General features: G+C 37.6%; 7 protein-coding genes and 1 long non-coding RNA gene across 9 annotated transcripts; 2 read left to right on the top strand and 6 right to left on the bottom strand.

Moving 5' to 3' along the window:
• Window positions 1–1,022: 1,022 nt before the first annotated feature.
• On the top strand, window positions 1,023–11,062 carry kif5c (kinesin family member 5C; the record flags this gene model as incomplete). The annotated part of the gene is made up of 25 exons (XM_015029899.1): window positions 1,023–1,185; window positions 1,348–1,421; window positions 1,489–1,593; window positions 1,676–1,724; window positions 1,802–1,857; window positions 2,446–2,533; window positions 2,715–2,839; window positions 2,928–3,032; window positions 3,564–3,712; window positions 3,865–4,013; window positions 4,992–5,161; window positions 5,238–5,306; window positions 5,378–5,584; window positions 5,758–5,904; window positions 5,988–6,176; window positions 6,876–6,993; window positions 7,071–7,147; window positions 8,138–8,247; window positions 8,354–8,455; window positions 8,844–8,904; window positions 9,002–9,073; window positions 9,442–9,546; window positions 10,014–10,230; window positions 10,317–10,492; window positions 10,655–11,062. Coding segments are annotated over 24 exons (2,865 nt in total), but the record flags the coding sequence as incomplete, so codon positions are not given.
• arhgap15 (Rho GTPase activating protein 15) lies at window positions 10,681–32,016 on the bottom strand. 2 transcript variants are annotated; one of them, XM_015029906.1, is made up of 13 exons: window positions 31,914–32,016; window positions 16,836–17,010; window positions 16,692–16,763; window positions 16,165–16,305; window positions 15,929–16,018; window positions 15,746–15,844; window positions 15,507–15,642; window positions 14,189–14,323; window positions 13,781–13,879; window positions 13,538–13,615; window positions 13,269–13,403; window positions 12,968–13,073; window positions 10,681–12,804 (listed from the first exon to the last, which is right to left on the bottom strand). In XM_015029906.1, the coding sequence occupies exons 1-13, from the start codon at window positions 31,925–31,927 to the stop codon at window positions 12,621–12,623; spliced, it is 1,464 nt and encodes a 487-aa protein (XP_014885392.1). In that variant the 5' UTR covers window positions 31,928–32,016; the 3' UTR covers window positions 10,681–12,620. The 2 variants fall into 2 exon arrangements, with proteins under 2 accessions (XP_014885392.1, XP_014885393.1); XM_015029907.1 differs by lacking the exon at window positions 31,914–32,016 and adding an exon at window positions 17,269–17,360 and having other exon boundaries at window positions 12,224–12,804.
• Window positions 19,256–20,175, top strand: LOC106945904 (uncharacterized). The gene is made up of 3 exons (XR_001424651.1): window positions 19,256–19,345; window positions 19,503–19,574; window positions 20,028–20,175. It is a non-coding gene; the product is annotated as an uncharacterized LOC106945904 (long non-coding RNA).
• On the bottom strand, window positions 23,648–28,696 carry LOC106945900 (lactase-phlorizin hydrolase-like). The gene is made up of 10 exons (XM_015029905.1): window positions 28,466–28,696; window positions 26,817–28,370; window positions 26,463–26,728; window positions 25,915–26,205; window positions 25,641–25,839; window positions 25,258–25,460; window positions 25,066–25,172; window positions 24,779–24,910; window positions 24,422–24,645; window positions 23,648–24,246 (listed from the first exon to the last, which is right to left on the bottom strand). The coding sequence occupies exons 1-10, from the start codon at window positions 28,638–28,640 to the stop codon at window positions 23,894–23,896; spliced, it is 3,504 nt and encodes a 1,167-aa protein (XP_014885391.1). The 5' UTR covers window positions 28,641–28,696; the 3' UTR covers window positions 23,648–23,893.
• An 865-nt stretch (window positions 32,017–32,881) lies between the features above and the next one.
• On the bottom strand, window positions 32,882–47,613 carry LOC106945899 (lactase-phlorizin hydrolase-like). Its single transcript, XM_015029903.1, has 13 exons — window positions 47,308–47,613; window positions 38,390–38,706; window positions 37,655–38,294; window positions 36,006–37,559; window positions 35,634–35,902; window positions 35,262–35,552; window positions 34,977–35,175; window positions 34,657–34,859; window positions 34,466–34,572; window positions 34,091–34,222; window positions 33,777–34,000; window positions 33,439–33,675; window positions 32,882–33,340 (listed from the first exon to the last, which is right to left on the bottom strand). Exons 3-13 carry the CDS (start codon window positions 38,121–38,123, stop codon window positions 33,171–33,173), a joined length of 3,855 nt encoding a protein of 1,284 aa, XP_014885389.1. The 5' UTR covers window positions 38,124–38,294; window positions 38,390–38,706; window positions 47,308–47,613; the 3' UTR covers window positions 32,882–33,170.
• Window positions 38,284–42,039, bottom strand: LOC106945896 (lactase-phlorizin hydrolase-like). The gene is made up of 7 exons (XM_015029900.1): window positions 41,449–42,039; window positions 40,997–41,067; window positions 39,997–40,074; window positions 39,801–39,894; window positions 39,147–39,231; window positions 38,437–38,801; window positions 38,284–38,294 (listed from the first exon to the last, which is right to left on the bottom strand). The coding sequence occupies exons 1-7, from the start codon at window positions 41,978–41,980 to the stop codon at window positions 38,284–38,286; spliced, it is 1,236 nt and encodes a 411-aa protein (XP_014885386.1). The 5' UTR covers window positions 41,981–42,039.
• Window positions 43,669–47,757, bottom strand: LOC106945897 (lactase-phlorizin hydrolase-like). The gene is made up of 11 exons (XM_015029901.1): window positions 47,711–47,757; window positions 47,190–47,284; window positions 46,828–47,093; window positions 45,992–46,282; window positions 45,719–45,917; window positions 45,334–45,536; window positions 45,136–45,242; window positions 44,857–44,988; window positions 44,478–44,701; window positions 44,111–44,369; window positions 43,669–43,823 (listed from the first exon to the last, which is right to left on the bottom strand). The coding sequence occupies exons 1-10, from the start codon at window positions 47,755–47,757 to the stop codon at window positions 44,119–44,121; spliced, it is 1,815 nt and encodes a 604-aa protein (XP_014885387.1). The 3' UTR covers window positions 43,669–43,823; window positions 44,111–44,118.
• Window positions 47,758–48,692: 935 nt separating this feature from the next.
• On the bottom strand, window positions 48,693–50,722 carry LOC106945902 (lactase-phlorizin hydrolase-like). The gene has a single exon (XM_015029908.1). The coding sequence runs from the start codon at window positions 49,977–49,979 to the stop codon at window positions 49,308–49,310; it is 672 nt and encodes a 223-aa protein (XP_014885394.1). The 5' UTR covers window positions 49,980–50,722; the 3' UTR covers window positions 48,693–49,307.
• Window positions 50,723–69,827: the final 19,105 nt, after the last annotated feature.

The raw sequence follows: 69,827 nt of genomic DNA on the forward strand, positions 1-69,827 counted from the left end.
TATATATATCTGGAGCCAATTAAAATGCACTTGTAATATTTTTAGGATTTTAGATGTTGGGCTTAGTGAAGGGTCTAGTTTATAGGAAAGAATTTTTCTCCAGTTCAGTTTTATAGTTCAGCTTTTATAAAGCCTAAAAGAAATCCACAGAAAGGCGTGACATTCCTAAAGGTCTTTTCCAAAATAATATCAGCAACAAAACACCAAACTAAATTGCTCATGCCTGACTAGTTGTGCGATTTTGGTTCAATGCAAATGTCAGGTTATTTGTGCTCATTAAGTCTCTTTATGATTGTGTAAGAAAATAGATTTGCAAATTACACATTAGTAATTTGAAAACAAGACCTGAGATTTTCATTATTTCTCCTTTTTTCATTTGACTGTTTTGAGGTGACATTTGTGAATCTGTTGGCTGCTGATAGATCTTCAAACTGTCCTCTGATCAGTTTAATGCCAGCAGCTTCCAGAGGTTTTTATAAGGCTGTCGGCAGCAAACACACAAATACTGATGGACACATGAAGACATGTTTGATGCACATAAAAAAGAATCCGTCAACAAAATGTATCATGTTCTGTGCTTGCTACAGTTTGCTTATAATTGTTTTCTGTTATTCTAAAACCTGATAGTCAGTCTTATGTGTGATTAAAGTTAGAGATAAAATATGTTATAAAGGTTACATGTGTGAAAAGCTTTCATGATAGAATCCAAAACTGTACATGTGAATCTGGTTAGATTTGGTTTTATGATGTGAAAATAAGAAACTGAAAAGACCTGAGAGAGACGAGGATCTAAGAGCTCTGCAACAGCCTGAAACTGATTTGTTTGACAGATTTTTCTCTTTTTTATATTAACCTTTTTATTGAGAAAACATACAATATATTTATTGTAATCAATGATGTCAAGGTTTATGAAAAGTCAGACAGGTCTGACATATTCCGTCCACTTTGAACATATTTTGTAGAAAGTTTCTCTCTGCACTTTGACAGAAAAAGACAGTCTCTCCAAAACATGAATTTCTTTGACAGTTTTTCTGTTTCCTGTGTGTCAGCGTAAGTTTGATGTCTTTTATTTTGACAAAGTGCTTCCTGCGTTTCAGGGGAAGCCGTATGTGTTCGACAGAGTTTTTCCTCCGAGCACTGAACAGATTCAGGTGTATGACACCTGTGCTAAGCAGATCGTCAAAGGTGAGGCTGGTCCCGACCCATATATAGACATTATGATGGTAAATATTATCAACATTTCTTTTGTTTTAAAGGGAAACTAGATAATACAATATAGTATTTTATTCTATTGTTTGATTTTTGTGGCATTAAATTAATAGTTTGTATCTTTACTTGGCGTTTCAGACGTGTTGGGAGGATACAATGGAACCATCTTCGCTTACGGTCAGACGTCGTCAGGAAAGACTCACACCATGGAGGTCAGTGTGTTGTGTGAGTAACACACAGTTTGTTTGTCTTTGTAAACATTATTTTTTGTTTTTTTAGGGGAACCTGCACGACCCCCATATGATGGGGATCATCCCCAGGATCTCCAGAGACATCTTTGACCACATCTACTCCATGGACGAGAACCTGGAGTTCCACATCAAGGTGATCCAGCTCACGTGAAAACACCTTAGAATAATAAAACCCAGCACACTTTGTGTTTCCAAACGTGTTCATATGTTTGCAGGTCTCCTACTTTGAGATTTATCTGGATAAAATCCGAGACTTGCTGGACGGTGAGACATTTCAGATGTTTCATTTTTTAAGGTCAAAGAACTCGTGAACATTTTCTGACCAAAGTTTCATGTTTCAGTGTCAAAAACCAACCTGGCTGTTCATGAGGATAAAAACAGGGTTCCCTATGTGAAGGTACCTCAGTCCCATGTCTCTCTATGCTTGTTCAGTTTTTTTCTAATCACTTCAAAGCTTGCAAACTGAGGTCTGTAGAGTCCTCGCTGACACTATTTGGTTTCTAAAGAGTCTTGGATTATTTCAGGGACATCGCATTGGGGTTAATTTCCTGACATACCAAAAACTTGCATCTGTCTCAAATGTTTACTTTTTAAAAAATAATCTTTCAATAGAAGAATGAACTTATATTTTTAGGAATGACTTTCAAACCTTTCCAGATTGATTCTATTGTAATTGTGTGTATCTTTACCTTTCAGTATTGTGTTAACCCACAACTGTCTGGTCTAGACCAGCTGACCACCAAAATGTCTGCTTACACAAATGTTATCACACTGATGATGATGATGATGATGATGATGATGATGATGATGATGATGCATTTTCTCACTTACTTAAAAAGAAGCAAGGGGTTGCATAGTAGCTGAAACTTTTTCCTGTGACTGTATGTTAGTTTGCAAATTTGTACAACTGCATATATGGTTAAATATTGTTAAATTGCAGATAATAGAGTTGCATGTGTTTAAAGTTTTCCATGCTCTCTGCCAGGGTTGCACTGAGCGTTTTGTGTCGAGTCCTGAGGAGGTGATGGACGTGATCGATGAAGGAAAAGCTAACAGACACGTCGCTGTGACTAGTGAGTATTTCACTGCATATTACTGAAGCATTGTTATCACTGCTCCATCACTGCAAATACAAGCTTTCTTAGAGTCAGAACAGAAAGCTGGTGTTTCTGTCTCTCCAGTATTTAAACTCTGAGCTGTTCCTGTTGTATTTCCAGCTGACATTTCTGTTCTTCACCTGTCTTCCTCCTGCAGACATGAATGAGCACAGTTCTCGCAGCCACAGCATTTTCCTGATCAACATCAAGCAGGAGAACGTGGAGACGGAGATGAAACTGTCTGGGAAGCTTTATCTGGTCGACCTGGCAGGCAGCGAGAAGGTCCGACTTCTTCAATGTTTCAGAATTCAAATGTTTGTGTGTGTTTTTTCTACATTTCCCTTCCTGACATTTTGATGCTTTTGTTCAGGTCAGTAAAACTGGAGCTGAAGGTTCTGTGTTGGATGAAGCGAAGAACATCAACAAGTCTCTGTCTGCTCTTGGGAACGTCATCGCAGCACTGAGTGAAGGAACGGTGAGAAAAAAGAATCACATTATGTAGGTCAGAGAATTATACAGGCCAGGTAAACGGAGAGAGAAACAGGCAGACTGATTTACATCCTGCTGTATGAGGAAAAGAGTTAGCAAAAACCAAAAGTAGGCGACACAGAGGTTAGGACAGTAACATTTGAAAAGGGGAAAGAAAACTGTAAACATTAATACCTTAATGATTTGGTTGCCTTCCTGTCTCTTCATTGTGATTGATCCTCACAATAAAGGTACAGTTCACTTAGTTTGTTACCACTTAAGCATGACTTTCAATGTCAGGGTTAGTTCAGACAGATCCCTCAAAAAAAAAAAAAAGCTTGGTTATGTTGAACCTGCTTCATACTATAAGAGTTAGTGTTACAGACTTTAAAACAGATTTATCCTCCAGTTCTTGATCATAATTGAGGTCACAGCAACAAAAAAAAGATTCTAGATGTTTCTGGCATAAACATGACAGAAAGGAACCAGATAATAAACCTTCATGGATCACATCAGTGTATTATGTGTCTAAATGTAGAAAACCCACGTCCCGTACCGAGACAGCAAGATGACCAGGATTCTGCAGGACTCTCTGGGAGGAAACTGTCGGACCACCATCATCATCTGCTGCTCTCCGTCTGTTTACAACGAGGCTGAGAGCAAGTCCACCCTCATGTTCGGTCAGAGGTAAAGTCCACAGGTTCCCACTTTAGTGTTCTGGACAAACAGTCTGTTAGCAGCTCTGAAGGATCAGTTTGAGATCTGAGCAGCAGGTAAATCCTAAACCTGCAGGTAAATGTTCCTCTGAGTTAAATCTGCTGTGTGGTTTCATGTTTCAGAGCTAAAACCATAAAGAACACAGTTTCTGTCAACCTTGAGCTGACTGCCGAGGAGTGGAAGAAAAAGTACGAGAAGGAGAAAGAAAAGAACAGAAGTCTGAGCATCATGATCCAGAAACTGGAGAACGAGCTGAAGCGCTGGAGGAAAGGTGAGGAAAATTTAACCAAGTTACTGCTGATAATTACTCTGAGTTAAAATCATGTTGCAATGAGGTTTGAAGACGTAAACATTGGCGGCTAATATTGGTTATAAATGTTTCTGTGAATTAGAGATCATTTACCTTTGCCTCCACAGATGCTGAAAGAAGAGGTTTAGAATCATTTGACAAGATTGAATGTTTTTATTAGTGTATTTGAATGTAAAATCTGTAACACGTTCATCAACATGAGTGACTGAGATTAAATGTTTACAAGCAAAGCAAAAATACGGAGTTGACAAAAATTATGAGCTATCAAACAGTTGAAACTAGAAACTGCACAAAAAACTGGGAAAATAAAAATGTTAAGAAACTTTGTATTATGAATCTTCACTTATTGTGGAAGATATTCCAAAAAAACTACCACATCTCCAATGAGAGGTAATCTGTGTTGAGTTTTTATCCAGCCCTGCTTCCCGCAGTGGAAACATGTCTGGGAAATGTTCCTGCAGTGGAAACGCCTGTTAAAGTCATTGCTGCACTGCGTTAGGACGCCACCTGGTGGCTTTCTCTATTCATTTCAATTTAAAAGTATTAAAATGGATTACCATTATAGAATTATGCATTTTTTTTAGTATTTAAGATCAAGACTATCAACGTCAATTCAAGTGTCAGAGCTGAAAATGCTAATCTTAGAAACTCTGTTTTTATACTAACTGTGATAAAAGAAAAACTTTATTCACAGTTAAATGATCCTTCTTAGCTTCTTCAGAGCTAAGAAGGAAAATATTTCTTTTCTTAATAACAAACTATATTCAGTGACTCAGTTGACATTTTAAATTAGCTTAAATTTTTTTTCCACATGTTGATATTTCTTTTATTTTTTAGTTCAGATAAAAGCTAAAACCATCATTATTTTTGGTGCCCTGTCTCCCCCTCAGTAAACCCCAAGCTGCTGGTGGATTTCTGACTCTTTCTGATTCTCTCCAGGTGAGTCTGTACCTGTGGAGGAGCAGCTGAGCAACAGAAGCAAGAAGATCAGCACCGAGGCGCCAGCGGTGATCGAGAGCTTAGCCCCGCCCACCGTGCCTCTGTCCGAGGAGGAGAAGGGGCAGTACGAGACGCTCATCACCAACCTCTACCAGCAGCTGGACGACAAGGTGAGTCTCACCTGCACCTGCAGCAGGATGATGATGATGAAGACGGAAACCATAAAACTGCTGACTCGTGTTTCAGGACGATGAGATCAACCTGCACAGTCAGACGTCTGAGAAGCTCAAGCAGCAGCTGATAGAGCAGGATGAGGTGAGTTCCCATGATGCCCCTGTTCTGCTATCGTTCTCCTCCGCACCCCTGCTGACGCTCTGCTCCCACAGCTGCTGCTGTCCAGGAGCCAGGACTACGAGCGTCTGCAGGAGGAGCTGAGCCGGCTGCAGAGGGACAGCGATTCAGCCAAAGAGGAGGTGAAGGAGGTGCTGCAGGCGCTGGAGGAGCTGGCCGTCAACTATGACCACAAGAGCCAGGAGGTGGAGAGCAAGACGCGCTGCAACGAGCAGCTGAACGAGGAGCTGGCTCACAAAACGGTGAGTCCACAAACCGAAGCCTTGTGTTGGCTGGTTGTTGTCAATGAGCTCCAAGTCATTCAGGCTGAAATTCCTAAAACTTCTCATGTAATATTTGCACTTCAAAGCTTTAAGCAGCCCAGTAGGTTGCTGTGAGATGTTGGCTGTTGTTCCATGATGTTCTGTGGTTGCAGGCGGGTCTGGAGGCCGTTCAGAGGGAGTTGTCCACCATGCAGGAGCTCAGCACTCACCACAAGAAGAGATCTGCAGAGATCCTCAACCTGCTGATCAGAGACCTCAGTGAGATCGGCAGCGTCCTCGGAACCACAGAGCTCAAAGCTGTGAGACCCTCCTGCTGCTCTGCAGGCAGACATCCAGTTTACAGCTGGCTGACTGCTTCCTGCATGTTTTAATGTTTTCTCAGATGGCTGAGATGAGCGGCGTGATGGAGGAGGAGTTCACCACGGCTCGTCTCTACATCAGCAAGATGAAGTCTGAGGTCAAGTCTCTGGTGAACCGCAGCAAGCAGCTGGAGGTCAGCCTGACGGAGAACACCGGCAAGATGGAGGTCAATGAGAAGGAGCTGAGCGCCTGCCAGCTGCTCGTCTCTCAGGTAACACACACCTGGTTGTATTGTGTTAATTGTTATAACTTTAGACATCATTATTGCTATTTCACCTTATTTTGTAACTTATAATGAATGTATTTAGCTGTAAGAGACAACAGAATGTAACTATGGGAGAGCATCACTATTTGTTGTTAAAAATAAATAAAAACTAAGTTAAGACTAAAACAGAGCAGCAGAAGGTGATGCTCTCTCTCTCTCTCTTGCAGCCTGAGGGAACCACAGAACTCGCTGTTTCCTTTTAAGTAGCATCTTATTTCTCTGTGGTTCCTCTGACTTTACTTGCAACATCTCTGTTACTTTAAATAGTTCAATGTGAATCATCCAATTCCAGTCAACAATCGATTTCTTAGTGCATCTTTAATTATTCCCCATCAGGACAAAGCTGCTTTTCCTGGCATGTTAATAAAAAAAAAAAGTGTGGACTTTTTAAATAAATTATTTCTCAGAACAAACTTTAACTTTTGAGGAAGTGAAAATTTGATGTGGAATCAGCAGAGCTACAGCAGGAACTCCAACTGTGTGAATAAGTAATGCATGATGGAGAGATGTTTGCTTATGAATCATTTCACAAGTGTGTGTGACCGGAAAACAGCAAAGTGTCGCTGCCCTGGCAGACCACCCTGCCAGGGTTGGTGTTTGTTGTTTTTCAGGTTGCTGTTGTTTACATTGTTGTTGTTTTTGCAGCTTCAGGCCAAGTTGGAATCCCTGTCTGCCGACCTGCAGAGGATGGAGCAGAAGAAGAGGCAGCTGGAGGAGAGTCAGGATGCTCTGATGGAGGAGGTTGCTAAGCTACACGCTCAGGGTCAGGGTCATCACCATGGCTACAGGAGGTCCTGCTCTGTGACTGGACAAGAGAAAAACTGTTGTGTGTGTTTTCAGGTCAGATGCATGAGCTGACGGTGATGGACAAAGAGAAAGAACACATGAGCAGATTAAAGGATGCTGTGGAGATGAAGGTAAAGACTCTGAGATCGTTGAAGTTTCCTCAGAACAAGAGATGATCGAACAGATAAACGGCTTCATTCAGTCTGTCGCCTCTCTTCAAAAACTCAGTTTGATCTCAGTTATCAATATTTTCACTTTAATTAGTCAGTGATTGTGTTTCTTAGTTGTATTCATCATTGACACAAATTTCCAGCTGGTTTCCTTGAACATTTAATAGAGACACCAGGGCCAATTTCTGATTATAAGAGTGAGAGTTTTCTCTCACTTTCTTTTGTAAAAAATAAATTACAAATATCAAATTTTCAAAAAGTTGCTTTTATTTTAATCATCCCTTCTGTGAGTTGTTAAACGGAGTATTAAGGCCAGGCTATGACAAGTTTTGTTTATCTAAGAGAAATTAATCATTATATTAATAGAATAAAGATGCAAATTTACCAGAAACAACTTATTAAAATTATGAGTAGTTTTCTGAAGAAAAAGTTTTGATTCTGATGTGATCAGTTTGCATGGCTGTAACATCTTGCTGTTTATGATAATCTGAAGTTGATGTGTTAAAATATTCAGTGTTTCTATTAGGCATTAAGTGTTATCTGTAAATCTTTTACCAAGATATAATGTCACAAGATGCTCATCGTTCCTCATTTTGATTTTTTATAATTTTCTGTGTTAGAGTTCTCATAAAATTATTATTTCATTCTCCTAATGTTATCATTTTTTTCTAGTAATTAAAAAAAAGTCTGGTCCTAATATTCCACTGCATAATTTGCCTAAATTCAAAATCCAAATTAACAGAAGTTGTAAAACACTGTTGTTTTACAACACAAACAACATGGTGGGTCCTAAGTTCACTCTGAACTATGGAAACACAAGACAAAAATCCAAATTTTCCAAAAATAAAGTTTTCAAATTCCAAAAAATTAATCATTGGATAAGACTGATTATTATCCACCCCTTTGTGACACGTTTAACCAGGAAACCTGCTGCTGCTTTGTGCTCTGCAGAGAACGTTGGAGGAACAGATGGAGAACCACAGGGAGGTTCATCAGAAGCAGCTGAGCCGACTCCGCGATGAGATCGAGCAGAAGCAGAGAGACAACGACCTGCTCAAAGAGTACCGACTGTTTTCACCATTATTACTTATCAGTTCAACCAAATTATAACTCCTGAGTGATAAAGTTTCATTTTGTATAACAGGAGGTTCTGTGTTTATCTCTCAGTGTGAATCAGGCTCTGCAGCTGGAGAACAGAAAACTTCAGTCTGACTTTGACAAACTCAGAGCCGAGGACCAAAACAAGGAGCAAAGACTCCAGAAACTGCAGTAAGTTTGTCCCTCTTTGCTTCCTGTAACAGGAGTTTGTTTGGTATCCTGTGAGTTGAGAGTTACCGTTTGTTTACTTCCATCTGCTTGTATTCAGGTACATGGAGGGAGAAATCTAACTTAAATTTTGTTTGTAATGTAAGATGTTTTATTGAAATTGTCATGCTGTATGTTGGTTTTTGGGTCACCGTTCTATTTTACTAATGTGTTTATATGTAAACTGTTTTCAGCTAAATATTTAGTTCCACCTTATGTGAACTAAGTGGGATTAAAAACAACAGACAGTTTCTCTTTTCTTAAATTCTCTATAAAATTGGACATAAATCTTTTCTCTCTGTTTCGTGAAGCCATTCAGTGTTCACTCTGCAGTCTTCTGATTTCATTTCAGGTTTCTGAATGAGAAGAGAGAACAAGCCAAGGAGGATCTGAAAGGCTTGGAGGAAACTGTGGTATGAATTTTATTAGTCCACATTAATTTATTTGCATTTTTAGTTGACACATGTTGAGGATCAGAGATCTGAAAATGACTCTGTTGTTGTTTCACAGACCAAAGAGCTGCAGACTCTGACCAACCTTCGGATCCAGTTCATACAAGACATCACGTCTCGAGTCAAGAACGTAAGAAAAACACAGCAGGTTCTGACCAAGCTCAGGTTCTGACTGTTTAACAGAAATCATTGTGAATCTGTAAACGCTATTACAGATAGATCAGTTGTTTCGTATTTATGCTATTTAAAACATAAAACTTATTCCACACTTGTTTTTCACATTAACTATTTAATGAACCTCCAGGTGATTTATTTTCAGACGCTTCTTTTGAACTGACCTCTAACAATTAAACATTTCTTACTTAAGTATCCATCTTTGATAACAAAAGTAGTTTCAGGACACTTTAGAAAGATCAAGACCATTCCAGTAGTAATTCCAGTCGGATGCGACTCAGAATATTAATGTTTGTTGGATTTAACTCATCGTCTGTTGAACAGAGCTCAGAGAACGACAACGACGAGGCCGGCGGCAGTTTGGCTCAGAGGCAGAGGATCATCTTCTTAGAGAACAACCTGGAGCAGCTCAGCAAAGTCCACAAACAGGTGAGGTATCACCGCACAGCGGTCATCTGTTCTATGTTTGTTTATTTGTCTGTATTGAACGATTTCAATAATTATCAGTGGATAGCTTCAAATTAAAAATCCTATTCTACGGTAGCGCTGGTAGACTGAAACACTGCATTAAAAATAAACACTATTATTATCTAAGGAGATTCATTTTTAAAAGTTTCAATAAAGCTAATGCAAAGTTTCCTTAATAATGTGTTAAATGCATAAATAAAATAAATACACTTTCTTAATGAGCAAGACATCAATGTGCAAAACCGATCCCCAGGATTGTTTTTGGATTCAAATATGTTTTAGTGTAAGAATTCATTTTTTCTTGTAAAGTTCCTTTATAAATATAGTGAATTGAATTAAAGCTCTAGATCTGTGATGAAGAGTCGCGCCTGTTTCATCAGTTTCATAACAAACTGCAGCAGATTAAATTTAAGTCTGCGTCTTCCCAGCTGGTGCGGGATAACGCAGACCTGCGCTGCGAGCTGCCCAAGCTGGACCGGCGGCTGCGGGCCACCGCAGAGCGAGTCAGAGTGCTGGAAACGGCCCTGAAGAACGCCAAGGAGTCGGCTCTGAGGGACCGCAAACGGTACCAGCAGGAGGTGGACCGGATCAAAGAGGCCGTCCGGTCCAAGAACGTCTCCAGGAGGGGGCACTCTGCTCAGATTGGTGAGAACCGCAGCCTGCAGAAAACTGAATCTGTAATCTGAAGAGTGTGATCTCAACTGAGTCACATGGTTCCTGCCTCCATGCAGCCAAGCCAATCAGAGCCGGGCACCAGTACCACCACTCGTCCTCCTCCCCATCCATTAAACCCACCGTCAGAGGAGGGGGCGTGGCCTCCAGTCCTCGCCATCACTCCTCCCGACATCAAGCAGCTCAACAGCAACAACAGCTTCAGTTCCCACAGTGAAACCACCAGGGACTCCAGGTCAGTAACAGTTTGACCCAATCAGGACTGATGGCTTGGCTTTCAGTCAGGTCTAATAAATGAATATGAAGAAAAATGAGGAATTAGTTGGACTGTAATTACTCCATTCAATATTATTTTTTCCCCTTTTATTTAAAAATGTATGACTTTCTGTCTTTACAGGTAACAGCTGACTCTGGATCAGTTTTTTTGTTTGTTTCTGAAGATCTTTTCTCAACTCTCCTGTCGTCACCACTCTGCCTTTACAGGAAACACTCATTTCCTCAACTTTCCTCTTTAACAGCCAATAATATCTTGATTTGTTTTCTTCTGTCAGAAAAACAAAGCTGTTTGTTTTACTTCCTGTGACTCTGATCCATTCATTGAATTCAATTTGTCTTTCTGCAGTATTAAAACCTGAACTTTAGAAGACAGTAGCCTGAGGCTTCTGCTGCTGTTTTTTCTTAAGTATAACCCAAATAATGCACATTGATGCATCAACGTGCTATATTAGAAGCATCATCTTTAATCATCTTTGAACTGTTAGACACTTTCCTGACAAAATTGAGAAAACAGAGTATTTTCACCTCAGGATTGATTTTTTGTATTTCTCCTGATTGAAAAACAATATTAGAAATGACATTTTTGGGATTTTTGAAGCAGTCTTTATCTTCCAACAACTAATAATAATAATAGTAGTAGTAGTAATAATAATAAAATAAAATAATTAAATAATAATAATGCTTTTAAATTGCAATATAATTAAAATAAACACTGCCTAGTCATCTGATTTTGATTTTATTTACACTATATAAACCTTTTCGGAAAAAAATTACCTCAAATAATTTCATCTATTTGCACATCATTGCTTTATGAGTTTGCAGTGCTATAATAATTGTTTTTCAATCATTTTTGCTGCCCTGTCTTGAGTTTCAGTTGTTCTTTTCATGAATGTTTAAACTTACTAGTCCAAGTGTTGGCCTTTTTCAACATTTTATATTTTATTACTGGACATTTTGATACTTTTTTATATTAATTTTTAATTTCATTGTTATTGCTGGAGAATTCCTCAGCTGCTCCTGACAGTTTCTACAAACATTACGTTTCCTTCAGAGAGAATACAGTAAACGAATTTCACCAAAACGCATCATGAGCTGGATAGTGTCCGTTAGACCTGTGGTGTGTTTATGTCTGTGGGATTCAGATGTTATGGAAGTGTTGTGCTGTATTTGCTATTTCTGGTATTTGTAGTCACAGTCACTGATTTTCAATGATTGTATTTATTTTACTGTATTTATTTCACTACCATAATTGAACTATGTCTATTCTACTGTAATTATTTTTGTGTAATTATTGAACATTTCTGCATCATGGCATTATTTTAAAGTATTTTTTTACTGGATTTAGATTACTATTTATTTCCCTGTAATGTTTAATCATTTAATGTTTGCAATATTTATTTCCACCTACATATTGTACTGTATTTTCAATTATTTTCTACATTTGTATTTTACTTGCTATATTTATTTTACTTAATTTATTTTAAACTAATAGCTGATATTTCTATTATAGATGTCAAATCATTATTTTTCCTCCGGTGTTTAAAGCACAATCTTCTGGCCTCCTCAATGACAAAAATAAAGTGTTACTGATATCAAATATGTTGCCTCTAAATATTATTTTTCGCATAAAAACCCTTTAGAGACACAAGTTTCTCTTCAAATCACATTTTTTAAATTTGATAGATGTGTTGAGTCCAAAAACAAACACAAGTTGTGATATTTATTATTTTTCATCATACAGCAGGGCTGAAAGGACAGTAACATATTATATACAACTATCTGTTTAATAAATTCAAACATTGTTTTTAAAATAAATGTGTTTTTTTTTTACCTAAATTCAGTTCAAATGAAAATAAGCAGCAGTCACATTTATCTTGTAATGTCAAAATAGTTGAATATTTACAGATTTATTTGATCAACTTCAAAAGTTTGTGTTTTTAAAACAAACTATTAGATGAATTTTGATCTAATGATGTAATACATTTAATCCTTTATACACTCCAGGCCCCAAACACTGCATCAGCTGAATGATATTCTGGTGATGAGTGAATCTGAGTCCATCAGTCTCATCTGACTTCCTGCCCGTCTCACATCCTGCCCAGGTCAAAGATCTCTCGGCTCTCGATTAGGATGAACTCCACGATCTGGTTCTGGTAAACCATGTTGACCGCCATGTTTCCTGCATCCAGCTCAGGCCACATCAGTGTTGGTCCAAACACAATACCGATTCCCTGAGTGGACATCAGATTCTTCCTTGAAAAAGCCAGAACTCTGAAAAACGCAGAAGAAACATGAAGTCAGAGGGAGCATCGGCCAATAACTAGAAACAACATGAAAGTTGTTTCTAGTTTTGTAATTACAAACAAATGGACATTTTAGTTGTTCATTATGTGTCTGGTGAGTAGAATAATATTTTTTTTCCCAGCATATTTACTTTTGCAGGTGGCTGAAGAGCAGCTTCATGGTGTCATGGTTGGGCTTCGGCAGCTGATGGATCAGTTTCTTCACAGCCTGAGTTTTCTGTTTGGTTTCTTTAATCTCTGTTGAGAAACAACATCAGTGTCAGTTTACATCCATTTGAACGTCTTCATCATCAAAGCATTTTATTTATTCATGTCTTAATATTTTTAATTTCAACTGCAAGAATTTTTCCCCATTGTTTAGCTAAAATCGTCCAGACAGACATAATAACCCAAAGAGAGAAAAAATCTGATTATTTTTCAGGGTTTACTCACTGACTGCGTCCACAAATTGCTGGAAGAACGTGAAGGGGAACAGCGGCTCCGGCAGCTCACGGAAAAACATCTTCAGAGCTCCTGTGATGACGTGGACGTCCTCCCACTGGTTGTGGTCCAGGTCCAGCTCTTCCTCTGGGACAGAACAGATAAAAAGGCTCTGGTTTCTCAATCTGAGGTTTAATCTTTAGTTTAAGCCACAACATTATAATTAGAGAAAAGCAGATTTTCAATTTTGATAAAATGACATGCATTTCCGTCAAGCACACCTTGGTCAACAATGAAGCGAAGTTTCTGGATTGTGGCCAGATTTCCACTGACCCTGTAGATCCCGTCTGCGTCTAAACCTGAAAACATTAAACATTCATGGACAATTAAATGATGTGTCAGCAGATTAAGACACTCTGTCATTCTAGGTCAGCTGATTTAGATTATTAAGATCTGACTGATGAATCAACTCTGTGTAAAGGGCAGAGTTAGGCAGAAAAGAAAACATCTTCCGCTGAACGTACCTCGTTTCTCAACAGCTTCTAAACAAATCCTTACAAATTTAGGAATTGTGGTTCCTTCACGATCGCAGAGTGTCAGCAGGTGGCAACCAAATACTCGGTCTGAGATTTAAAGGAGAAAATGTTCAGGTTAAAATTTCTACATTCTGTTTAGACTTCATCTGACAGGCAACAATAAAACAGTTTATTGGTTTAGCACAGCTTTTCACGGCTTCTGTTTAACTGCATTTCAAATGCAAAAAAACATACCAATCTTATCCATCCATCCATTCATACTACATGCTTATCTGTGCAGAGCCACAAGATACACTCTAAGTTTATTATGTGGATGTTTTAATTGCTCATTACAAGCATTAAAACGTGGGTTGATTTTTTTTTTTATAGAAATCTTTTTTTTTTATATGCAACAACCTTTGATGAGGCCTTTCTCCTGCAATGTCTTCATGGACGGACGTCTGATGATGAACTTCTTCAGTCTGTTCTTCACTCCATTCTTGTCTGCACTGTCTGAGGCGCTGTGTTTCAGCTTCGAGCCTCCAAACATGTCTGGAAAACAATTAAATATTCAATAATAAGATCATATTCTGTTTATGCAGCTGAAATGAATCAAATCAGAGGAAACTCACTCAAGAAATGAGTTTCAGGACATGGAAAGGTTAAAGTTCAACTGGAAAACTGAGCTGGAGTTTAAATTTCTTTGTCATTTGGTGCACGTTGTAATGCATCACTACTAAAGATATGCCACTGTAGTTTTACTAACTACAGTAGCATATAGTCTTAAATGGATCAGAACAAATAACTGTTTTAATGAATAGAATAGAATCTTCATTTTCATTGTAACAATGAAATATGATCAAATTTGGGTGCATTTCTCCAGATAAAAACATTTCACTTAAGAAAGACTGCAAATAATTACTTATATTGCACTTATCACATGATAAAAAGTTAGCTGAAAACTACAATAGACATAAAAAATAAATATTAAAAATGATGTTAGCGCTCCTAAACAAGCAGAATTAGGTAAGGTATGCATTACTCTTGAGAAAAAAATAGTAATTCAAAAAAGTGAATATAAAACCATCAAGAAATTGATTGTAATGTCATGTGATATAACTTTGTTTTTTTAAATTAATAAAGTCAAAAGTAAACAAAAATACATTTAGCCACATGGGGGGAAAAAAATCTCACTTTCTCTCAAAATTAAGCTTTTGAAAACCATACCGACACCAAGTAATGTCTGTTTGAACATTGCAGACTACTTCTTTTGAAGTAGGCACAGTTAGCAGACAGGAACTAAACACTTGTGAAGAAGAAGAAGTATCACATTATCATGAACTGCATGGGCGGATGTAGGTATGGTTACAGAGAATGCTATTTCTGTCACTTCAAGAAGGGTCCACTGTGGGTAGAGTAGGCACAAGTTGCAGAGTAGTGTTACTGTAAGATAATATCACTCATGTAGAGGTAAAAAGTAGAGTCACTTACGTAAATGCAGCTTATTATTACCTACCTCAATAATATAAAGGTATAACAAGGTATTTGCATTCAGAAAAATTTGCAGTAACAATTTAATAATTTTACCACACTGTCTCCCTGTTGCTTTTTCCAGTTTGTGTCTCTGTTCATAAACACTGTTGTATCTTATAATTACAACGTGTTTGTAAATCTTGACTGAATCTGATTATAATTTAATGCTAATTTTAAGCATATAAATGAGTTTTAAACTTACTGATGGAGCGTCTGTGAACTGGGTTTCTTTGCTTCATGCTGGGTGAGACGGATCCATGTCCAGGTAAGGAGCTGTGCCTGGACAGCAACTCTGAGCTGTTGGACCTCCGCAGAGCAAAGCCTCTGCCGTCTCTCGTCTAAATCAAAAGAAAAGAAAATCACAGTGAGATGTCACTCCAATTTTTATGTACCTAAAGGAAAACTAATTCACTAGACTAGGTGTTTGATGTGGTTTCTTACTGATGAGTCGACAGTTTTTCTGATGGCTTCATGCCATCTGCTGGCAGTGGGGAAGCTGTCAGCCTGGATGAGGTATTCACTTCCTGTGTTAGTTGTGATCTGGAACAAACAGAAAAGTTACAATTCAGTTTTAAAGATCCACAAGCTGCCCGTTACATGAGGCGATGGCTCAGAGGTGGCTACCTGGAAGACATTTTTCTTGCTTGACTTCTCCGCTGCCCACTCAATGACGGCGCCACAAAGCTGAACCACATCAGTTTTACCTCCTGGTTTCTAAACACGGGGATCGTTGGACACAACATGAGTGATTAATGCACTTCCTGCTGCCAATAGAGAAACAGACTGGCACTAAAGAACTAAGCAGGTCAAGTTTCTGAGGTTGACTCTGGTGTCATGGTTGAGTTTAGACAGTTCCTTACCACACCAGTTTCCTGTTTGTCTTTATACAGCAGCAGTTCATCTGTGGTCAGCACAGTCCACATCGAAGTCCAGTTCTTCCTCTGCTTCTTACCGTTGTCTGAGATCTTAGCGACGTTCAGGTGTTCACCTTTCAGGTCCACCTGGGAACAATCAGGTGTGCAGGGCCATGAAGACAACACTAACAACAGATGTCCACACAAACTGAGTCGAAACCCGACACAATGGGTCTGTATAAGAACGACACATTTACTGTGATTGTATGACCAAGATTTGTCAAGATATAATCCCAATAAAATACAGAGATCTGTTTCTAACAAAATGTGAGAATATCTGCGCATCGTATTGCACAAGATTTAATGCCATACATTTTTTAGTATTAGGTAAAATAAAACCTAATACTTAATGTTATATGTCTTGGAAAATATAACAGAAAAGTGCTAAATGTTATGAAAGGGTGTCTTATCTAAATTCATTTTAAACCTTTTGACAAAGGCAGCTTATTAAAGGAGTGAAGTTTTATACACACCAGTGGTTCAAATGCTGTTGCTACTGAAAGAACCACACCGTGCTGGGATTGATTCCTGCGATGTCGAGACAGCTGAAGAAGAAAAACATGATTTAAAACCAAAGAAAGATGGTGCATAAGTTTGGTGCTGTTTGGTCTACACACAGGTTTCTGAGGAAGGTCAGAGTCCTGCAGGACCATGGACTTGGACTGGCTCAGACGGTCTCCGGGGCTCTGGGAGCTTTTTATCCTCATCTGAACGGCTCCCTGTGCTGCAGCGCTCTGCTGAGGAGTCTGAATAAGCGGCACTTGTTTAACAACATTCTGAAGGTTTGTGATTCTGAGGAGAAAAGAAGACAGGAGGTCAAGTAAAACATCTGCTAAAAATGTCTCTACTTCAGCTCACAGTGACAATATCTTCCACTTTGCATATATCCTAAAATCAGGTTTAATCAAGCAAGTGTATTTGTATAGCACATTTCAGCAACAAGGCAGTTCAAAGTGCTTTCCATGATAAAATCACAAAATCAAAGAGTCACAAAGAAATTATACAGTCAGCAATTTGAATACCATCATCAAAAACACCAATACGCATTACATGGTCAATGTTGCATTAATTTTGGATCAAAGGCAACTCTAAGCAGGTGGGTTTTTAGTCATGATTTAAAAATCTCAAAGTTTTGGCTCTTTTGCAGTTTTCTGGAAGTTTGTGGTGCATCGAAGCTGAATGCTGCTTTACGATGCAACCATGATGTGTCAAAGTTTGGACATTGCTACAAGTTCCTGTTTGACTTTGAAAATCATCCAGTTGCGCGTTAGTGAATGTATTTGTTGTTGCTTTTTGTTTCCTGCCTGCCCTGCACACCTGACTGTAATGAACCAACTCGCTCTGTTGTAAAAACCCTTCCAGTTTTGTCCTCTGTAAGGATCTCTCTCCTCTCATTACCTTAGGTAGGCTCTGTTTCTTTGCCTTCTGTTATTTAGTTGTTCGCTCCTGTGTCGTTCAGCACCGTCAATCTAATTCTGGATGTGCAATTAAAATGACCTGAATTACAAATCTATCCCAGGTTTTTGTTTCACAATTTACCCTGTGTTTTCACGGAGCTTGTTGGAAACATACCACTGTTTCTGGAAATGCTCCTTATGAACATCAGACATTTAAATGATGTTCCCAACTTTTCTGGATGTTTGTATCTCACTGAACATGCATCGTCATTCTCACTACACACTGTGACTTGTATGGTTAACAGTTGTTGGAAACAGATAATGGCAAAACCCACTCACTCTTACCAGGTTTTAGAAATGTTATATTGTTATAATAATACTGTACTTCAAAGATGTGTAACTTTATTTTTTTAAAAGGCACATACAGCTACAAAACATTCTGTGTGAATGTTTGCCAAGGTGCTAGGCTAACATTAGCTATCTGCCTCTCTGTTTTCGTATGACTTGTTGATAATTTGGGTCATAACATCGTGTACAGACTAAACTTACACAAAGATTTTTTTCTCCTTCCTCAAAAACTAATCTCTTTACTTTTAATGTCCTAATTCTTAGTGACTATAATTTGGCATCATGTTGCTCTGTGTTCAGGTTTCTCCCACATTAGTGCGGTTATAAGCTTCATCTTATAGTGTCACATAGACAGGCCACATGAGCTTTTACTTCTCTTTCACCATGAAGAACAACATGGTCACACTGATAAGAACACTGGAGAAACTTGCTGTCTCAGAACTGACACAACAAGGAAATACCGAAATGTTTAAAGACTATAATTCAGACTAATCATGAAGTTTGGTCGGTATTTAATGTTTTTGACCTTAAAGTTCCTTTAGGTCTGTCTGAGTTAAAGCTTGAGGGGGAGACTGTTTTACGTTCCTGTTTTCAGCTTTGATTGCTTCACTTCACTTGCACAACACTAGTCCTTTAGTCAAAAAAAAAAAAACTGCTGCCAACTGAGAACATTGAAAGTGTAAAATCCAAAGTACTTCACATTTCCCGCAAAATTTCTACATACTTTATACTTTAAGATTTAATGGCCAAGAAAGTAAAGTGTAACTGTGCGCCATCTAAATACTTTTATAAATGGAGTTGTTAAAGATTTTTCACTGATTTAGACAGAACAAGATATATCTGTGTCTTATTCTATGTGTTTATAGGAGGAAGGGGCTTAGATTCTGGTAATAAACTGAAATCTGAACTAATCTTAATGTTGAAAGCTTGACCTGAAACACTTTCTTTGGCCATGAAAAAGGCTAATCACTCATGAGAAATGACCCCAGACAGCAATTCAAACGGCCCCTGACCGACAGGGAGTCCTCCCACAAATTTTATTTTTTTTTTCTTATAGAAATATAAAAAAAAAGGGGGCCCCGACAATTTCAAAATTAGTCAAATAATGTTTTTTAAATTGTTTTATGAGTAAAAATTAAATGTTTCCATTCCCAGACCAAAAAGCACACATCCATATTTGCACTGAACCCCCCTGGATCTACATGAAATGGTTCGTTCCTGCGTAGCGCACTTGATGACGGCGTTCAGCAGCAGTCAGTAGGAGACAAAAATGTAAGTTTCTATGCTGCCAAGAAAAATAATAGTCAGGTTTACAAAAAGAAAGTGATATAGAGAGAAAAGACAAGAGTGGCAATTTATAGCCCAGTTTTTCTTTAAGAAAGGTGAATAGACTGTGCGAGATTGTCAACCATTTAGCATAGTTAGCTTAGCTACATACTACTGTTTACCTCCATTTCACTAGCATGTAAAGAATGAAGGGAAGAATTTAACATGTTCATATATTTAACTTGTCCCTGTACCTTTTATCACACTTAACAGCAGATGAGTCAGTCAGCAGCAGCTCTAGCCCCGATACCATCATAACCTCTCCCCCCTGTCCCAGTGAAAAAGGTGAGCAACACTGTATTCAACAACAAGCAAGTTAGCATCATTCCAGGGAATCTTTGTGGATTTTTCCTGTCTCTCTACTCTTTTTACAGTTACACAACGAAAACAAGTTATGTATTACTCACAGAAATTCAAACGATCTTTATAAAATCTTCCATTAACACACTTAGCAGTGAGTGAATGAGGTTGAGTGACACTAGTGCTAAGACTGTCCTCCTGGTTCTGATTGGTTGTTTTGGTCAGAACGGTGCATTTCTTTAGACAGCAGGCAGCTCAGGGAGCAGCTGGAGGAGATTGGTCTTTTCACAGATTATCTGTTTTATAGCAAACTGTCCTGACATGGTGACAGCTTTAACAAATATGGAAAAATTATATACTGCAGCTCGAACAAAATGCAACAACATTGCATTTTTTGAGAAGTGTGGATTGCATGATTGCTTCATGTATGTTTTGCAGATTGCCTGTGACTGTTTCTGTTGGGGAGAGACATTTTAATAAGGTAATATAACTACTAAAACAAATAAATCTTTAAGCAACCTATTTGCATGCAGTATGTGGACTGTTGCATGTAAAATTCACTAGCAGTGAATATTGTGCTACTATCAGTAAAGGACCAAAGAAAGCAAGGCAATTGCAAGCCTTTAAAATTGTGATGCTTTTGATGGGTCAGATAGTCTCAAGAAATTATAATAGCATCTGCGAAGGGGTGGCTCACTTTTATTTTTTGCCATGAGGCCCAAGATTCCTGGTGGCGCCCCTGTTCTGAGCTATAATTCTTGCTCTGTGGTAGAAGTATCACTTGTGGCCTTTCTTTAGGAGTACTCTCAAATATACTTGAACCTCTAAAAATATACACATTTTTGGGTATGCATTTTATAGAGTAGTACATCAACGCCCTGGTTAAAATATTTCATTTTAACCAGGACGTGTGGCCGTAGAGGCCGTAGTGAAAGCATGAATCAGCCCGTATGTCACCTATCAGAAACCTGCCTTTATTTAGCAGTTGGCACCGCATACTTCTACTTCATGCAAGCGGCGTCTCCTGTGTTGCATTTCCAAATATGTATCTGGTTTCAGTGTTACCAAAACCATTGACTTTCACTTGCTCACTTGAACTTCAAGCTTTTAAAGACTGCTTGTTACAAAAGGCTAAAGTTTGTGTTGCAAACAGGGAGAGTACATTTTATAAATCTTTTTTTTTTTTTTTTACTTACTAGAATCAGAACTATCTGCATGGGAGCCATTTGCATATTTTCTGGTTTAGTGGACATTATTGATATAGCAAATGCATTTCCTCCTGCTGGTTAACAGGTGTAAGTCCATTACACATTTCACAAAACATTCTGATGAAATGGCATATACACTGTTCATATGCTCATCTTTAATTATTCTGAAAAATGTTTTCCACATAAAGTAACATAAAAGATTTATTTTATGAGTACTGATTATATTTTTCATTAAAATAAAGATTAATAATCTGTCCAAATTGTTTATTGGCTTTCATAATTTCTTTAAGGTGTTTGTTAAAAAAAAAGAAGAAAAATGTTAACAATAAGTTAAAAAAAAAAAAAAAAAAATAAAAATATAAAAATATATAAAAATATATATAAATATATATATANTAAGAATAATCGATAGATTACTCGATTACTAAAATATTCGTTTACAACAGCCCTAATAGACCCTAGAATTGGTGCCAAGATAATGCAATTTAATAATCTCTATGATAAACTTAATAAAAAAGGTAGGTATATTGCCCACATCAAACAGATCAGTGCCTTATCCTGAAGCCAAGCCTGTTGGAAAGATTTGGCAGTGAGCACCTGCTTGTTGGCACAAACAAGCGGACTTTCCTCTCAGTATCTCATTCCTTGACCACTGTGGCTCATGAACATGCTCCCTTGTCCTTCTCCAAATTAAGCACTTGACTGAAATTTTCTACAATGCATATTGTGAAGCCACCAATTCTGGGAGAATATTGTTTGGACAGATGAGACAAAACTGGAACTTTTTGGCACCTCTATGTTCGTAGATGCAAAATTGAAGCGGAACAAGAAATGAAAACTCCCCCTACTGTGAAACATGGAGGAGGCTCATGTTTGAGGCTCCTTTGCTGCGTCTGGCGTAGGGTGTCTTGAGTCTGTCCAGTGTTTGATAAAATCGCATGACTATCATAGCATTCTGGAAAGACATATGCTGCCTAGTGTCAGAAACTGATCTGTCACGTCTTCCAAAAGAACAAAAACCCAAAGCACACAGTTGTGAATGCCTAACCAAAATATTAGGCTATTTTGAACTGGTTTTGTATGAACTCTGTTTTAAATCCTATTGAACATTTTTGAAAGGAGCTGCAACATGCTGTCTGGAGAAGGCTCCATTAAAAATGGACACAATTGGAGCAGTTTGGCCATTAAGAGTGGGTCAAAATACCTGCGGAAAGGTTGCACAACAAAATATTAAGTTACAGGCACTGTCAGCTTTATTCAAGCCTGTTCCACTTGTTTCTTAAAATGAGTTTGTTGACCATAATTCAATCATAGTACCTGATTTTTATTCATTAATTTCAAATTTGTTTTATTTATTATTACCTTTGTAAGTTTCATGTTATATCAATGACATGTGGGCATTTCATTAACAGAAGGGTACCACCCTTTTTGTCTGTGTGTGTATCATTGGCAAAATTTAGTAGCTAGTGATGTCACACAGCTACATTAACAGGTTCTTTAGATTTTATAGCTGACAAGACTTTGACCTAACCTTTGACTGCTTTCTCCTACATGTTTTTACCTTATTCCCGTATTTGCTAAAGCGTTTAATTCTTATGTTTTAATGTTTTAAAACATTAGTGTTTTAAATATATATATATATATCTTAAAATGATACTGCGCAGAACCCTCAAGCTCCCAGGTCTCTGGTAGAGGACCCGAGCTCAGAGGATGAGAGAGAGATCACCTGCGGAGGGTGAAAAGGGAATTTTTTTTTTTTATTTATTTTTTATATAGAGTATTAATTTAGCTCATGAGCTGTTCACAAATAAAAGAGGCACAAGAGAGAATCAAGTATGAAGATCAGAAGGTGACTTATGGATATAGAGCAGTAAAAAAAGAAAATGCACAAACTCAGAGGTTCTTTCAAAATAAATAAAAAATAAATATAATTGGAAGAAATGGATTAGTACAAAACAGTTTGGTTAATTTAAATATTTTTATTTATTAGAAGCTTGATAAGCAACACAAATCTGATATTGGTTGGTTGTTATGTTGTGCTTTGTCAATTTTGTCTAACAAAGATTCACAAAATTGTTCTAAATGTTACAATAAGTTATTATGACAGTAACTTTAACAGTTGTCTTTTTATTTGACAGTAAAATTTTCACACACAAAGAAAGCTTATAAGCTAACATTGTTTTACTTTTATATTACTTTTACCTACACGACACAAAAACATCAACAATGCAGTTAGTAGAATGAATCTGAAGTTTTACACAGGATTGAAATGGATTACACCATTAATTTACTTAAGTTAGCTTAATATTTTTCACACCAAAAAATATCATTATGAAGAGGTAGAAAATTGTTTGAACAGCACAAACAGCAGGGCAAATGAAAACCTGGTCCAGTAATCTCAGATGGTGAACCTCATCTCCAGAAAGCTCCTTGCAAGCGATAAGCTCTTCTCCGCATATGATTATTAAGCAATATAATTATTATGTGATTATTATATAGAATAATTATGTTTATTATTTTAAATATAGAACTATATCAGTGTTGAACTGTGGCTTCTCTCATGAAGATGAAGTTTTTAGCAGAATTTACTCCTTTAAATTTAAACTTTGATTTCACATGTTTCTATGTTTGCGTTAGCTGTTATCACAATTTTCCGTCCAACTCTATATTTTCAGTTTTCTTGGATTTTTTGGAGCGCCTCCTAAATAAAAAGAAGCCAACAGTCAAACAAACTAATGCGGTCTCTACAATCAGAAAAGCAAATGTTGTGTTAAATCCAGTCTCGGCTTCTTTGATGGAGAGCCTCATACCAAGGACGTTCAGACTGTTGATTACGGTGATTGGTTCTTTAGTTACTGCAGGAAAAGATAAATACATATTTTAATTAATAACCTTCAACAGACCTTTAACAGTGAAATATTTCTAAACTTTGCAACGTTGCATTCTGAAACAAATACAGAGGCTTCCAGATAATCTAGCTTGTGCTAGTAAATTTTCCCAAACCTATTGTTGGGGTTATTTTGATCAGTAAAGTTGATATCAATCACATGTCCAACTTTGCATTTTTATTTAAGAGCATTTTGATCTGATCTGGAATCAGATCACCTTACCTTCAGGTTTAGGAGTTGTGGTAGATTCAGTGGTAGATTCAGTGGTAGATGTAGTGGTAGATTCAGTGGTAGATGTAGTGGTAGGAGCAGAGGTAGGGATAGCTGTAGGGGTAGAGTTCCAACACTCATGAGGTCCAGTTGTTGGGTCGGGAAACCCGTTGCAGCTGATGATGGAGGAGTAAAAGGACACAGAAGCTTTGGGGGTTCGAGGGAGATCAGGGTCTGAGCGATTGACATAGAAAAGTCCAAATCTCTCTGTATAGCCAACAGCCCATTCCAGGTTGTCCAGCAGAGACCAAGCAGTGTAGCCAATGACATTCACGTCATCAAGCAAATAAGCTGCAGAAAAAAGAAACTTTTATAATACACAAAAACTAGAAATTGATATTTATTTATGCAAGTTTGAATATTTGATGAAGGCCTTAACAGATTTTATTCAGACCATAGATTTGCTTTCTTCTTAGACAGAAGTATCTTAGATGTCCTTAGATATTCCATGAAGTTGTTTTAATACCTTTCAGCACTTGGTTGATGTACTTTTCATAGAAGTATTTCCTGTGAACGTCATTGAGATCAACTGGTCCGTTTTCAGAGACACCGTTCTCAGTGATGATTATTGGAGGATTTCCGAACTCATGCTTAATAAATTTCAGCAATCTTCGGAGACCAAATGGGGTCATTGTCAGCCAGTGTGAACCTGACTCCAACCAGGTACGATCTCTAAGAAGTACCACGCCCCTGAAACAGGAATTAGTCCAGGATTTAGCTTATTAAAAAATCCTGGACACTTTTAACAACAATTTTAGAAAATTTTGATAAAAGTATATGAAGTCATTATTTAATTGTAAAGCTGGCTTTTAAAATGCATTACCTGTCTGCCTCAAAGTGCTGAATTTCCCCAAAGTCTACAGGGAATGCCAAGACACTGCAGTAATGGTTTAATCCAAAATAATCATATGTGCCATTAATTCTCTTAATTTCGTCAGGAGTAAACTCAGGAAGCCTTGGAAAAATGAAAAATGTAAGAAGTTGTATGACAGAAAACATCAGTGTATGTAGTCAGGGTAAAACAAACTTAAGAAGAACCTGCATAGAGATTCCTTTGGACAAACTTTATGGTTTGTCCACAGCATTGAAAAATAGAACCCAAGTTTTTACCTGGATTTTGTCAAACCACCTGCAAGACTTTGCTCTAGAACAGATCTCTTCATTAGAGGGCTGTAGTCACCATTAAAAATGGGATGCGCATACCAGCCAAGATAAAACTGTGGATAGGGTTTGACACACAAAAATCATCAAAAACATTACTTCACAAGGTTTTCTGTTAAACAGTGACAGAACAATATATACCTCAACCACACTTCGTGCAGCTTCATAATCCTCTTGCTTGTAGGGGTTTCTGGGTTCTGCCCAGTCCGCATTTACAGTGATGGAGACCATTCCATTTTGTGAGGCTCTGTATTTGTCATTGTAGACATGCCAGGCTTCTGCATGGGCTTTGATTATGTTGTGACTTACAATGTAAGGAAGAGTATCTGGTCGGTCACTGAAACCTGAAAAAACACAAAAAAAACTGATGTTGATTTTCTAATGTAGATGTAATTCAGACATTCTGCCAGTAAATGCAGAATATTTTCTTACTTAGAAGTACTACATTGACAAAAGTCTGACCTTCGATATGTTGAAACTTTCTAAAAATAAAATGCAGTTCTGGTTTAGAATATTATACATACCTGGGGCATGTGTGCCTTGGACATGGCCTAATATTGCTATTATGAAGGGCTCATTGAAAGTGATCCAAAGTTGCACTTTGGGACCAAGATTCTCAAAGAGAACATCTGCATAATCCCTGAATCGTTCAATAATGGTCTCATTTTCCCAACCTCCAACGTCCTGTAGAGCTTGTGGGAGATCCCAGTGGTACAAAGTGACCTGATCCAAAAGAAAAACAGTTCGTAACAAAGGTAAAACATTTTTCTTAATTAATATTTTAGGAGAGTTACTTACTTGAGGTTGAATGTTTGCAGCAATAAGGGAGTCCAGCAGTTTCTTGTAGTAATTTAGACCAGCCTGATTGATGTATTTGGTAGTACCGTCAGGCAGGATCCTTGGCCAGGACACGGAGAAGCGATAGTGAGACACCTTGACTTTCTTCAGTGCAGCAATGTCATCTTCCATCTTATTGTAACTGTTACAAGCAATGTCCCCAGTGTCATGCTGAAGTATATTTCCAGGAGTGTGTGTAAACTTGTCCCAGATGCTGAGACCTTTTCCACCTTGTCTCCATGCCCCTTCAATCTGTAAACAGGAAAATCAGAACTGAAGATGTGTCTAATTTCTTGTTGCAGAATATCTGGAAGGTTTTTTGTGTGGGGTGGCAAAAACAAGGACTAAAACCAAAATACAAAGGAATACATTTATTGACCTTTTAACCTCTGGTTTTAATTTCCAGATCACCATTGTGATATCAGTCTGGGTAGTTAACCTGACATGAACTTGATTTGATATAAGTGATAACAGCATTTGGATTATATCTGTCATGGAAGATTTTTTACCTGGTATGATGCTGTTGCACTACTCCAAATGAAATCCTTTTTGAATTCTCCATATAACATCTTTTCATCATCTGGTAATGAAAAGCCATTATCCTTCATAATATTGTAGTAGAGATGTGCCGAAAACTTAGGTATTCTTGGTCGGTGTATGTTATTGAAATCTATGTAGTGGAGACCAAACCCTAACTGGTACCCATGGAAGAACTGAAAAGAATCCATGAGATATGTTGCATAGCCTTTCACCTTGACACCATCAAGTTCATATGCTGTTAAGATAGAGGTAAAAATTAAAAATTAGTTGTGAATGATCAAGACATTGTAATATACTACATCTTTTGATATTTATTACTGTACCTTTAAGAGCCTCATCAATATAGGTTTTGTAAAGAAATACTCTGTCAATATCATCATACGCATATTCCATAGGAGTAGAAACTGAATTTTCAGTAATGTAAATATCTGGATCTCCATATTCTTCCTTGATCCAGTTGAGGAGCCTTCTCATGCCAAATGATACAGCTCTTGTGAATTCAATTGCTGTTGTTGGTTGATCAGTCATCTCTTCTTCTGTATAGTCTCTGTCATTTTGATAGGATGGTGGCAAAATTGCACCTGTAACATGGGTTACTATTCTAGAAGTGTAGTGATTCACACAGAACATATCAGCAGTTCCTTTGATCAAGTTCTTTTCCTCCTCTGTGAAAGATGGGAGTCTTGATGTTTTAAGACCTTGGAGTTCACTTTTGACCAAAACTTGGGCTTTCAGGGCCTCTGGATAGTCCCCATTCTTGAAGATTGGGTGGGCAAACCAGCCCAGATGGAACTGCATTGCACGGTCAGCAGCAACAAGATCACGAGGGACATTGATGTCTTTAGGTTCAACCCATTCAGCATTGAGGGCAATGGAAACCATACCTCCTTGAGAAGCGCGGTATGTCTTATCGTATGTGTGATATGCTGTAGCATGAGCTTTTATTAAGTTATGTGCAACTTCGTATGGTGCTGTTCCTGGCTCCTCCATGTTTGGAGGGATTTGTCCAGTTCCATATCCTAGCCATGCAAGTCCTTGAGGGTCATTCATGGTCATCCAGAATTTTACTCTGTCACCAAAGGTGGCAAAGCAGAAGTCACAATAATCATTAAAAATGTCAATCATCTGCACATTCTGCCAGCCACCAATGTCTTGTAGAGCTTGCGGGAGGTCCCAGTGATAAATTGTGACCATTGGGGTGATTTTTCTGGCCAAGAGGCCATTAATAAGTCTGTTGTAATAATCAACACCCTTTTGGTTCAGGGATTCACGTCTACCATTGGGAAAGATTCTAGACCATGACAGAGAAAATCTATATGACTTCACTTTCAAGGCTTGCAGCATGTAAAGGTCTTCTTTAAGTTTATTGTAACTGTCACAGGCAATGTCTCCAGTCACATTATCAGGAACACCACTACCTGGGGTCTGAGTGAATGTATCCCATACACTGGGTCCTTTCCCCTCCGCATTCCATCCACCCTCAATCTGGTAAGCTGAAGATGAGACGCCCCATAAGAAGTCTTGTGAGAAATTGCCATAGTGATACATTTGTCTGTCAAACTTTTTCTGTGGCGTAAATTTTTCCCAGACAGCCTTTGATGCCGATGGGACCTCTGAGGGTGGCAGTGGGGTGGAGCGGCGAGGTGGTGATATTTTCACACCTTCAAAATGATCTTGTTTGCGTGAAACAAAACCATTTTGCTCGATGATCTGAGCAAAGAAATATGCTGATTGTTTTGGTGTTCTTGGTCTGTTTCCATCTTCAAAATTTACATGATGTAGTCCAAATCTTTCACTGTACCCTTTATTTCCCTCAAATCCATCCATAAGTGATTGCACTGTGAATCGCTGCACATCCACTTTATCGATTTCAATGGCTGTAAAATGAAAACAGAAGACAATATTAAACAGTTATGGTTGGTTTCTTTCTGCTAAGCAGATGGCAAATAATACAGAAATTACAAGCACTAACCTTTTAGGGCCTCACTGATGTAACCCCTCATGTACTCTATTCTGCTAACATCATTCAGGGTGTCTCCACTGTCATTTGTTGGCATGCCATTCCCAGTTATGTAAATGGGCAGATTGTTAACTGCTAGATATTTTGTTTTAATGTGGTTCAGAAGAGACCGTAGCCCCTCCGGCATGGAGTAGATCCAGTCTGATGCTGTAGCAGGCCATGAGGGGTCCACTTTAGCCTGGAAGTCTCCAACTCCTTCAGGACCAGGGGTGCACCCACCTACACTGCTGCTCACTAAACGGGAGGTATAATGATTCAGACCAAAAAAGTCAGATGTTCCCTTGATCCTCGCCTTCTCTTCTTCAGTGAAAGCTGGAAGCACTGCTGGCGCAGATGAGGGACACTCTTTAGCTTTGTTTGCAATCTGTGTTTTGAGAACTTCAGGATAATCCCCATCTATGAAGATAGGATGGGCAAACCAGNAAGGTGTTTGTTAAAAAAAAAAAAAAAAAAAGTTAAAAAAAAATAAAAAAAAAAAAAAAAAATATATATATATATATATATATATATATATATATATATATATATATATATATATATACACACACCCAAAATATATATATTTTGTGTGACTCAACCTGACCCTTGAGTTTCGGCCACATACAATTTTAGCATATTAGCTGTTATATTATTAATAGTTATATTAATAGTTTATATTTTCCGCAGGTGCAATGCAGATCAACACAGAAAGTACAAAAGACAAGGATGTCGATGTCACCCAGATTAAATGGATATTAGACAAAAGAAAGACAGAAATTAAAAATTACAGCAGACATTATTAGTTTGGAGATGACACCAAAAAAGATGCAGACCCAAACAGTCTACATTTTAATGAGATGACAATGGGTCTTTTAACAGCGTTCAAATGAGGAAAACATGAAGTGACAACGTCGAGATACTCGCCTCATATTTTTAGTTCACACAACAGACATTTTAAATCATTTTAGTAAATCTTGTGGTTTCTTGCGGTTCTCTCACTTCAGTGTTGCAAAAAATGTGTAAACATTAAACTGTGTAGGTTACTGAACAGTAGAGGCTAAATGACGGTTAAATGTGTTGGGAGAAGTGATGTTTCTACTTGTACAACTTAAACTCAAGTTCTCAGTAAAAAGAGATTTATCAGAATTATATGAAGTTTAAAGCAAAACACATCAGTGAAAATAGTAGCAACAACAATAAAAACATTTTTGTCTTGTTTTTAAGGAAATGTTTCTTATTTTGATTCAAGTTAGTTTTACAAACCAGACAAAGGTACTTTTTTCAGACGACTAATCACTTTTTCTTTCACTGTAGTAAAAATCTTAAGTTGATGTATCTATAGCTCTAGAACTTTTTAAAGTATAATTTTTGATTACTCTTTCAGTCGTTCTATTATTATATCTGGTCATTTCTTTATTTTCTCTATTTGTGGGTCTTTTAGATTCTTTTTGTATATTCTGGTGCTGCTCTGCTACAAACATTGCACCACTTCAGACAAACACATGAAACCAGACATTTACATAACATTACATAACAAACTTTCCTTTCACTGCCTGACATTGAATCAGATTAAATGTTTCCTGTTTTAGGTCAGGTATAATAACCAAAAGTTTTGCTATGTGGCAAATCTCCAAACAATGAGAGACAGAGGTATTTTAGACGAATTTTGTCGTATCTCCAAAATCAGATTACGTGCATTAATATTACTATTGTTGAAGTTGCCACAAAATAAGTAGAATATAAACGGCGAGGAAGACGGCCTTCGTCTAAAAGCAACATTAAGGCCCGATAAGGCCCAAATCAGGGCAAAAATAAAGATTTCGCACCATGTTCTGTGGTTTGAGGGAAACAAAACTGAAGCACTTGACCATAATGATCATATTTAGATTGAAGGATGGATGTGAGCTGGAGCACAATCCTGACTGTGAAGTATGAGGTAGCATGAGGGTTGCTGCAGGAGGGACTGGTGCACTTCACACAATATAGATCACATTATGGGGAAATAGCATTGTGTGGAAATATTGAAGTAAAACTCTTTAACAATCAGCCAGGAAATTCGATTGTGGTTGCAAGTGAGTGAACAATCACCATAGTACTATCACCAAATTAGTTACGCAGTGCCTTAAAGACAGCAGAGTCATGTTGGAGTGGCCATTAGCTCGATCTCAACCCCACAGAGAATCCGTGGGGAGAACTGAAATGGCATTTTTGAGCAAGAAAACCAACAAACCTGACTATGTTACACCAAGTGCCAGAGAAATTAGCATGAGAAACTTGTTGAAACGTACTCAACATGTCTGTCCCAAATCATGCAGTTAAAAGGCAAAGCCACAAAAAACTAGGGCACTGTGTAAACTTTTGAATAGGAAGAAAGCTTAAAGAAATCTCTCATTATTCTGCCATTAAGGAAATAGAAACCATTCTGTTAACCTAACTGAAGACAGGAAACGTTTATCCTGATTTTCACAGTGATTTTTTTTTATTTGTCATTTTGTGATGTGTCTGTAAACATCTGATTTCAAACTTACAAGAATTTCACCTTTTATAGCAGTGATGTTAGTTTGAGGGCTTTGTTTCCATCTCTGCCCCCAGATGTCCTCAGTTACTGGTTGCATGTTTTTATAAGCATGTTGTCAGTTTATCACTATTACTCATCTCTCTCCTACATCTACTTTTCTGAGAGCTTGTTTGTACTTTTTCGACTCGGTCCATTATGATCAGATAAAGATGCCTTGTCCTGAAGAACATTAGAAAAAGCTCCATAGGTTATGCTGCCGACAGAAGCTATAAGGAAGTAATAAGTGATTTATATTGAGCATCCCAGACTCCCACATGCTGTATATTAATCTTTCTGATGCTGATTTTTTTTATTGCATGTTAAAGTAGAATATTGGATTTATTTATTTGATCAAAATGTATTTAGCTTTGAAGTAAATGTTATTAACAGTGCCTTTTCCTCCTTCATAAAATTAAATTTGTTCATCTTGAATCTGATAAATAATTTATAGACGCCAGGAACACAACAATGATCCGTTCCTCATAATGGCCCCTGAACTAAGTGAAAGAGAGAAGAGGCTTCATTAACCGGAAACTGACTGAAACCGTCCAAACAACGGAAGCTGATACTTTAGTCATGCATGAGGTCTTTATAAAACAAATTCAAATAAAAACTACAAAATTAAATGATCCTATCGTGTTTCTTCCCCAACAGAAAAATGTAATTCAGAAGCTGACATCAGATCTTTAAGTGTAAGAACACTGCAGATGTCTGTGTATGAGGAAATGTTAAACCTGTCAGCATTTCAGTTACACTAAATTTAAATTTTATTTTATGCATCCAGAGGTGACAGTAGATATTTAAAAAAGGTCTTTTGAAGATATAAGAGTCTAGAAGCTGAAGAGTTGAGTTGAGCAGTCTTACCTCGTACTCGCCATCCCCGTATGTGCAAAATGTAAATGAAGAGACACAAATAGTTGAGGCCTAACTCTTAGAGGAAGTATGATTCATCACGTGGCTTCTTCAAACCAGCCGTCTCTCAAACTGCTGCAACCTCCCCATTTCCTGCAAACGCAAAAACATTTAACCTCATTCTCCTGAGACTAGACCCGAACCGCTTCCCTGCATCTATTAGATCTGACTGATCATCACCTGCAGCTACACAGGTTTTATTAAAGGTTTGACATTATCTATGAATTATTTGCTGAAGGTAATATTTGAATTAATTTGAATTCAGTGTCTTCCCACAAAATAGCTGCTGTCTCTGCAGGAACTATCCAGCAAAAGTGCTTCTTTACAAAATGTAGTTTTTATTTTCTGCTGAATTATATTGTCTTTTGATAGAACTGGTCAAAAATAATAAACTTGTACCAGTACTGCTCTGCCCTCTTGTGGACAGTCTGTGACACACAACCTCAATATTGTTAGGATAGCAGGGCAGGACGTGTTTACCAATCTAAAACTGAATAAAAGCCACCCCAATTAAGTAATGTTGCCAACACCTGATATCTATGTTTTTTTAAGGGCTATTACTTATAATATTTAAAGTTCTGTTGCTCTGGAATGTTTACATTTTCACGTTTTGAAAAATGTGGTGTTTCCATATTTTGCCTGTGTTAGTGCTTTTAAAAAAATAACAGCCAGGATGACTAAAATTGCTTACAAAAAGACATGAACTTCACAACAGTTATATCCGTATCACCCACTATTATTGGAGTATAAAATGAACAATGTTACATTTTGAACATCTAGCATAATAATACATATGATACCTAGCTTCCCACTTGTTGCATAGCAACATGCATCATTTTTGTAGCAACAAAAATTAAAGGAAGCACAATATCTGTAGAACACCATAACTGTCTTTGTTGTCTTTATTAAATGTTACATATCTTAATTAAAAATGTCATATTTGAACACTCTAGTTGAATGTTTCAAGACACTTTATCACACTTCTAGCTATATAAACATTTGCATACAAAAACATTTTAATATCAGTTTACTTGTGTTGTAAAAAGCCCATTGAATTAAAATAATTGAATCATCCAAAACATGCAGTGTTAGTTGCAATATTACATGTTTGTTGATTATGGTTTTTTATGTAGACTTTACAAATATTCACATAAATGCTAAAATAAATGTCTGAATGGTAGTTACAGGTACAATTTCAACTTTATGATTTTATTTTGATCGTCTTTTAGTGAGAAAGAAACCGATGGACAAACAAATGGCTCCAGTTGCTGCCACAAGCAGCAGAGCAAATGTAGTGTTGAGTCCGGTTTCAGCTTCTTCAGCGGATAGCTCTAGACCCAGAAAGTTCACTGAATTGTCATTTTCTGGAGCATTTGTTGCTGAAAAAAATAAGTTTTAGGTAAAATTTAAACTATATTTTTTCACACGGTTATCAAAGACATATATTACCAAAATGTTTATAATCTTCTACAATTACCTTCAGGTTCAGGCTTCAGACAATCGTGAGGTCCTGATGCAGGGTCGGGAAACCCATTGCAGTTGATGATGGTGGAGAAGAAAGACACAGATTCCTTGGCCACTCGAGGCACATTGGGGTCAGAGCGATTGACATAGAAAAGTCCAAATCTCTCTGAGAAGCCAGTGGCCCACTCCAGGTTGTCCATGAGTGACCATGCTGTATAGCCTTGGACATCCACATTATCAAGCTGGTAAGCTGGAAGAACATAATTAATCTTTTTATGATAGAAATAATAATTATTTTTTATTTTGTCCATCATAGAAAACATAGTATGTTCAATTAATTTCTTTTAATACCTTTCAGCACTTGGTTAATATATTTTTCATAAAAGTAACTCCTGTGAGAATCTTTAAGATCTGTGGGCCCACGCTCTGAGACCCCATTCTCAGTGATGATAATCGTAGGATTTCCATACTCCTTCTTAATAAAGTTCAATATTCTGCGCAACCCAAATGGTGTCATCTTCAGCCAGCTAGAACCAGAATCTAGCCAGGTACGATCAACATAGGTCCCTGCACCCCTATGGATAGTCCAGAGTTCACGTGTTTATTTAAATTTTAAAACATATTCAATGCACGTTCTCAATTGCTATGTGTAAGTTCTTACTCACCTATCTGCATCATAATGCTGAAGATTTCCATACTCAACAGGGAATCCCAGGACAGTGGTGTAATGGTTGAATCCAAAATAATCATGGGTTCCCTTAATTCTCTTTATTTCCTCTGGGGTAAATTCAGGTAGCCTGGAGAATATAAAATTGACTTTAATTTAGGTGGAAAATTGGTTCTCTAAAGTTTTAGCTTCAATTTAAACCAAATGGGAAAAGGGAATCCCGTGGAACATACAACACAAACTAGCTTTTGGAAATCACAGGTTGCAGAAAATTAAAAAAGGTATGTGGTCAGATATACACTAGAGGTGTTAAAAAAATAATATATCTAGCAGAGCTGATAACAGTAGTTTTTCTTTGGTTTTTTTGTGGTACCGTGATTTAGTCAATCCGGCTGCAAGACTGCGTTCCCGAATGATTGTCTTCATCATTTCACTGTAGTCACCATTAAATATGGGATGGGCAAACCACCCAATGTAGAACTGCACAAAGATGCACAAATCATCAATGTCTCAAAACAGAAGAACAATAATATTTTGTGAAGAATGTGACAGGACTTGGTTTACCTGTATTATACGTCTTGCTGCGTCAATGTCCTCTTGCTTATAGGGGTTTCTGGGCTCAGACCAGTCAGAGTTGATGGTGATAGAGACTTTTCCATTCTGTCTAACCCGATATTTGTCATTGTAAAGGTGCCATGCTTCAGCATGAGCTTTGATAAGGTTATGAGCAACAATGTAGGGAAGAGTACCTGGACGGAAACTAATACCTGAAAAAACAATCTGGGTTAGATGCAGTTAGTCTTCCTGTCTTTGGCGTTTTTCTTACTCCTTACCACCACAAAATATTTTTTATTTTGTTAGGGCACACTGCAAGAAAACCATACCTGGGGCGGCTACTCCGTATCCATGTCCAATCATTGCTACGTTATATGGCTCATTAATGGTGATCCAAAGTTTCACTCTATCTCCAAGACGGCTGAACATAACATCAGCATAATCCCTGAATCTTTGGACAATAGTGTCATTCTCCCAACCTCCCACATTCTGCAGAGCTTGTGGAAGATCCCAGTGGTACAAAGTTATCTGAAAGAAAATAAATAAACACTTTTGAGTATTTGGATATATTTGTTGTAAACTCTATATCGGGGAGCAAAACAAGCTAAACTTACATGAGGCTGGATGTTTGCAGCAAGCAACGCATCCACCAGTCTGTCATAATAGCGAAATCCAACCTCATTGATGTGATTTGTTGTGCCATCAGGAAGTACCCGCGTCCAGGATATAGAGAAACGATAATGGTTAACCCCAAGTTGCTTCAATATAGCAATGTCTTCATCTATTTTATTGTAACTGTCACAAGCGATGTCCCCATTGTCACTGTCAAAGATTTTGAGTGGCGTGTGAGCAAATTTATCCCAGATGCTGAGACTTTTTCCATCAGCTCTCCATCCACCCTCAATCTAAAAATAGTAAAGGAAGAACAATAAACAAAGGGAACAAATTTATTTCAAGACAAATAAATTTGGGTTCTCTCATCTTACCTGGTAAGCTGCCGTGGCACTACTCCAAAGGAAATCCTGAGGAAACTCTCCATACAGCATCTTCTCATCTTCTGTTATGGGGAAACCATTGTCTTTCATGAGTTGGAAGTAAAAATGAGCTGACAGCTTGGGTGTTCTTGGTCTGTTTGGGTCAGTGAAGTCGACATGGTAGAACCCATAGCCAACTGTATAGCCATTTAACCACTCAAAGGAGTCCATGAGAGATGTTGCTGTGTAGCCTTTTAGCAATACTCCATCTAGTTCATAGGCTGTAATTATGAGAAACATAAATATAAATGAATGATCAAGACTAGAATCAAGTACAGTATGTCAGCTTCAAAATGTTATCCAAAGCATTTGAATATAAGGTACCTTTAAGAGCTTCATTGATGTAAGTCTTGTAAAAAAACACTCTGTCAATGTCATCCCAAGACGTTTTTGCTGTTGTAGCCCCACCATTATCAGTTATGTAAATTTCAGGGTCTCCATACTCTTCCATGATCCAATTCAGGAGTCTCCGTAGGCCCCATGATACAGCTCTCTGGTTTTTGATGGCTGTAGCTGGTGAACCACTATCTTGTTCTTCTGTGAAGTCCCAGTCATTTTGATAGGAATGTGGAGACAGCAGACCCGTGATATGGGTTACTAGCCTGGTGGTGTAGTGATTCACACAGAACATGTCAGCAGTTCCTTTGATCAAGTTCTTTTCCTCCTCTGTGAAAGATGGGAGTCTTGATTGTGAAAGACCTTGGAGTTCACTTTTGACCAAAACTTGGGCTTTCAGGGCCTCTGGATAGTCCCCATTCTTGAAAATCGGGTGGGCAAACCAACCCACGTGGAACTGCATTGCACGGTCAGCAGCAACAAGATCACGAGGAACATTGATGTCTTTAGGTTCAACCCAATCTGCTTTAAGGGCAATGGAAACCATACCTCTTTGAGAAGCGCGGTATTTGTCATCGTACGTGTGATATGCTGTAGCGTGAGCTTTGATTAAGTTATGTGCAACTTGGTATGGTGCTGTTCCTGGCTCCTTAATGTTTGGAGGGATTTGTCCAGTCCCATATCCTTGCCATGCCAGTCCTTGAGGGTCATTCATGGTCATCCAGAATTTTACTCTGTCACCAAAGGTGGCAAAGCAGAAGTCACAATAATCATTAAAAATGTCAACCATCTCTACATTCTGCCAGCCACCAATGTCTTGTAGAGCTTGCGGGAGGTCCCAGTGATAAATTGTGACCATTGGGGTGATTTTTCTGGCCAAGAGGCCATTAATAAGTCTGTTGTAATAATCAACACCCTTTTGGTTCATGGATTCACGTCTACCATTGGGAAAGACTCTGGACCATGACAAAGAAAATCTGTATGACTTCACTTTTAAGGCTTGCAGCATGTAAAGGTCTTCATCAAGTCTATTGTAACTGTCACAGGCAACATTTCCATTTACATCTTCAGGAATTTCACTACCTGGCTTCTGAGTGAATGTATCCCATACACTGGGTCCTTTCCCCTCCGCATTCCATCCACCCTCAATCTGGTAAGCTGAAGATGAGACGCCCCATAAGAAGTCTTGTGAGAAATTGCCATAGTGATACATTTGTCTGTCAAACTTTTTCTGTGGTGTAAATTTTTCCCAGACAGCCTTTGATGCTGATGGGACCTCTGAGGGTGGCAGTGGGGTGGAGCGGCGAGGTGGTGATATTTTCACACCTTCAAAATGATCTTGTTTGCGTGAAACAAAACCATTTTGCTCGATGATCTGAGCAAAAAAATATGCTGATTGTTTTGGTGTTCTTGGTCTGTATCCATCTACAAAATTAACCTGGTGAAGTCCAAATCTTTCACTGTACCCTTTATTTCCCTCAAATCCATCCATAAGTGATTGCACTGTGAATCGCTGCACATCCACTTTATCGATTTCAATAGCTGTAAAATGAAAACAGGAGACAACATATAAAATGTATGGTTGGTTTCTCTCAGCTAAACAGATGCCAAGTATTAAAGAAAAGATAGGCACAAACCTTTTAGGGCCTCACTGATGTAATCTCTCATGTACTCTATTCTGCTAGTGTCATTGAAGGTGTCATCCGTTGGCATGCCATTCCCAGTTATGTAAATGGGCACATTGTTATATGTTAGATATTTTGTTTTTATGTGGTTCAGAAGAGACCGTAGCCCTGTGGGCATGGAGTAGATCCAGTCTGATGCTGTAGCAGGCCATGAGGGGTCCACTTTAGCCTGGAAGTCTCCAACTCCTTCAGGACCAGGGGTGCACCCACCTACACTGCTGCTCACTAAACGGGAGGTATAATGATTCAGACCAAAAAAGTCAGAAGTTCCTTTGATCCTCGCCTTCTCTTCTTCAGTGAAAGCTGGAAGCACTGCTGGCGCAGATGAGGGACACTCATTTCTTTTCTTTTCTATCTGTGTTTTGAGAACTTCAGGATAATCCCCATCTATGAAGATAGGATGGGCAAACCAGCCTAGCATAAACTCGAGGTAGCGCTCTGCAGCTGCCTTATCTTCAGGTTTGTTAGGATCAGGTGCCTCTGCCCAGTCAGAGTTTAGTGCAATGCCTACTTTCCCTCCCTGTGTCTTTCTGTAATTGTCATTGTAGACATGCCAGGCTTCAGCATGGGATTTCAGTATATTATGAGTGACCTGTAGAAATAAGAATTAAAAAGTGAAGGGTTATAGCCTACACAAAATTTAGACATGTTTGAAAGGTTTTGATGTGGTGATACCACTATGTTTACCTGATAAGAAGCAGTCACATAGTCTTTTATTCCAGGAGCATGCTCACCAGTCCCATGTCCAGCATGGCTCACCACCCAGGGACTACTGAATGTGTTCCAGCTCTTGACCCTGTTTCCATATCTATGGAAGCAGAAGGCTGCATAGTCTTTGTAAGCTGCAACAATGGACGGGTTGGTCCATCCACCCTTGTCTTGGAGAGCCTGAGGCAGATCCCAATGGTAGATAGTGGCAACAGGCTGTATGCCAGATTCAATCAGAGCATTGATCAGATTGTCATAGTAGAGAGCTCCTTCTTCATTCAGGCTGTCTTTGTAACCTGAGGGGAATATACGGGCCCAGGAAATGGAGAACTGGTAGGTGTTGACTCCAAGACCTCGCAGGAGGTAGACATCTATATCAACTTTGTTATAACTGTCACAAGCAAGATCAGTGGTATGATTTGCAAAAGCTTGACCTTCATGACCAAAATGATCCCAAATAGTCTCTCCTTTTCCCCCTTCCAACCAACCACCTTCAACCTTGAAAGATTCTGATGACGTTGCCCATTGGAAACCCGGGGGAAATGTTTTAGTGAGGAGGTCTTTATCATCGCTGGCTTGGTCTCCAAATTTATGCAAGATGTTTTCATAACTCGTCCTGAATTCGTGCCTGCTGATTAAATATTTGGAAATAAGAAGTTTTGGGGAAAGGAATGGAAACTATTAAAATTATAAGGGAAAAGGTCAAACCATATAAATCTGTAAAAACATCTATTACCTGACTGGAGAATCCTGCATGTCCAACTCATCCAACACATTCTTCATGTCACATCCCATAATATTCAGACTGTTGGTCCATAAAACTGTCACAATACAGGTGAAATGAAAGGACAGAAATATTTTTGACATATGGCTTAATTATGGAGTCCTTCCTTCAAATGACCAATTTAAGAGTAATCTGTTCAAGTTTAGCAGTAAGGCTTTCACCTCAATGTTATCTAATCAGTTTTTGTTATTATCCTGCAACAATCATAGCTTAAGCCATAAATATTTACTGGCCTTGCTGTAAAGCTCCAAAGTTTTTCTCCACCATGCAAATAGTCTTCCTTGTGGAACTTGACTGACTGATAATAAAAGGCTGATTTTGCACTAGTTACTGTTATAAAATGACACTACTTAAAAGGTAAATTTTTGTTCTGTAAAAAACTACCACATTGCAGGTATTTAGAGTTTAACCATTAAGCTTGTTCCTTTCAAACATCACAGAAAGAATGTTATGAACACTCTTTATTTTCTACCTAATAATTGCTTAGGTTCAAGGGTAATAATTAAACACTCACCCTGTGTAAAATGTCCAACAGTAGTAATTTAATTAATGCTATTGATAATTTAGAAAGAAGCTATAAAATGTGTTGACCAGCGTGATACCTACCTTGTAATAAATCTCCAAGAAGCTGGTGTTCACTCGGGATACAGTCACGAACTGGCATCTTATATAGCAAGATTGGCAAATTTCCAGTAGATGTCTAGAACACAACATTGCAACATTGTATATTTATATTTATAAAGATAAAATGCAAACAAGAAAATCCACAATGGTCCTAAAAACATTAGAATGTTTGCAGTACCTGCAAGTTTCTCAACTCTTGTGCAAAACTCTTTGAGGAGGCACAGTTATATTCAAGGTTCACGGATAAGAAATCCACCTGTGCCAAACATACAATAACACATGAGAGTTGTCACACACCAATAATACAAAAAAAATCAAAATACCACACTAAGACTTGTTGTACTGGGGGTAGCAAATGGAAATGTGCTTGTTTTTCTTTGCTTTCTCTGAGGGGAAATAACCAAATTACGGCTGCCTTTTATGTTCTCCATGGGTTTAAGTCAGTTTAGGTTTTTGGTTTGTGACCAATGAATGGACTGCATTTAATACAGAAAACTTTTAACTTTTTTTGGCAACTATTAAGGTTTTTGTAAAGTCAAGGCTCAATACTCAAGCTACAAATTCTTAAAATAAAAAGTTAAAGGGTCCTCAGGGACCATTGTCCTACATGTTTCTTGCTACTGCACATATTACCTACATGTTTGGATGATTGTCAGGCTTTTGCAGAACTTGATGGCATGCTGTGAATGCTGTGCAGTCACTTGAATCAGATGTACTTGAATAGAGAAATACCTAAAGCATCCAGCACAGTGGTGCCTGAGAAGCAGGCTTGGAAACCACCGGCACAAGCAGGTGAAGAGCATCCTAAACCAACTCATAATTCTCCACCATTCATCAGGCAGATAAGAGGCACACAAGTTAAGTTAGGATCCCAAAGAGACTTTTGACTGTCAGACACAGGACACATAAATACACTGGCTGAATATATATTATTATTCTAACATTTTCTAATGATATTTATTAATTAAATCTACTTATTCCATAAATTTTAGTTCTTTGACAATTAGTGCCAACTAACTTTCATTGTACTGTTTTGTGCACACAATGGCAGTCAATAAATCTTAGCTATATTATGTTCTATATATTGCAAAAAGGAGTAATATTGTCATTGTTTGAGATTAAGTTTCGTTTTAGGGCAGTGGGACCTGATGTGCACTGTAAATACAGAAGAAGCTTACATTTGTGAAAGCTTTAAGATTGGAAAGTTGATCCACATGTTTTGCATTCAGCCCAAATGATAGACGTCTCCCTGTATAGAAAAAATGACAGGAAGAAAACCTATTAACACTTCATGTAATATATTTAATCTTTCTAGCTGATGATTGCAGAAATTCAGGTTTTGGAAAGACTGCTTAGGAGATATCTTGATGCAACTCACATGGACTGATTACTGAGATAACGTGGAAAAACATTCTGTGTTATCAGCTAAGTAGTAAAGTAATATCACTGCGGCCAATATCAGCTGACTGTGAAACAATTTTCTTGATAAGTTAAATCTTAGTCATAGTAAAAACAAAAAATTTACAAATTTAACATGGCTGGAAATTACAATTCAGTCTAGAAAACATTATATAAATATGTACAAACAAAGAATATTAATCAAGACAGGAAAGGACTGGAGTTCATATACCTTCGTATGGAAAGTTTTGATGATAAAACTCATGAATCTTCTTGTTGAGCTGAAGGATATTTTGGAGAGGAGTGGGACCATCTACAGCTGGTCCTTCACGCAAAATCTCATCCAGGTCACTAAATGTCACCCATGAGTTTGCCAATTGGCCAAATTCTCTCAAAGCAAACTCAGCATACTGCTGAAACTTGTCTAGCAGCTGCTGACTTTTCCAGCCTCCATACCTGGACCTCAAAGAGTCTGGAACTGTTGATCCATGAAGAATGACGAGAGGCTGCAAGCCCTGCTCCTGCAAGTTCTTCAGCAGGGTCTTGTAACACCTTGCTACAGCCTGTTGAGGCTTGCTGGTCAGGCCCGTAGGAAGAAGTTTTGCCCATGACAGTGGCACTTTGAAGTGGGTCACTCCTTTGGTCTGGAGGTACTTGAAATACTGCTTGGAAGCTGCTGGTATGGGATGACTGCAGTCAAAGACATTTTCCTCACTGCTGGAGGTTCTGTGATCCTTCTCAGTCAGAGGGCCAGCAAGAAGCATAAAATTGTCTTCTCCATTCACCTGACTGCTCCAATCACCAGTCACACATAAAAAATACAGACACACAACCCACAGCAGCCTGTTCATTGTGACTCGTGAAAACCAGTCTGAATGTCAACTGATCGCAAAGCTATTTAGACAACATTTTGCTCTCATATCATTGTTGCACAATTAGGGTTTGATAAGTGTTTTATTGCAGTTTTATGATATACTCAGACTCTGGACTCATCCAATTGATAACATCCTAATGTTGTTTGAGGAACCTAAAATGTGCTGCTGCTAGATGCTTATTAAAATGTTAACTTAGGGTTACTGCAGTGTGACCACTGGACTAGTTTTACGTTTTCAGTTTGAAATATAGCCACTGGTAGCATTTGCTAATAGCTATTTAAACAATGAAATTGTTGTTAATAAGAAACAGCTTCAGTTTAGTTGATGCATGGCTTCCACCTTAAGTCATGAACTTCTTGGGTTGTCTCTGTGCCAATGCTCCAAACATTCCGTTATCCCTTTTAGCTGCATTTGGAAGATAACCAGAACCCTTGTGTAGCAGGAGTGTACATTTTTAAGACAATCACTGTCTAAATACTATCTAAAGATAGTCCAGGAACACAGATAAAACATTAAGCCACAATCAGGGACCTAAAAGTTAAGACAACTCTGTCAAGGGACTAGCTAATAATTCTTGATGCTTTACAGCAGATGACAGTCATCTAAACTAGTTGTGTTTGCTGCCATCTGCTGGATTTACATCTTACAATCCTTCAATTTGAAATTATTCTTAACTAGGTAATTGAAATTGAACTTAGTTGGGGGTTTTTGTATTAAAAATGACAGATTGAAACAGTGGGATTTGTTTTTTCAATACTATTAGCTTATGAGCTGTTCATAAAGAAAGCATGAGGAGCAGGGGGAGACAAACTGATATGGAGCAGTAAAAAAAGAAAACCACACAAAGTCAGACATTATCTCAAAATAAATGAAAAAAGTAATATAGTTGCAGGGAAACAGATTGTGTACAAAATCAAAACAGCAACAGTGTGGTTCGTTGCAATAAGTTTATTGAACAGAAGCTTCATAGGACAAGTAGCAGAAATCAGATATTAGTTGGCTTTTATGTTGTGCTTTCTTCCAGTTTGTCTCACAAAAATTAGATAAATGGTTCTTGATGTTACAATAAGTTAGTATGACAGTGACTTGGTCAGTGTTTTTTATATGGTGGTAAAAAAAATTTCACAAGTCACAAAATATGCAAAAACATTCTACCGATATAATAGGCAGAACTAATCTAGAGTTTTGCACACAGTTGACATGGGTTTCACCAGTAATTTACTTCAGTTAGCTTAAATTTAGTTCACACAAGAAAATCATCATAAAGAGGCACAAAAATAGTTTAAATACCACAAATAGTGCAAATGGAAAAAACTGGGTCCCCTCATCTTGACCTCCCAGTAAGCAATAAGTTCTCCTCTGCACCTTTGGTTGTATAGATAAATTATATTATTTTAAATATAGAACAGCGACAACATACAGTGTTCAAAAACTCCAAATTCTCTGTTGAAAATTGTGGTTTTGCAAAATTCAGCCCTTTAAATTTAAATATGGAAATCATACATATCTGCATTAAAGATGGAAGTCAAGCTGCAATCAGAATCTCTCTTCCTCCCTCAATTAACTCTACAATTTTCTACTGGAAACAATCCAACAGCCACACAAATTGTTCCAGCAAGTGCTACAATCAGCAAAGCAAATGTTGTGTTAAGTCCGGTCGCGGCATCTTCAGAGGAGAGGCTCATACCCAGGAAGTTCACGTTGTTGATTCCAGGAATTGCCTCTTTTGTTACTGCAGGGAGAAAAATAGACACTTTATTAATAATAAATCACAGTAATGTGAACCTAAATTTTGTATTATTAACAATGCATTTTGAAAATCTTAAAATAGATTATTTGATAAGCTTGCTTGTGATAGTAAAGTTGCATACTTATACTGCTGGGTATAATTTGAACAGTGAAGTTGATCTCAGTTCAAGGTAGATATGTCCAACTAAGTATTCTGACAAGACAATTTTTGATCTGACCTGAAATCAGAGCATCTCAATCATTTACTTTCCAAACACTGAATCTGTTTACCTTCAGGCTTAGGGGTTAGCAATTGTAGGGTTAGGGTTCCAACACTCATGAGGTCCAGATGCTGGGTCAGGAAACCCGTTGCAGCTGATGATGGAGGAATAATAGGACACAGAGGCTTTGGGGGTTCGAGGCAGATCAGGGTCTGTGCGATTCACATAGAAAAGTCCAAATCTCTCTGTATAGCCAACACCCCATTCCAGGTTGTCCAGCAGAGACCAAGCAGTGTAGCCAATAATATTGACGTCGTCAAGCAAATAAGCTGCAGAAAACAGAAAATTCATTTGAGCACACAAGTTGGTCCTACATCTTAACTTATGTAAGTTTCTAGGTTGAATATACTCCATATGCCATGAAGTTGTTTTAATACCTTTCAGCACTTGGTTGATGTACTGTTCATAATAGTATTTCCTGTGAACGTCATTGAGATCAACTGGCCCATTTTCAGAGACACCGTTCTCAGTGATGATAATTGGAGGATTTCTGTACTCTTCCTTGATGAATTTCAGCAATCTTCGGAGACCAAATGGTGTCATCCTCAGCCAGACAGAACCGGTTTCCAACCAGGTCCGATCACTAATAACCACCACACCCCTGTGACAAGTGAATAATTATGTAATTTAGAGTTTAAGTTAAAAACATGGACACTTTTTCAAGAATATTTAGGAAAAATGTGATAAGAATATATAGTGATGATTTCCACATGAAGTTGATTTGAAATTGCTTTGTGACAAAGCTAATGGCCTTACCTGTCTGCCTCAAAGTGTTGAAAAGATCCATAATCTACAGGGAATGCCAAGACACTGCAGTAATGGTTTAATCCGAAGTAATCATAAGTGCCATTAATTCGCTTAATTTCCTCAGGAGTAAACTCAGGAAGCCTTAAGAAGAAAAATTCAAGAAGAAATTATAGGAGAGAAAACATCAGTGGATGTAGTCAGTATAAAACAAACTTAAGAAGACCCTTCATAAGTATTCATGTATCACAAACCGTGCAAAGAATTTTAATATACAACAAAAGATCGTACCTGGATTTTGTCAATCCACCTGCAAGACTTTGCTTTAGAACAGATTTCTTCACCAGTGGGCTGTAGTCACCATTAAAAATGGGATGGACCCACCAGCCAAGATAAAACTGTGGACAGAATTTGACACACAGCAATCGTCAACTACAACTCCGCTTAAAATATTGTAGTTGTTTTGTGTTATATAATCATAATATATACCTCAACCACATTCCGTGCAGCTTCATAGTCCTCTTGCTTGTAGGGGTTTCTGGGTTCTGCCCAGTCTGAGTTTACAGTGATGGAGACCAGTCCTCCCTGTGAGGCTCTGTATTTGTCATTGTAGACATGCCAGGCCTCTGCATGGGATCTGATTATGTTGTGGCCTACAATGTATGGAAGAGTATCTGGTCTGTCGTTCAAACCTGGAAAATATAAAATTAAATATGGTGATGCAGAGTTTATCATGCAAGTATAATTAAATATACATGTTTGAAAATGCAGCCTATTTTCTTCCTTAGGAGTTCTACATTGATTAACGTCCATTAGTCTGACATCTACCATGCTTAGCATAAAGTATAATTCCAGTTAAAAATACCTTACATACCTGGGGCATGTGCACCTTGGACATGGCCTAATACAGTTATTATGAAGGGCTCATTGAAAGTGATCCAAAGTTTCACTTTGGGACCAAGATTCTGAAAGAGGAAATCTGCATATTCCTTGAATCTTTCAATGATTGTCTCATTTTCCCAACCTCCAACATCCTGCAGAGCTTGTGGGAGATCCCAGTGGTACAAAGTGACCTAATCCAAGAGAAAAACAGTTGGTAAAAGAGGTAAAACATTTTTCTTAATTATTATTTTTGATAAATACTTACTTGAGGCTGAATGTTTGCGGCAATAAGGGAATCCAGCAGTTTCTGATAGTAATTTAGACCAGCCTGATTGACATATTTGGTAGTACCGTCAGGCAGGACCCTTGGCCAGGATATGGAGAAGCGATAGTGAGACACCTTGACTTTCTTCAACGCAGCAATGTCATCTTCCATCTTATTGTAACTGTTACAAGCCACATCCCCAGTGTCATGCTCAGATATTTTTCCAGGGGTGTGTGTAAACTTGTCCCAGATACTGAGACCTTTTCCATCTTCTCTCCATGCCCCTTCAATCTGGAAAGAGAAAATCTCAGATTTTCAGTGTCTACGGTTTCATCCTTTGGGGATTACACATATAGTGAATCAGTAAATAGAGCTGACCTCTGTTTTAGCTGATAATATATGCTGTATACCACTTTCAAATCTAAATTTAGACTTAATTTAGAATTTGTTTTAGGTAAATAATAATCCCAATTTAACAGCAAGAAAGTTTGACGTTGTATCTGCTCTTAATATTCTTATTCACTGATAGCCCAAAGCAAGAATGCTTGAGCATAATACTGGAATTGTGTAATTTCAGTATTATGCTAATTTGTGAGTCAAATTAGTATTGTTATGGGCTAGTCAAAACCAGTGATTAGAAATCGGTGATGAGAATCCTATCAACTATTATAAACTGTTTATTCTCAAAAAAAAAAAAAAAAATGCAACAATGAGGAAACACCTTCCTGAAACCAGTTGAATACAAACTTCCATTTTGGGGATTTAACTTTATCTCAACATTGATTTGACAATAAGTGATAAAGATATTTTAATATTTGTCATGTAAGCTTTTTTACCTGGTATGATGCTGTTGCACTACTCCAAATGAAATCCTTTTTGAATTCTCCATATATCATCTTTTCATCTTCTGGTAATGGAAAACCATTGTCCCTCATAACATTGTAGTAGAAATGAGCCGAAAACTTGGGTGTTCTGGGTCGGTTTGGGTTATTGAAGTCTACGTGGTGCAGACCAAACCCAAAGAGGTAGCCAAAAACGAACTGAAAAGAATCCATGAGATATGTTGCATAGCCTTTCACCTTGACTCCATCAAGTTCATAGGCTGTTAAGATAGACATAAGAAAATAAACAGAAATTAGTTGTGAATGAGCAAGACATTGTAATTTACAACAAACATTTTTGATAATTATTACTGTACCTTTAAGAGCCTCATCAATATAGGTTTTGTAAAGGAAGACTCTGTCAATTTCATCATAAGCCCATTCCCTGGGAGTGGCAACTGAATTTTCAGTAATGNTTCAGGCTGTCTTTCTGACCTGAGGGGAATATACGGGCCCAGGAAATGGAGAACTGGTAGGTGTTGACTCCAAGACCTCGCAGGAGGTAGACATCTACATCGACCTTCCTGTAGCTGTCAGCAGCTGTGTCAGCATTATGATTATTAAAGGCTTGGTTTTCATGACCAAAGCGATCCCAGATGGTCTCGCCTTTCCCTCCTGCTGCCCATGCACCTTCAACCTTGAAAGACTCTGTGGATGTAGCCCATTGGAAGCCAGTAGGGAATGCTTTAGTGAGGATAATATCTTTTTCCTGAGCACTTTGTTCACCATTTCTGCTGAAATGTGCTGTACCACTTTAAAAAATTAGAAGATCAAAGATAAATAAGAATGAAAAAGCTGTCAATGTATTTGTAATTGTTTTACTTAAACTACTTCTTACCTGTCTACGGCATCCTGCATCTCCAGCTGCAGCAACACATCCTTCATGTCGCATCCAATAATATTCAGATCATCTTTCCATAAGACTGTTTGAGAGAATGACCGTCTTATGACATTGCAATAAATCCAAGAATACTTTTCCTCAATTGTGATATTTTAAGGTGAGTTATTGCACTTTTCACTTTATTCAAAACATTTCATTCACTAATAATCCTTTACAAATCCTTAATTCTTAAGCCTCATTAAGGTACTCTAATTATGTTGTCATTTTTCTTTTATTTCATGTTTGTTTTCAGGTGTCATTACATTATAAAATAACATCTGGAGAGAAATACTGAATAGTAGATACATTTCAAGATAATTCTATTGCCTTTCATATCTAATGGTCTTTTTTCTTTATCAAGTGTGAACGTTACAACATCAGTGTTGTAGTAGCTTTAGAAAATATGGCCCTTATAATTGTAAATGGTGGGTTGCCATTAAAAAAGAAAAAAATTTGTACATATGTTGTGTAATGCTTCATAAAAAGTTGTTACTCCATTATGAAAAGTAATTGTAGCAAAATTGTTTTCACTGATTTTAATTATTAAATGAATTTGCAATTTTGACTTCTCTGCTCAAGTTCTTTTACTTTTTGCCTTTACACAATCTTGTTTTTAATCTGTTGATCTTAAGGTGTGATGCTGATACAAAGACCCATTTATTACATTAAAGGTAATGATTTACAAACTAAGCAAAACAGCTCAGTTATAATTTTTGGACTAAACTTTTGTTGAGCTGTTTTGTTCATGTCAGCCTGGTTGGTACTGAACACCACATACCATTCAGCAAGTTTCCAAGAGGCTCTTGTTCATTGTGTGAACAGTCATGAACTGTCAGCCTGTATATCAGGATTGGCATGTTTCCAGTGGAAATCTACAGCATAACAAGAGGCTGCAGTTTAGTTTTAATGTAAAACATAAAAAAAAACCCTCTATGAATGTAGTTTACCTGTAGGTTCTTCAACTCCTGTGCAAAGTTTGCAGAAGAAATGCAGCTGAAATCCATGTCCACCGACAAGAAATCAACCTGTATTGATCCGGAGATTAATACAGCAATGATAATTAGCATGGGAAGTGAGGAGATAACAGGGTTGCAGTCATAAAAAACAGAAGTTATGTTTTTCCTGAATAAGTTGGCAAAATGCATCCAGTTTTTTTTCTTTTCTTTTCTTTTATTTATTTTATTTTTTGCTTGCTTTCAGTTTTGGATTTCAAATAAAGACACAGAGGAATTCACACCTAAGAAGTTTATAAGAAGTGCAGACATCAAGTAAAGTTAGTCACAGCAAATTATTTCTTATTCACGTCTAACTCATATTACACTATAACTAATATTAGTTGCTCACTTCTAACTAACAGACAACTTACAGTTGTTGAACCTTTAAGTTGGGAAAGTGCAGCTTCATCTCTTCCTTTCAGTACAATTGACAGACTTCTCCCTGCACAAATGCAAATGCATTGAAGAAATACTTTTAAATAACTTTGACTTTAGTCAGTATTACAATAAGAAGCATGGATAATTTGCAATTCTTTTTCGATCTTTCCTTGTGATAGATATTAAGTCAATATAACTGTAGTGCATGTCATTTTTGTAAAAAAAAATAACTCACCATTCCCAGGAAAGTTGTGATGGTAAAACTGGTAAATCATCTTGTTGAGCTGGAGGATGTTTTGCAGATGGTGGTCACCTGCAGCCTGGCCCGCATGCAAAACCTCATCCAGGTCACTAAATGTCACCCATGACTGTGCCAGTGGCCCAAACTCCTTCAGAGCGAACTCGGCATACTGCTGAAACATCTCTAGCAGCCACTGACTTTCCCAGCCGCCATACCTGGACCTCAAAGACTCTGGAACATCTGACCCGTGAAGGATGATGAGTGGCTGCAGTCCTTCCTCCAGCAGCTGCTTCAGGAGGGTCTGGTAGCATCTAACTACGCCTGGTTGGGGTTTGCTTGAGAGGCCCGTTGGAAGGAGCTGGACCCATGACAGCGGGACTTTGAAGTGTGTCACCCCTTTGCTCCGGAGGTACTCAAAATACAGTTTGGAGTTGGCTGGTATGGGCTGACTGCAGTCAAAGGCAGCATGTTCCCCATTGCTGGAGGTTCTCAGCTCGGGTTGTGCCAGGGGGCCTGCAAGAAGCACAAAGTCATCCTGCCTTTTCACCCCCCTACCTTGACTTCCAAGGATGCACAGAAAATACAAACACCCCAGCCACAATAGCTTCTCCATTGTAGCCTGACAAGGACGCACTGAGAGTTTTCTTTGTATTGCTATTTAAAGAAAATTATCTCTCAAATTTATGACATCTGTTTTTCTAAAGCTCTTCATGATGGTTGGATGGTTATTCAAGTTATCTAATTTTACTGTTTTATTGCCCATGTGTGATATTCTCAGGAACAATGAACTCACACGTTCAAAAAATTCCTCCTTATCAGTTATAAGACCATGTTTGAAGGTCTTCAAAGGTGAACATGAGTACTTGGTAAAAGAAACATTCAGGAAATAATGCAGCACATCCCTTAGGAAATGACCAAAGTTATATAGCTGTTCGTGTGGAAGCATAAGTTCCACATAGATTATGTGTCTTTACAACTGGATTTAATTTATTTCAGACTAGGTTTCAGGTAAACTCTTTACTGTTTCAGGTTTTATGTACGAGTAAAAACCCTGAAACAGACTTTGCAATTCTCCAAAGTCTGTAAACACAATATTAGATGAGGTTGTAAATCACCTTTTACAATAATTTAAAGCAATGGTTAAAGCAGAGGGGATAGATCTTTTACAGCGGTTGCCTCCAGTTTGTGAAATGCTTTGGAATGTCTTGATCCTGTTGATTCTTCTAAGAAGCAGTAGACTACTCATTTAGTCAGTGTGGCTTTTAACTAGTTTTTATACTGTATCATGTTATGTGTACTCTGTTTTATCACTGTTTTTTTCTTCTGCATTTTCAAGTTTGTTTTCATTGTAAAGCACTGTGGTTTCTGACCCATTAAAGGTGTCATATAAATCACGTTCATGCACATACTTACTAATTAATTATTTTATTTCAGTCTTGTATCTTTTATCACAATCCAGAAAAAAATGGTCTTGGTATGTTTTTTTTTGTTTGTTTTTTTTAACATAAGTTTTATTGCAGTACTTATCTGTAATGATAAGGACACATGTTAGTTATGCCGTTTTGCAACCATGTTTTGGTGAAGACTGCTTTTCTTTCCCTGCTGCCAGTGCTTTTTAGCTGTGGAGTGATATAAGCAGTGTTTTATAAGTTTGATAATAGTTTTCATAAACATTTACCACAGACTCAAAGTTCATGATAACTGAGATAAAAGTAATGCAGTCCAGGGAAGACTTTGATATGTTGCATCAAATTGTAAAAAATGAATAAACTTAAGTTAAATTTATTAAAAGCATGTTTTGAAATTTAACATAAGATGTTAAAGTTCCTAAAATCAAAGCCTTTCTAAATCAACTACATTTTTTCCCTTTCCCACATTTTAAGGTTTTTGCAAATGGTGAAATGAGCTGCAAACACATGAATGATGCAAGAAAAAAAAAAAAAAAAAGAATGCTCCAAAAAATTAAATGCTGCAATTATGGAATGCGGAAGCAAAACTCTTACAACCAAGAAAAAAAATTACAAATTAAAACTGTTACAAACCACAGATGAAATCTGCAGTCACAGGAAGTAGAAACATGAAGGAAAATTGCACAAAAGGATGCACAGAATCTTTGCATCCTCAGTTTGAGGATGCATGCATATATATACACACACACACATCACACTGCAGAAGTCTGGCTTTGAACTTTTGTTACAAATACAAAAGAAGAGATAAACAATATGATGCCTGTGTTTGCCTTCACTGTGTTAGATATTTAATATTTTCAGTATTCTTAAGAAATTGAATCTATTATTATCCTGCCATGTACCTCTAACTATTATAGATTATCAGACACCTTTATTATGTAATTGGTGAGTTAGGTAAATTTAAACATGAAGGCTGTCACTATTAATTCATGCTGTAGAGAAGGTGCATCAAATTCATTTTCATTTTGTGCCATATCAAGATCATGGATGTCATCAAATGGCCAGTTATGCCTAAATATATTGATAAAACTACTCATTAACAAACAGTTACAATACTGATAATTATCTGTCTCTGCATTCAATGACTACTTTAATAGTGAAACCATTTTCACATTGATGTAATTTGGCACTATGCAGAAAAATTCTGATTTGATTGATAAAATATCTAAGCACACAACTTATCTTGAAGGATGTATTTATGTGATGCAGAAAAACTCACAGTAGGCTGTTTGGCCCTGAGTTTTACAAACGTGCTAGAGAGGATTATAGAGTGGGTTAATGTTTACTGACTGTAATAAACTCTAACACGGTTTATGGATATAAAGACTTTTAATCTTTGCAACCAAATAACTTTCTCTTCTGTTATCTTTTTTATTAGACACTAGGAATGGGATCTTTTAGTTTACTTAACATTACCATGTTTTACAAATAAGCAAAAAGGTTTTTCTGTCTCACCAATAGAAAGACAAATCTAGAAAGTGAGAGTTTATGCTTTACATAGTTACATCTTAAGAAGATTTAATACTTCACATTGTTGGAAATGTAAACAGAAGAAAACGTTCTCCCATTACAGTTTAATTACAGAGGAGTGTCAGAAATGAACCTAATCTAGATTGTGATTAGGTTGTTAGGACAGATATAATTTGGAAGATAAGATATAGATATACCTTTGAACTATAACGCTTACAAATTCCTTTTTCACATTAAGTATTATGATTTAAACTTAAACCATGACGATTCAAAACTTATAATGTGTCATGCATCCTGTTCAATCCAAAACAAATACTGGAAAAACAAATATATGGTTCATCTATGTGTACACTCATAAACTGTTACATGGTGGACAAAGGTTGTTTTTATTTTAGCATGCATTCTTGAATTTACATAATTATAACTATGCATAACCAGAAATAAAGCTCAAAACTCAGTAGGCTTTGACATTTGCTTATTTGCATCCATTAATAGAAACCAACTTTTGAAGAGTTATGGAGAGTGTGGTGCGAAAAAACAAAACTCAGCAGTTTATAATATTTTCCATAATACAATAAGCATAGTTATTGACAAGCTGAGGAAGCTGAACATCCACAAGATTGCAAAACTTGAATTTTCTTACAAAAATGATGAAAATAATGAAAGGAAACTGGCCAGGTGGGGTCCCAGTCGGTCAAGAACAATGCTGAACAATTCGCAGGATATTCTAGCAACTAATTTAGTTCAATGTTCACATGTTAAAACAGAAGAGTGGATTGATTTATTTAAAAAAAAAAGTAATACAGGTTGGTCGTTATTCTTCCAAAACTTTATTTACAGTAAATGGTACATGCATAATGCTTTTTCTTGTTCAGAGGACATCAGATGCTTTGCACGACATTCATTCATTCACCCATTCATGCACACAATAACGCTCTGCTGGTATAATGACATCAAATGTGAAGTTTTTCATCGCAAAGACAACACTGGTTAAAAGAAAACATATTGCTCTACATAATTATTAACTGTTCTAAACACCATAAACAGGCATTTTGCATGACTTTGTAGAGCAATTCCCTACAGATAAATTATTTTATCTGTACTTTTATTAAAACTGCTCTTCAATAATATCTTCTGAAATGCATCGTAGATAAATATTTTTGTGCTTGCCGCAGCAATAAATGCTTTTATTGTGCCTGTTAGTTTTGCTGTGTCATGTATCTGTTAAATGATTAGTCATCAGATTTTTTGCTGAGTCTTTGAACCACAATTAAAAAAAGTTGACACCAGCACATGGAATGTGATTATCTGCATGAAGATATTTTTTTTTTTTTTCACTGAAGTGTGCCGAGGCTCTAAAATGATTACTTTGTATTCATCTATGTATCATTACTTCAGTTTTATTCTGTTTAAGTGGACATATATTTATAGGGTGAACTTTCATTTTTCTACTTTATAGTTTCGTATACTTCTGCTTTATAGTGTTTCCCTCTTACATAATTATTCTGGTTTTGGTTTTTTTGGTTTTGATTTTTGTATCAGTTCATCAAACACATTTTAATACTGGATGAAACTGAGTTAAAAAAAAGAAAAAGAAAAACACTTCAATTTTTTATTTTAAAAGAAATCCAAAACTAGTTAATCCAATGTGACAAATCAGTTTCCACATAAATATAAGTACTAATGACACAGCCAGGAGTAACGGCTAAGATCAAGAGTTTGAAATAATCTGAAACTTTTAATTTTAATACAGAAAGAAGACTTGTAAAGCAAAGTAAATCTGACACTTCCTCCACATACCAATAAATGGTAGTAGGGGTTCTTATATGATTATGAATAGTAAATAGTAATAGTATAGTAAAAAGTTTGACTAGTAAATAATAGTTTTTATTTACCTGTGTTTGGATTGTATAAATGTTTTATTATTTTTTTTATCACAAACCTGCCGCAAATGATCAAATTCATTAAAACTATAATCCACAAAAACACATTTGGTGTTCTCTAAATCCTGCAGCAATTTAAAAACCACCTGCTGCTTTCCTAACACTAAACCCAAGTTGGAGCCCAACCTGTTGATGCTCCTTGTACCTAACATCAGTAGAACTTTGAGGAACTGGGTCCATGCTAACTTTCTTTAAGGTTTTTAGATCTGCAAAGTACAAAACAGCTTTGTTGGGAGATACATAGTTCAATACTCACTGAGACACCGAACATCGAAGCAGATCAGTAACAGGCAAAACCTTCAGAATTTCCACTTTCATAGCGCCGGTGTAATAATCTGACCTTCTAACAACATTTTATATAACTTTATTGCCCTCCTGAAACATGATGGTTGACAAATGTTCCCTACATAAAAGCAGCAATGATCAAAAGAACACGAGTACAACTTAAAAGATCTTAAACCATTTTTATAGTCATATAAAACCACATTAAATGCCAGTGACAAACAAGGATTTTAAAAAAGTTTTAAAAGCAACAAGACAGTGTGTAAAGATGGAGCAGTTCAGGACAGAGGAACTGATAAACCCACAATAAATGATTACATCAGGTAATAAAACAAATTATACCGCCAGCGGTTGGAGCGGGGCCAAAATGCAAGAAATATACTTCTGTTTACACATTCTGTTTAAAAACTGAACTGCAGCTTTTTGTGCCATCTATAGGCAACCATCAGTAGTCCATCACAGTAATCCGATGTTACGTTTGTTAAAACATTTTCCTACTTCTCCACACTATTAAGTTTGTCGAAGAAGAATTTTGGCAGCCGAAGAGGTGTGGACGTAAGAGTTAAAGGACTTTAGGTAGGATACTGTGAACAAATTTATGGAACCAGTTGTTGATAGAGGCATGGTGATTTCTTGGTAGATTCAAAACAAGAGAACTGGAGAATCTGACATCAAATCCTAGAAAACTTTAAGAATTACTTATGATGATGCTGTTACCCAAAGTCCAGCAAAAAGGTTTTTGGCCCCAGAATGTGACTTGTAGCAATTGACTATTTAAAACTGAATATTTTTAAAGCTGACATTATGGTTAAACTTCAGAATAAAGTTTATTCTGAAGACGATTTGTAAATGAGTCAGATTTTAAAAAAAGTGTGTTTCTGTGTTGTGATTCCGTTGAACGGCCTCTGGAGGGCGCCAGTATATTGTTTTTAGAGGAGACAAAGCAGGTAATTGTACGGATGCACTGATATATATGACTAATACAGTGCTTCATATAAATTTCAATACATAATTTTGCACATAATCTTTGCAAATATTCTTTGTGCTTTCTCTACTCATGCACCTTCTCTATAATCCTGTTTTTAACCCCCCAGCCTTGGAGAAGTAAAGTAAGTAAGATGATCCACATAAATGAGAGCTGACAGCGCTAACACACATCTCCCCACCTTCCACCTGCTGGGCTACCCACTTCATGGTCTGCAGGTTGACCTGCCTTCCCAACAGGACGCAGCATTATCTCACGGTGGGAGTCTGTTCTGCATGCCTCCTCCTCCCAAGTCCTCAGTGGCTGCGAACAACAAGGGGCCTGTGCAATATCTGAAACTGCAGAGGCTGCTGGGGTGGGGTGTGACTCGAGCTTCAGGGAAGCACATTTGTTCCAGATTCAAGAAAGGTTTTGAGGTCAAACTGAAGAACTTGAATAAAAGTTTGATGAGTTGCACATGTAGCAAGGACATAGCGTAAGAACCAGCCAGACGGATGATGTAACTTGTATTCTGTTTATTTACTTAATATTAGGTTTATGTCGAAACATAAAACATTGGGTCCGTATTCCACGCAGCCATTAAAATGCTGCAAAACCAAAAGTACAAATTCTTTGTGTCACTCTGCAGTGTCAGTTCTTTGTTACTTTAGTTAAAAGGTGGAATAAAGGAAGAATGCGAAAGTTTTTTGGGAGATATGTGTGACCAGAATCAGCAGTCATTCATTAGGAAAGCCTAAAACCTCAAGAAATAAAAAGAAGTTCTAACATTTAAATACTCTGTTTTATATATTTGATCTGTAAATTTAAATTAATATGAAGTACATAAGATGCAGAAATTTGGGGTGAAAATATTTTCCTGTGAAAGAACCTCAAGTAAAAGAACCCAGCTTCCAAAACACATAAACCAGAGACTTTAATTTTTAACACATTACATTTCTTTTACCATTATAGCCTGTTAAAAAAAAAAAGACAAAATGAAAAACATTTGCTGATGACTTAAAGTCTGCACAATAAATTATATTGTTAATCAGCCAAGAAGCTGATGGTAACTGTGTAGGAGCTGCAATCAGGCAGGAGACAGAGCAAACGTGGAAGAAGATGTTCCGGACAATTGAGATCAAAGTTGATCTTTGCGTCATACACAGAAAATGACCATTTAGGAGAAAAACACACCATCTCCATGGTGAAAAACAAAGGTGGTAGCAACATGCTGTGAGGATGCTGATCTCATTTTAAAGTCGTGCTTTCTCAATCACTTTTATGTTACATCTGGAATTGTAAGACCCCCGGTGTTGTTTTAGAGACCATAATGGACTCTGACTCCTTAGAAACTACTCCCTATTCAGGCCTTTGTCCAAAATGCCTGAAGATGAGTTACTTCTGATACATTTTTTTTTCATTCTTCAAGTCGGGTTCTTCCAAATAGATCTTGTTTGTGCTGAAAGTATACACTTGATTTATTAGATACACCTTAGTACAGGGGTCACCAACTCCAGTCCTCAAGGGCTACCATCCTGCAACTTTTAGATTCCCCTCTGCTCCAAAATGTCTGAATTCCCTCACCAGCATTCATTCCTCTCTGCAATAGGCTGGAAACGAGCAGTTTATTTGATCCAGGTGTGTTTGAGCAGAGACGCATCTAAAAGTTACAGGATGGTAGCCCTGGAGGACTGGAGTTGGTGACCCCTGTCTTAGTAGTACTGTCTTTGACCCCTTTTCAACTTCACGAAGGTCTCATTTCTTTGTGGAATAGATTAAACAAACATTCCTTAAAGATTTTGCTCCAAATTAACATGATGGCATCTCATCATTTTGTCAACTCCACAACCACAATGAAAAAAAAATTCTCCTGGTCAAGGTTGAAAATCCCAGCAGATCAGTAGTTTCTGTAACACAAACCAGCCCATCTGACACCAGCAAACATGTAACGTTTGCAGTTGCAAGCAGATGTCATCTCAATGGACTTTGCAAGACTGAAGGATCTATTCTGCATAGATTAACATTATTTCAGTTCAATGCAGTCAGATGTAACTTAAATCCCTTTTTATACTCATTTTGATGCCCAGTTTGAACTTTATCAACTCATTTTTGCCACTTCTTAACTCCTGAATTGAGCTACCACCACTTTGTTGGCCGTTTTGTTTGAACAACGATAAAACAGCCATACCTAATAAAGTGGCTGCATGGTGAGTAATTTCTCCTAAATTCCTACTAATCTAAGGCCGTATGACATTTTCCCAGGTGTGCCAAAATGACTGCACCGTTTCTTTGTTTTCCAGGACTGTGCAACAAATGCATCAAAATCACGATTCTGGGTCCAATTATGGTTCAATGATCCAAATGTCAGCTGAAACTTTTTGCATGCTGACTTCATCACAAGAACCATTAACTTAACAATAACACACCAGGTCATTTCTGTTTTGCAACCTTTTTTTCCTTCTTATTGTAAAGTGCAGCAGATGGAGTGAAGTTCCTCATTATGTCTATATTAGCCTCATATGTACAAATAAATAAAACGGGGAACACATTTGCTGCTCTGCAGAACTCCATTCTGCACTGATGCAAAATTCAACTTGATGCTCCACTGTGGCTTTAATTAAATTCTTGCTGGGTGAGAGTCTCCCCTTTGAGCCATGAAAGGAGAATGATTGTGATTGCAAACCACAGCGTGCCATCTTTTCTCTGTATCCTCTGCTGAGAAACCTCATGATGGAGCACCTACTCTGGTGAGGAGTTGGGGGGTTTTTTTACCACACAAAATGTCTGCTGTTCCTGTGTTTGTTAGTTTTGTTTGTGATCAGATCAGATTTTACACATTTTGATCCAGTTTAACATAATAATCTTTTAAAATTCAAAATTGATTCAGGTTATTAGATGTTGTATTTACATCCCAACTCAGGAGAAGGTTATTGTTTAAAGTAGATGGGATTCTGGAATTAGTTCCAAATAAAGTAAGAAGGATTATTTTTGATCCACAAATAGAAATGTGATACTTGAAGAATGTCTCCAGCTGAGCTGTTGGAACCAGAACTTTCTGCTTCATAGATCAGAAGATGTGTTGTATTCTAGGGCTTTATGTAAGGCTAATAAACGTGGGAGAAATACTTTATGGTAGGGCTATCCAGTATACCAAAAATATCTTGCTGTTTCAAAACATCTTCATTGCAATATCAGTTTGTGCAATATTCATATCAGAAAATAACTGTTCCAGTCTGAACTTGTATTTATCCAGTTTGAGAGTTTTAAGGCAGGAGATGTTTACACCGGTCATTAATTACCCAAAATGCTGAAGGCCACAGAGTGATGGAAGCAGATGAGAAGGAGAGGAAAGAAGAAAATAAACAAGCAAGGAAACTGATATTATCACAATATTTACCAATATTATTACCAGTGTAAGATTTTCTAATATCATGCAGCTCTAATAATAAGAAACGTCAGTGTTGGAGCATAATAATCATGGCTTATCGCTTTCATTGTGTTTTCACATTCATCTGGTTTATAGACAAGCCTTTATCTTGTTTGGTAAAGAGGCTTTTCTGAAGACCTTTTTGTAAACTTTCAGCAGTCTGTCATGGTCGCTCAGGTCAGCCTTGGCAAATATAAATGACTTTCAAATCCCTAAGTCTAACATGTTGACAGAGACTATCTGAACTTTTGATCATATTTTATAAAATAAAACCTTCAAAATAAATGTGTTTCTTGGATCTTTTGGCTTTACGCTTATAACCATTTTTTGTATAGTTAAGAGTATAATAAATGGTTATTTTCTGGTGTTTTTGAGTTAGTCATATGTTCCCTTTAATAATGAAATATATGCTGAGAGACTTAGAGTGAATTACTGAGAGAAAAAAAAGCTTTTTTTCTCTCAGTAAAAGTCAGTTATATGTTAATATATTACATCTGTGATGAAAATCTACATTTTTAATTCAATGCATTTTGTTTTTAAATATTTCTTCTGGTTCGTGGCAATTGACAAATTCTGGTGCCATACCACCCCCTGGTGGCAGCAACGCCACATTACATCCAGGTGAACCCACAGGCAGCCCAACCACTAATATGAAAATCACAAAAGTTCACATTCACTTGCCCAGAAAATGCTTTGAGCTCTGTACAAACCTAGATTAATTAGTTTAAAAGAAAAACAAACAAACATCTCAATTATTTTTATACCCAAACTGTCCAACGTTGTCACCTTAATGTAAAAGAAAAGTGGTTACAAGACTGCAATTACATTCACAAAAGTATGTTTGAAGGAGTTAAATTTCAGCTTTCAGGATTGGCAGCGTATAGCTGTAGGGCTCAGTGTTCTGTATTCCCATATTGATACACAAATCACAAAAAAAACCCGTCTCTAATGTGGATAAAATGACAAACGGCATGTGTTGTTCATTTTAAAAGCCAATTTGCATCTAAATGTAACAGAGCCAGTAAAGTCTCCAATAATGGAATGTGTGTGAGTGTGTTTGGGTGAGTATATCTGTAGTGTAAAGGGTTTTGAGTGGTAGATCACTGATATTCAGCCCTTTAATATCACAACAGAATAGTCTTTTGTTTTTCCATTTATTTCTTTTTAAAAATTAACTTTTTATTTTTTTTCTACTATCTTTTGTGTTTTATCCTGTTTTATTTGATGTATTTTAGATGTTTTATTTTATTTCACCCGATGCATTTCACCTTGGTTATTGTAAAGGTCTATATAAATAAATTTATTATTCTTACAAAATTAATTTTTAAATATATTCCTTTAATTATTGAAATCTGAGTTTGGCAGAATGCTCCATGTTATGAGTAGGAATCATCTGCTGTTGCAAACAACTATCATAGTGAAAGATATTGGCTGGCATCACTGTTTCCTTTTCTTTTCCATGCGGAGTAAGTGGTAGCTCCGCTAACAGGATGTTGTTCGGCTCCAGTTTGAGGCCACTGCTGCGTTAGGAAGCACACCTCCAGAGGGAATCCTTGCATGCATGTCTGAAATCCCTCTATGCTTTTATTGAGATCATTATCGCAAATATTGCCTCTGACAGAATCAATTTCCTTGTTTTGAGCTCTGCAGCACCGTATCTGTTAAATGTCGGCTTCTTCCTCTGAGAATCCCGCTTTGCAGGCCTCTGCGCAGAATAAAGCAGGAATGGAAAGTGGAGCAGGAAATTGAAAAGAGGGTTCCTGTTGTGTTGTGGAGACTGCTGTGCCTACTGCTATTTCCTCTGAACATGCCAGCATGGTGGATTTGCCAGATGTATGAGTTTGTGCCCCATCTAATAACCCTAACGGCCCTTGAGGGGAAAATTCTGGTCAGAGACGTTCTCCTGCATTGTTGCCGTTTCAAAGCTCCATTACATTTTATAGCTGTGGCACTGACGTGGTGTGTAATTTGGCATCTTTGGTCCATCTTGGCTGCTTCTGTGCAGGCTGGTTGGCGGCGGCACTTCAAAGGACATGAAGGAGGATGCACAGAGCAGCTGGCGTGCAGCTTGGTGTTTCCATGTGGCTTACAGGGAGCTCACAAATGTTTACCGAAGGCCACAAATGGTTTAGAGCTTCTGCTGATTATAACACTTCATTTTTAGAAGTGGAAAGATGAACTCGCACAATCTGTTTTTGTTTCGGGTTTTTAAGCAAACAGAGGCAGCCACAATATGAGAACAAGAGTGAAGTCGGATCGGACGAAGAAGTGTTTTATGCAGAACTAATATAAAAAGTTAAGTCTTGTGTGAGGCTGATAAAACTCTCCCTGAAAATCGCACGCACCGAAAAGGTCTGAACAACTTTGTCTGGAAGGTCGACTTGTTAGACACTTCTAATTAGGTCTGGCTGTTTGGTGTGCCGCTGGTCTCCAGGAAACAATTTGCAGCAGCTCCACCATGATAGGATGTAGACCTCTATTCTCCCACCAGGCCCACTCACCCTGCTGGGTAAAACATGTGCTCCTGGCTCCTCACGTTGCAAAACAAACCAACAAACAGGCTCACCAGGTACATCCAATTCATTCCTGCAGCCTCAACTGAGGAACATGCAAAAGTTTTTGTAATAAAACAACAATAAACTATTTGTTTCCTTCATGACCGGGCCAGGTAAAATAAAATCATTCCAATCTCTCCCTCCTGTTTTATTCTTTATTCCTGTGTAAACAAATATGTATTAGCACATCGCAAATAAATTGAATGTTGTGTAAAAGTTTCATAATTGATGAGGTGACACTCATGTATTATGCAGAATCATCCTGCATAGTTTTGCTGATTGTTGCTTACAGATGAAGAAACCCTGATATTCAGTGTCAGAAAATTAGAATAGTGTGAAGAAGGTCATTAATTGAAACTCATGATGTCACACCTTAATCAGCTAATTAACTCAAAACACCTGCAGAGGTTTCCTGAGCCTTTAAACTGTCTCTCCCTCTGTGTCGGTAGGCTACATAATGATGGGGAAGACGGCTGACTTGACAGTCATGGACCCTGTTCACAAGGACTGGGAGCCACAAAAGGTCATTGCTGAAGAAGCTTGTTAGTCACAGAGTTCTGTATCTAAGTGTATTAACAGAAAAGTTGAGTGTAAGGAAGAAGTGTGGTAGGAAATGATGCGCCAGCAATAGGGAGAAGCACAGCCTTGAGAACACTGTCAAGCGAAATTGACTCCAGAAACACAGACTAATAGAAGACCTGGACAAATGTCAAATTCTCCGTGTCAAGCACTTAACTGGACTTAGGAGAAAACGGACTTGGATTAATGTAAATTCTGCATTTTATTTGGAAATCAAGGTCCCAGGGTCATTAAATTGTGGGTTTCCTTTCACTGTAAATCATTCTTTTAAAATAGCAAAATTTAAAAGCTTAAGATATATTTCACTTCATGTGTGATGAACATCTGAACATCTGCGAAATGTCCTTTTCACTTTCTGAGATGACTGGCGAGAAATATTGCACTTTATTTTTAGAAATGTACAAGTACGTATCCAGGGTATGTCAACAGTACACACATTATTCTCAGTGGGACATTAGTCTAAAAATATGTTTATGACATAAATTGCTCCTATGCTTGTATAATAACAGAAACACAAAGAAAAAATTACCGTAACAAGAACTACTGACACTTCACATTAATGTATCCTATTTACTCAGAAATTTGATCCAAATCAATGCATCAGTTTAATAAAACAACATTCACTTGATTATTTCTTTTATGTTGTTCAAGGTCCACTCCAGAACAAGTGCAGGCAGAAGTTGAGTTCTCAATTTGCTAACTGAAGCACTTATTTAATCAGCGACAAAAGGTGGAACCTGCAGGGAAACTTTGGATGAAATTTACTCGAGTGGCTCTCAGTTTTATAGGTCAGATCTCAAACCAAACACCTGATTTACTGTGACGGCTTTTACAATTGAAGCGATAGATTCTAAAATGCTAAATACTGTCCAGTATGTTGATACAAACAACAACAAAAAATAAGATTTGCATAACAAAGGTGTTATTCTCTCTATTAGCTGCACTGTTTTCTTGGAAGTCCGGTATCAGCCTGGGTTCCCTCTGCATGGAGTTTGCATATTCTCTCCATACCTGCACTGTGTATCTCAGGGTACTCCGGGTTTATTCCACAGTCCAAAAATATTCATGTTTTCTTTAAGTTTCCCTTAGATCTGGATGTGTCCAGGTATTTAAACATATAGAGTATATGGATTTAAAAAAAATGTCTAATATTCTGCAAATATTTTTGGAATCCCCTTTAGTCTAATGAGCATCTAATTGGTGTGTAATAATCTTAAATGTTTACGGAGGTTTCTGAATCCGACATGAAAAACCCAATTCCTTCAAATAACATCAAATGAGGCCCGACAGGCTTTCTCTGCTGACCTTCTGATGATGAGCAGGTGAACAAAAGTATAATCCTTCTTAGTTCTTGGTTTCATACATTTTTAATTTTATTACTTAAGTCATCCATCAGTGAGCTACTCCCTATGAGTAAAACCAGCACAATGTGACTCCTTATTCAGCGAAAGTTATGCAATAGAAGATAATCCACTGCTTCCACAGTAATGCTGCTCACGCATAGTGTGGAAATTACCTTTTCCACCTGGCTGTCGTTCCTCAGCTTCCCTGTTGTTGTGTGTCGAAGCATTAGAGCCGAATTCTGTTTAGCATACAGTCGGAGGACTTTGAGCTCACGTTTAATTCACTTTCAGGTTTTTCAAGGGGGATTATTATGCAAGTTTGAAGTCTGGAACCCAAAGCTGATTGTTTCAGGTTCCATGAAATATTAAGTTTTTTGGGGAGACAGAGGCCCAATTTCAAGGTGCTAAATTGTGGAGTCAAATTTCCTTCAAGTCACATTTGACATATACAGCATTTTAATAACATCTGAAGGGAACATAGTTACTTGATTGTGCTATAACATGGAAGTGTGTGGCTGAAACACATGTAATACTGCCCCTTTAAGCCTAATAAGTAAGAACCTGACAGTTTACAATTTGTGATTAAAAGAAGGATTTGCTTCATGACTTTGGAAGAAAACCGAATCACTTGGATCATTGTTATCTAAATGTAATCACTCTTGTGACATGTGTATGACTTGGACATATGACCTGGCACATTCAAAGCAGCCCTTGTTGTCTAGAGACTGATGGAATCCCTGAAGTTGGACACATTTGAGCCCCTGCAGCCATGGTTGGCTTGGTTTAACAGGATTGCCAGGCGATTTGTTCCTTGGATACTGATAATCCTGCTTATCCATTCGCTGCACCTGAAGCTTTGGTGGAGGGATCTTCAATACAGCAAGCTGTTGCTGTCGTCTGTTGGTTACGCCTCCTTTAAGCCTGTTGAGAGGCAAAAGGAAAAGGAAATATTACAAAATTCTACATCCTAAAACACTTTTTCATGTTGCATGCTTTTTTTTTTAACTTACAACAGACTGGAGAATGGGTCTGATGATGAAACCTCATCTACACAAAGCACTAATCCTGTGGTCTGTGTACATATTGGTTGTACATCCCTCTACATCCAAAATGGGCTGTCAAAGGCAATGCAAAACTTTCAGTCGGTCAGCTTTATCACCTTGTTTGACTAACCTGAGATGTTTATGAAGGATTCCTTCAATGCTGTTAACAGGTCTGAGTGGCTGGTCTAAAAATGCTACCACATTATAATACCATTTTGCTTGATTATCTGGCAATAGAAATGGTTTATCTGTCATTATCTCAAAAGATGACTTAGTTTAGTGTTTTTTTATTTTCCTATTGCAACTAGAAAAAGTAAAAAGACCAAAAAGCAGACAGTCAGGTAGGCAGAGTAGTTGCAAGAAAAGGAAATCCTCAGAAAGTCTGAGGACAACAGAGAATCCAGACAGAAAACCAAAAGCTTAAAAACTTAAGAGTCATGGTCACTGGAAAGCTTCACAAGTGGGTTAATTAACCCATTTGGGGAGAAAAAGGCTAAAGATTCAGGAAACTTGACTAGAAGAAAACATGCAAGAAGAAATGGAAATGTCTGATAAGAGAGGAATAACCAGAAATACAACTAAACACAATGAAAGACTAAGAAAACAGAGATTCCAGGAACAAAACACAGATTCCTCATGACGGTAACCTTTTCAAACCAATATAAAGGAATCAGGCACATGGCTAAATATGCAGCACAATCCCACTAACATCTCACAGCTCCGGTGGCACTACACCTCGGACCTCAACCTGGCATGTTTCAGTCAGGAGGTGCAGCCATCAGGCCGCATCAGGATAATGCTACCGCCGCGTTATGACAAAGCTGAGACATGAGGCAGTGGCAGCAGTGTTGGAGCTCCTCTAAATGTCTACAGGGATTTTCTTCATGATCTCCTGAACAATTTCAACTTTCATCTTATCAAAGTTGGAAGACCTTATTCTAATTTCAGGCCACATGTTCTGAAAAGTCAGAAAACTCTCACATATACAGGAAGTAAGTTCCATATGACTCATAAAGCTTGATACTCCTAAACAGACAATAACTTTGGGCTGTCAAAATAAGAGCATACCCTACAAAAGAAAAGCCTTCATATTTTTCACGTCAGGTAATTCCTGTTTTGGGTATTTTATGACGGTTTAAACCAACTGCTGTTACACATGGGATTAGAGTGGCCCTTTAAAATGAAGCTTACTAAAATTTCAAAATAAAAGTCTCAATATCCCTCTCAAGTCTCAATATTACCCTTTTCCATAAAATAAGCATTTTAGCTCTTTCCTTCTCCCAGGTTAGTGTACTGGTGCATTAACATTAGCAAAAATATTCGCATTTCACTGCTTAAGTGAAACTTAGCATTTCATTGCCCCCCACTAGTGAACTTCCTTGCAGAGCAAGCATTTTAGCATTTTTTTAAAAATTGATTTATTATGTTTAGTATTAGTTTATACACTGAATGGAGTAAGTCCATGTCACTCCACATGCTTGTGACTCTCCACATGCTATTGTAGCTTACTTTAGCATTGATGCTAATTTTTAGTATTAGAACAGTGGGTCCTATGTGACGTTCACACTTTGGCAGGCCCCGTTTAAATTTTTTCAGAAGTGTTCTTGTTTTATGTTTTGTTCTTAATGATTTAGTTGTTTTTATCGTTGTTGCTTTTACTCTTTGTGAACCACCTTTGAAATGAAATGATCAACATTTGTCAACATTGTTTTAAAATGTGCCGTATAAATACATTTGATACTTGCAGAGCACAATGTGTTCTTGATGCACCCCACAGGACCCTTATAAGACCCCACAGACCCCATCAACACACATTTCTGATGGATTTCTAATGTAATGGTGCACTCTTGTTGCCCCTCACACAGGAGTTTCCAATCTCTTGATAAAGAAAATGTTAGAGGTACTTCTGAAAGTGCAAAAACAAACTGTTTAATTTCAACATGACTTTTAAATTGTATTACAGAATATAAAACACTATATTCTTTTAGACTGCATTACTCTTATGTTGCACCCTTCATCATATATTGGATGCCAAATTGAGCTACAATTCAACATCTCAGCATCTTGGTGGATTTGTTTGGCTTGATGGAAAATTATCTCTGTGCTGTACAACTTAATTTAATCAATCGGTGGACAAAAACGACTAAAACCCTGGGCGCTAATTAGGTTATCTGAATGCACAAACACTCTCAATTGTAGCTTTTTTCCCTTTCTGTGGGTGGATGAAATCTTACAATTAAATAACATAATGGAAAATAGGAAGATTATTCGATTATTCCTAAAGGATACAAGTAAAGCCCTGTTGTTCTTGTTGCAATTTGCGGTTGTTTTCACCATTTCCCCTGTTTATCATCATATGTGCTGCATTTGCATAACACTAGAATTTAACCTCAAGCCTATCCTTCCCATTTTCATTGCATTAGCTTACAGTTTTTCACAAATGCGCTAACGTTGGCTTATCTCCTGAAAGATAATGCTGTGCTCTCTGGAGTACGTTCTGCTATCACTTTGCTGGAAGAATGGGATCTTCCCGTTATAATGTGCAGGAAATCCATCCTCTGCTGTCAAAGCAGTTTTACAATGGGGGCACAGAGTGGGTGTTTCCTGATGAACTTGGCCGACTGAGGCACTCAAACAATTTAGGTGAGAAACAAGCATGCTAAAACGCCTGTGATAATAAAGCTGATTTATTATCAGAATCGTAAATTATGTATTTGTTGATAAAAGATAATAACTGGTAGTTCTCTCTTTCCATCCATCCATCCATCCATCCATCCATCCATCCATCCATCCATCCATCCATCCATCCATCCATCCATCCATCCATCCATCCATTTTCTTATAGCTTTATCCCATTGGGGTCAGGAGGGTGCTGGTGCCTATCTCCAGCTGTCAGCGAGTGAGAGGCGGACTGGCGCCCTGTGATGGACTGGCGCCCTGTGATGGTCGCCATTCCATCACAGGGCACTAAACATATATATTTATTACTTAATTTTTTAAAATGTGAAACATTTTGGTTTTAAGTAATGCAGTCACACATGAACATCATTTAAAATAGATTTCCAAATGTGACGGGCGCCTGTCACTATTGTGAATGAATCCCTGTTTAATTGCTGTTTTCTTCTTGCAGTTGATTGGCTGGCGAGAGTTTAAAGGGATCAAGCCCCACCCACCAGGGCAGCGAGGAAGTTGGGAGAGCTCCTGGTTGGTGGCGTGTCTCCATGCCTCGCTCCTGCTCCTTCAATGTGTTTTCTTGTTGGTTAACTTTCCTTTTGTGTTGTTAGGTCTGGGGGTCGTTGGCCAAGCCGAGGTTTTCCGGTTTTTGGTTGTAGGGTGAATGATCCGGCGAGGCAGGGCGAGGGGAGCGGCCCGAATCCGACGGCCAACTGCTGGCTGGTTCGTGAATGCTCCCACTCTTTTATTTGCCACGATTCCCCAGTACCTCTATGTCCAGCCACAGTCTGAATAAAACTTTTGTTTTATATAACTTGGTCTGGACCTTTTATGTTGTGTGCCCTGTGCGGGCCGTAACACCAAATAAAGAGTAAAATGCACATTTTCCAAATGAATGTTATGTGGCTCCAGTGTTTTAAACCGTCTGGCTTAACACTTTAACTCCAACAGAACGTTGACCAGCCCTGACTGGTTTTGCCAATGTGGTTTAGATTAAGTCAACCCAATCATTTGAAAGAAGCCCAATCTGATCACAAGCCCTCTAGTATGAATGCAAGTGGAGTAACATTCTGATGGGGCTCCAAATACACCGAGTAACTGAATTAGAATGCAGTGTGTTGATGATATTTGCTTCACAACGAGCACAGAGGAAAGCTAATTTGTGTTGTGGTTAGGACTTTAGCCAAGAATGTTTATGATTCAAATCTTGGGCATGTGGCTCTCATTGTGTTGGTTGAGCCTTTACTCCAGAATCAAACATGGTCAGTGATCTGATTAGCTACAAAACTGTCTTGTCTGTCTTTGTGCAGCAGTCAGACATTTTAAAGACAATTCTAACTTGAAGCAGCAGATCACCTGATACCAGAGAACAGTCACACTTTCCAAGACATGTTGGTGCAAGTCAAGAATACTCTGCGGGTGAAACGTGCAAGACAATGCCTGAAACTGTCTCTTACTAATTCTGGTTGCTGTGAATCTACTAACAACAGATTTAGAACAAGGAAAACACCAAAAATAAACCAGCTGGGTGAGAAACAAACTCAGAAAATGGTTTGATTTGACAATGTTCAGCTGCAACAGTTCCTCTTTAGTGTCTACTGAAAAGTGAGAACATTACCCATTAAAACCAATCAACCCAAATGAGATGACCTGACTACACAAGTTTGTAATCTACCAGATAGTCTCATATGTGTGCTCAGAAGCTGTTTAGCTCGCTGTGTGCCTGTTCCAACAAGCAGTTTTAGTCTTGCAGCAAATACAGTCGGGGAATTTGTTTGCAGGAGTGTTAAATCAGAGACAAGATTACACTCTTTAGCTGCCCTGTTTTACAGAGCTGTAGACAAATTTGGAACAATACTAATTATGTTGTCAGCAGAACGTGTTGCTGGGTCGAGCCGTCCCATCGTTGGCTTTCTTCTGCTGCGAATGTGGACAGGCTCAGCTGAGTGGATACTTATTAAACTGTCAGTGTGTGTTTTTTCATCCAGAGAGCGTTTACACAAGGCTGAATTGCCCCATTTTCTGTTCAGATGAGTGCTGGTGTTTATGTAATCTGTGTTTTACTGCTGCTGCATTTCTGCCAACATCAATTCCTTCTTCAGGCCTGATAGTAACTAGTCTGGTCACAGGTGGTTAACCCATCTACCTCCTGGCTTGAAATAATCCCATTTGATCATCATGCTTAGCTATTTTTAAATGTATTATCTCTTTAAACTTGTGTGACTTAATAAAATCCAGCTACAATAAAAGAGGACACATTTTTAGTCTCTTTAATAAAACATGTCTGGATCTGTAAAATCCATCTGACTTTTGATGAACATGATTTCTTTTGTTTATATGAGGGAATAGTTAGTTATAATTTAACCCACATAGTAAAGCTCTTTTATTGCAATTAAAGTCTTTTAGGTATTGAACATAATTTCAAATCAGTAGTACTGCTAAGATCTGCGCAAATTAAGATGTAAACAAACTACACTGCTCCAAAAAATAAAGGGAACACTCAAATAACACATCCTAGATCTGAATGAATGAAATATTCTCAATGAATACTTTGTTCTGTACAAAGTTGAATGTGCTGACAACAAAATCACACAAAAATCATCAATGGAAATCAAATTTATTAACCAATGGAGGCCTGGATTTGGAGCCACACAAAATTAAAGTGAAATGTTCCCTTTATTTTTTTGAGCAGTATATATCGTAGGTTATATTA

This window comes from Poecilia latipinna, unplaced genomic scaffold (genome assembly GCF_001443285.1).
Source record: "Poecilia latipinna isolate Pla-1442-1.1 unplaced genomic scaffold, P_latipinna-1.0 Scaffold167, whole genome shotgun sequence".
NCBI classification, from domain to species: Eukaryota; Metazoa; Chordata; class Actinopteri; order Cyprinodontiformes; family Poeciliidae; genus Poecilia; species Poecilia latipinna.

Bases quoted from the DNA above. Each gene is read 5' to 3' on its own strand.
- LOC106945897 (XM_015029901.1), bottom strand. From the start codon at position 47,757: ATGAAGGATGTGTTGCTGCAGCTGGAGATGCAGGATGCCGTAGACAG. The intron at 45,537-45,718 runs GTATGTAAGGTA...TATATTTTCCAG, and splicing joins CCAAGGTGCACATGCCCCAG to GTTTGAACGACAGACCAGAT. The intron at 44,702-44,856 runs GTAAGGCCATTA...CACTTGTCACAG, and splicing joins CAACACTTTGAGGCAGACAG to GGGTGTGGTGGTTATTAGTG.
- LOC106945902 (XM_015029908.1), bottom strand. From the start codon at position 49,979: ATGGAGAAGCTATTGTGGCTGGGGTGTTTGTATTTTCTGTGCATCCTT.
- LOC106945900 (XM_015029905.1), bottom strand. From the start codon at position 28,640: ATGCCGGAGGGGCTACGGTCTCTTCTGAACCACATTAAAACAAAATAT. The intron at 26,206-26,462 runs GTAAAAAATCTT...TCCTGTTTACAG, and splicing joins GTGCAACAGCATCATACCAG to ATTGAAGGGGCATGGAGACA. The intron at 25,173-25,257 runs GTATATATTGTT...CCCTATCCACAG, and splicing joins CTGCACGAAGTGTGGTTGAG to TTTTATCTTGGCTGGTATGC.
- LOC106945899 (XM_015029903.1), bottom strand. From the start codon at position 38,123: ATGCTAGGCTGGTTTGCCCATCCTATCTTCATAGATGGGGATTATCCT. The intron at 37,560-37,654 runs GTTTGTGCCTAT...TTCATTTTACAG, and splicing joins CATCAGTGAGGCCCTAAAAG to CTATTGAAATCGATAAAGTG. The intron at 34,001-34,090 runs GTGAGTAAGAAC...GACTATCCATAG, and splicing joins CAGCATTATGATGCAGATAG to GGGTGCAGGGACCTATGTTG.
- LOC106945896 (XM_015029900.1), bottom strand. From the start codon at position 41,980: ATGCTTCTTGCTGGCCCTCTGACTGAGAAGGATCACAGAACCTCCAGC. The intron at 39,895-39,996 runs GTACTGCAAACA...GTTGTGTTCTAG, and splicing joins AAGAGTTGAGAAACTTGCAG to ACATCTACTGGAAATTTGCC. The intron at 39,232-39,800 runs GTAGGTATCACG...GTATTGTGACAG, and splicing joins TCTTGGAGATTTATTACAAG to TTTTATGGACCAACAGTCTG.
- arhgap15 (XM_015029906.1), bottom strand. The intron at 16,764-16,835 runs GTGTGTAGACCA...TTTCTTCTTCAG, and splicing joins CTGACCTTCCTCAGAAACCT to CTGTCTCGACATCGCAGGAA. The intron at 15,845-15,928 runs GTAGCCACCTCT...TGTTTGTTCCAG, and splicing joins GCAAGAAAAATGTCTTCCAG to ATCACAACTAACACAGGAAG.